Below are 72,089 nucleotides of genomic sequence, written 5' to 3'. Positions count from 1 at the left end.
CAATTTCATCATATACAGGCACCCCAAGAACCTGCCTTTGTTTCAGGGGGAGCAAGAAGAAACCAGGGCGAATGACACCCAGGACACAAGAGCCACACCAGTTCAGAGGCAGTTGGGCATAAGCATATTTTCCACAAATCCAGTACATGCCATCTGGAGCAAGCCAAAGCAATTTGGTGTTTTGGGGGTCCAAAATATAAGGCTTCAGGAGGCTAACGTTTTGCAATGCCCGGGCCATGGGGGTTGGCTGCAGACCCTTGCCAGACCACCAGGCTGCATGGTTCCACGTGGACAGGCAACGCAGGTTTCCAACGTGGGCACAGCCAGCAGTGTGGTTACGGGTATAACAGACATTGCCCACCAAGTTAGAAGACAGAGCCCAGTTCCCCTCCTTCCTTGCAGTGGCTGTCAGATTTACCGGCCAGCTCCATGTCATGGACAACGGTGTAATTCAACTCAAGTGCTTCCCAAGGCCATTTCTCACCCATGGTAGTTCCCCCACAGACAAAACAGTTCTTAACCTGAAGGGTGCGCGCTACATCTTGTGCAAGTTGTACAAAAGTATTGGTAACAGCAGAAGGGACTGCCCATGTATTCAGTTTATCCATTTCCTGATAGTAGGACCAAAAGAGGCTCTTTTTCCGTACTACTGTCCAGATCTGGCCCGTGATTTCCAAGGACAGAATCAGAGAGGGGTCATATCCCTGGCCATCTATTTGCATTCCAAAAAGTATAGGAGCTTGTGGGACCACAACCGGAGTGAAAGAGAGAGTGACAGGGTTACACTGGCCACTTTTGTAGTTTGGGAAAACCTCCCCACGAGTTAGGGAGAACTTCATCCCACCCGTAGTGCCAGGGGTCCATGTAGCAAATGTAACGCAAGACCAATAGGGGCAGTAGTTGTGGTTAATGACACGGCGGTCACCCCATTGGGAACCATGGCAAACATATCCATGCTGGAAGGAATAAGAGCCTTCCCAACTCAGGCTGCCACACCCGCCTTGGGGGTGGGCATTACGGTTAATATAATAGCAGGCATCAAAGGTAAAATTTACAGGGAGATTGAGTGAGATGACATCTAATAGTACTCCCGGTCTTACACTGATAGAATTTGCGACCATCATGCCAACAAGGGGGTAGTCCAACCTCAGAACAGTCAGGGGGTCTGAGGGTAGTCCGGGCAAATTGCTGGAGGAGGGTGTGATAACGGGCAAACCTGTCAGCGGTGGCTTCATTAGGGTCTATTTGGAGAACAGGGGATCCTAGTCCCCCACCCAAAGCTGCGGGTAGGGGAGCGGTGGTTCCCTCAAGCGGAGGTGGGTTTCAAGAAGGGCCATCCCCCCAGTCCCTGCGGTGGAGGAGTCCTGTAGGGATGATTGTGTCTGGCCATAGGGCAAAAGGACATATGGCGGGGGCTGGGACACCTCCTCCGGGCAACTGGACAATACAGGGGGTTGGCTGGGTCCTCTGACCCTTTTGGCGTGGGAGATGGAACAATGTGTACTTCTCTGGGCCGCCAGGGAGGGGATGAGTTACCTCCCCCTCTCCTAGGGGTCCTTCTCCTGAGCGTGGCCCCTGAAGGAATGGGGACCACGGCCAGGACTTTACATTGTTTGGTCCTACATTTGGTGACCCACGGGGGTGGATTTCGAGCTAGTTTCAACCAAACATCAATGTATGGCTCTTGGTCAGGATGACCCAAGGCAGGATCAAATACAAGTCTATGAACAATATAGTGGGAGTATTGAAGGTTCCTATATCGGGCCATCCTAAGTTAAAAGAGGGCCATTCTGATGTACAAAGGTCATTTTATACCATACTCTTGTGTTTGATTATTATAAACCTGGTTGAAATGTTTCATTACACACTCAAGGGGGGTCTTGGGCACACTTGGTTTACCTCCCATCTTCCACCTGGGGCACCAGACAGAAAAGGGGAGGGAGTATACAAGGGAGGTAAGGGGTCCTTCCCTTGAGACACAAAATGATTTTTATTCACTGCACACAATCTCTACCGGCACAAGGTCCTGGAGCTCACAGCCGCCTGTGGGAACCGCGGTAGGCAATCACACACACAGCTTTTTCTCTCAAAAGCACGGGCCTCCCACCTTATGAGCCACTTAATGAAGAACGAGCCAAAACGAGGGTGATCAGTCCTCGCCTCTGTCCCTCTACATAGGGAGAGATAGACTCCTACCAGTCTCTAAAAAGTGCCTATAACTGAGGACTTGCCTGAGGACTTGCCTTTTATCTTGGCGACTCGGTTACTCTTCCAGGCCGGCGAACAGATGTCCTGGTCTCTCGTTTCCTCTCAGGAGTGGTTCTTGGATCGCAAACTGTCAGCGCGGCTGCCCCGGTGTCAACAGGAAGGTCCTCGGAGAAAGATTTCCGATGGCGCCTGGACTGTTCCTCTTTCACACCTGGGGCAGACGCCACTGAGGTGGGCGTCCAGAGGGCTCCAAAGTCCCGTCTGGTCCCTTCGTGGTCGCCAGAAAATGTAGCAGAACAAGAACGACTTGTTGCCGATAAGGGAGCAGAGACCACGAGAAGATTGAGATTGCCAGGTTTATTTGGTGCATGCGTCAGGTTCAGAAGATATAAAAGCAATGTCTGAACAACGTGGATTGCTTTTCAGGGCTCTTTATACATTTCCAAAGGAGTACAAAAAACACACAGTATCAGCCAATCAGATACTAGTTGTCAACGTTTCCTTATACAGAAAGTAAAGAAAGAGTTTTACTATGTAGAAGGTGCAGAATGTACAACAAGAAGGAACCTGCGGTTAGTATGTGGGTTCCTGCAGAAGCTATGTGCCTTGAGAGCAGGTGTCAGATCTATCTCTGCCCTATCAAAGCCATGTTCCCTTCCTGAGTACATTTCGTGGTTATCATAGAGGAAACACAAGTGTGAAGGCAAAAAGTTTTGCCCTGTTGTCGGCACTTAGAAAATGTCAAGTTTATAGCAGATATATGTAGGACAAAGGTCATATATCAAAAAGAGCATAATCCTGGCAAGAATTGCAGTATAAAATGAAAATACAGATATCAAAGCATAGCCCACCTTCCACATTCTCACAGTCAGGTCTTTCTTAGGGTTTCCCTCCTATGTGACACCACTAGAGTCTCAACAGGCTGGAATTATGACTAAAACCTTTCCCACAATAGAGGATATTTAAGGGTTTCTGTCTTGTGTGAGTCCTTTGATATTTCAAATGGCTGGAACTATCACTAAAACCTTTCCCACGCGACATGCAAAGAGTTTCTCTCCTGTGTGAGTCCTCTTGTGTTGTCCCAGGTTGGAACTATTACTAAAACCTTTCTCACACTCAAGACATTTAAAGGGTTTCTCTCCTGTGTGAGTCCTCTGGTGTTGCACCAGGCTGGAATTCTGACTAAAACTTTTCTCATAGTCAGGACATTCAAAGTGTTTCTCTCCTGTGTGAGTCCTCTTGTGTTTCACCAGGCTGGAATTCTCACTAAAACCTTTCCCACAGTCAGGACATTCAAAGGGTTTCTCTCCTGTGTGAGTCCTCTTGTGTTTCACCAGGCTGGAATTCTCACCAAAACTTTTCCCACAGTCAGAACATTCAAAGGGTTTCTCTCCTGTGTGAGTCCTCTTGTGTTTCACCAGGCTGGAATTCTCACTAAAACTTTTCCCACAGTCAGGACATTCAAAGGGTTTCTCTCCTGTGTGAGTCCTCTTGTGTTTCACCAGGCTGGAATTATCACTAAAACCTTTCCCACAGTCAGGACATTCAAAGGGTTTCTCTCCTGTGTGTCCTCTTGTGTTTCACCAGGCTGGAATTATCACTAAAACCTTTCCCACAGTCAGGACATTCAAAGGGTTTCTCTCCTGTGTGAGTCCTCTTGTGTTTCACCAGGCTGGAATTCTCACCAAAACTTTTCCCACAGTCAGGACATTCAAAGGGTTTCTCTCCTGTGTGAGTCCTCTTGTGTTTCACCAGGCTGGAATTCTCACTAAAACTTTTCCCACAGTCAGGACATTCAAAGGGTTTCTCTCCTGTGTGAGTCCTCTTGTGTTTCACCAGGCTGGAATTATCACTAAAACCTTTCCCACAGTCAGGACATTCAAAGGGTTTCTCTCCTGTGTGTCCTCTTGTGTTTCACCAGGCTGGAATTATCACTAAAACCTTTCCCACAGTCAGGACATTCAAAGGATTTCTCTAGTGTGTGTCCTCTTGTGTTTCACCAGGCTGGAATTATCACTAAAACCTTTCCCACAGTCAGGACATTCAAAGGGTTTCTCTCCTGTGTGTCCTCTTGTGTTTCACCAGGCTGGAATTATCACTAAAACCTTTCCCACACTCAGGACATTCAAAGGGTTTCTCTCCTGTGTGAGTCCTCTTGTGTTTCACCAGGCTGGAATTCTCACTAAAACTTTTCCCACAGTCAGGACATTCAAAGAGTTTCTCTCCTGTGTGAGTCCTCTTGTGTTTCACCAGGCTGGAATTATCAGTAAAACCTTTCCCACAGTCAGGACATTCAAAGGGTTTCTCTCCTGTGTGTCCTCTTGTGTTTCACCAGGCTGGAATTATCACTAAAACCTTTCCCACAGTCAGGACATTCAAAGGGTTTCTCTCCTGTGTGAGTCCTCTTGTGTTTCACCAGGCTGGAATTCTCACTAAAACTTTTCCCACAGTCAGGACATTCAAAGAGTTTCTCTCCTGTGTGAGTCCTCTTGTGTTTCACCAGGCTGGAATTATCACTAAAACCTTTCCCACAGTCAGGACATTCAAAGGGTTTTTCTCCTGTGTGAGTCCTCTGGTGTATCACCAGGCTGGAATTGTGACTAAAACATTTCCCACAGTCAGGACATTCGAAGGGTTTCTCTCCTGTGTGAGTCCTCTGGTGTATCACCAGGCTGGAATTATGACTAAAACTTTTCCCACAGTCAGGACATTCAAAGGGTTTTTCTCCTGTGTGAGTCTTCTGGTGTTTTACCAGGTTGGCACCCTGACTAAAGCTTTTCCCACATTCAAGACATTCAAAGGGTTTCTCTCCTGTGTGAGTCCTCTTGTGATTGACCAGGCTGGAACGTTCACTAAAACCTTTCTCACAGTAAGGACATTCAAAGGGTTTCTCTCCTGTGTGAGTCCTCTTGTGTTTCACCAGGCTCCAATTGTCACTAAAACATTTCCCACAGTCAGGACATTCGAAGGGTTTCTCTCCTGTGTGAGTCCTCTGGTGTATCACCAGGCTGGAATTGTGACTAAAACATTTCCCACAGTCAGGACATTCGAAGGGTTTCTCTCCTGTGTGAGTCCTCTTGTGTTGCACCAGGATGGAATTATGACTAAAACTTTTCCCACAGTCAGGACATTCAAAGGGTTTTTCTCCTGTGTGAGACCTTTTGTGTTGCACCAGGTTGGAATTATGACTAAAACATTTCCCACAGTCAGGACATTCAAACGGTTTCTCTCCTGTGTGAGTCCTCTGGTGTCTCACCAGGTCGGAATTCTGACCATAACAATTCCCACAATCAGGACATTCAAAGGGTTTCTCTCCTGTGTGAGTCCTCTGGTGTACAACCAGGCTGGAACTACGACTAAAACCTTTCCCACAGACAGGACATTCAAAGGGTTTCTCTCCTGTGTGAGTCCTCTGGTGTTCAAGCAAGTATGAATTATGACTAAAACATTTCCCACAGTCAGGACATTCAAAGGGTTTCTCTCCTGTGTGAGTCCTCTTGTGTTTCAGCAGGCTGGAACTATCACTAAAACTTTTCCCACAGTCAGGACATTCAAAGGGTTTCTCTCCTGTGTGAATCCTCTTGTGTTTCAGCAGGCTGGAACTATCACTAAAACTTTTCCCACAGTCAGGACATTCAAAGGGTTTCTCTCCTGTGTGAGTCCTCTGGTGTGTCACCAGCCTGGAATTATAACTAAAACGTTTCCCACATTTAGGACATTCAAAGGGTTTCTCTCCTCTGTGAGTCCTCTGGTGTCTCACCAGTTTGAAACTCTGACTAAAATCTTTCCCGCAGTCAGAACATTGAAAGAATTTCTCTCCTTTTTGAATACTCTGATGTTTCATGACTGAAATTGTGGCAGAATATTTTACAGTCAGCACATTCAAATGTTTTCTCTTCTTTGCGACTCTTGCTTGCTTCACCAGACTGGAATTCTCTCTTTGAAACCTTTCTCACAGACCTGACCTAAGAATTTCTAATGAAACATTTACACAATTTGCACTGTCATATGTTTTCTCCCTCATGTGCGTCTTCTGGTGTACCAACATGTTCTCACGCTCACTAAAGGACTTAGCACATTGGGAGCACTTTTGTGGCTTCCCTCTTGCGTGATTGCTTCCATGAATCACAAGGCAGTTTTTGCTACATTGAGATAGTGTGTATGGCTTTTCTCCTGTCTAGCTCCTCGTTTCATAAACAGCTCTGATTTGAAATCTCTTCTTTTTGGACAATAGGCAAATTTAAGTCACTTTTCCACAGCTGAGGCCACCAGAAATATGGACAATGCCTTGTTTAGTGGTGCTTTCATTCAAGCCGTTTTACTCCTCACAGGGAGAGGGCTGCATTCCTGTCTGCTCTATGTGACTTTACTATTGGCCTTTTCCTCCCCACTGACTTCCAGATATTTCCCTTTTTTGCTGATTGAAAAATAATCTCCTTTGGCTTTTCATGTAACCTTCAGTTCTTCATAATGCTTATTTGAGCTTGAAATCTTTCTTGATTTTCTCTCTTGTCTAACAGCTGCTGGAGGAGCAGGAGGAGAATTGCATGGTTTTCTGAAAGAAATGGAAATATTTTGACTTTTCGCTTGATCTTCTTCCCTTTTCAATGTTGGTTCTTATTTACAATTGTCCCGAGTGCTCTTATTGCCATCCTCTTTGTCTGTAAGATACAAAGAAAAGTAGAACTTTGTTTATAAAGTTGTTAGAGATGATGTGAAAAATAATAATAATAATTAATAATAATAATTTATTAGACTTTATGCTGCCCCTCTCCGAAGACTCGGAGCGACTCACAACAAATAATACAGAATTACAAATCTAATATGAAAAACAATAATAAAAAGCCCATTATGAAACAGTGATACAATCCAAACAAACCAAACATGAAATGGAATAGCTAGGGGTATGTCAATTTCCCCAAGCCTGGCGACATAGGTGGGTTTTTAGAGGTTTGCAAAGGGCAAGGATGGTGGGGGCAGAGCTAATCTCTGGGGGGAGTTGATCACAGAGAAGGCTCTTTCCCTGGGTCCCGCCAGACGGCATTGTTTGGTCGATGGAACCCGGAGAAGGCCAACTCTGTGGGATCTAATTGGTCAATGGGATTTGTGCGGCAGAAGGCGGTCCCGAAGGTATTCTGGTCTGATGCAATGTAGGGCTTTATAGGTCATAACCAACACCCAACTCCATTACAGTCCCAGACTTCAGAAAAGCGGACTTTAAAAAGCTCAGAGCGAACCTGAAAAATAAACCCTGGAAGGAACCTCAAAAGAGTAAATCCACACAGGAAGCCTGGGAAGCCCTAAAAAACACTATCATTGAGGCCCAAAACAATTCAATCCCCATGAAAAACAAAAATGAAACCAGCATGGCTAAACAAGGACCTCATAGACAACGTAAAAGAAAAAAAAGCCAAATACAATAAATGGAAAGAAGGACTCATAGCCAAGGTGGATAATCAACTAAACATGAGCCAACAATGTGCAGCAGCAGCCAAAAAAGCCAATACAATCCCAAGCTGCATCAACAGGGGAATACACTCCAAGACCAGGAAAGTCTTAATACCACTCTATTACGCCCTGGTCAGACCACACCTGGAGTACTGTGTTCAGTTCTGGTCACCACACTTCAAAAAAGACATTGAAACTCTGGAGAAGGTGCAGAAAAGAGCAACCAAAATGATCAGGGGTCTAGAAACCAAGACTTACGAAGAGAGACTGCGGGAACTGGGCATGGATAGCCTAGAGAAAAGGAGGGCCAGAGCAGACATGATAGCAGTCTACAGGTATACGAGGGGATGTCACAGAGAGGAGGGGTTCACTTTATTCTCCAGGGCACCGGAGACCCGGACAAGGAACAACGGCTGGAAGCTGACCAAGGAGAGATTCAACCTGGAAATAAGGAAGAACTTCCTGACGGTCAGAACGATCAATCAGTGGAACAACCTACCAGTGGACGTTGTGAACTCCAATACTCTGGACATTTTAAAGAGGAAAGTGGACTGCCATTTGGCTAGGATGCTATAGGGTTTCACATAAAGAGCTGATTAGTGAAGATTGGACTTAATCCCAGGATAGTTCAGTAGATTTGCAGCTGGCTGAAGCGTAGACATCAGAGAGTTGGTGTCAATGGCGAGTATTCTGAGCAGAGACAGGTTACAAGCGGTGTGCCACAAGGGTCTGTTCTGGGTCCTATTCTTTTTAATATGTTTGTGAGTGACATAGGGGAAGGTTTGGTAGGGAAGGTTTGCCTATTTGCCGATGACTCTAAAGTGTGCAATAGGGTTGATATTCCTAGAGGCGTCTATAATATGGCATATGATTTAGCTTTACTAGATAAATGGTCAAACCAATGGAAACTGCAGTTTAATGTTTCCAAATGTAAAATAATGCACTTGGGGAAAAGGAATCCTCAATCTGAGTATTGTATTGGCAGTTCTGTGTTAGCAAAAACTTCAGAAGAGAAGGATTTAGGGGTAGTGATTTCTGACAGTCTCAAAATGGGTGAAGAGTGCGGTAAAGCAGTAGGAAAAGCAAGTAGAATGCTTGGCTGCATAGCTAGAGGTATAACAAGAAGGAAGGGGGAGATTGTGATTCCACTATATAGAGCGCTGGTGAGACCACATTTGGAATACTGTGTTCAGTTCTGGAGAACTCATCTACAAAAAGACATTGACAAAATTGAACGGGTCCAAAGACGAGCTACAAGAATGGTGGAAGGTCTTTAGCATAAAACTTATCAGGAAAGACTTAATGAACTCAATCTGTATAGTCTGGAATACAGAAGGAAAAGGGGGGACATGATAGAAACATTTAAATATGTTAACAGGTTAAATAAGGTCCAGGAGGGAAGTGTTTTTAATACGAAAGTGAACACAATAACAAGGGGACACAATCTGAGGTTAGTTGGGGGAAAGATCAAAAGCAACATGAGAAAATATTATTTTACTGAAAGCGTAGTAGATCCTTGGAACAAACTTCCAGCAGACGTGGTTGGTAAATCCACAGTAACTGAATTTAAACATGCCTGGGATAAACATATATCCATCCTAAAATAAAATACAGGAAATATTTATTTATTTATTTATTAGATTTGTATGCCGCCCCTCTCCGTAGATAAATAGTATAAGGGCAGACTAGATGGACCATGAGGTCTTTTTCTGCTGTCAATCTTCTATGTTTCTATGACACCAAACTGGCAGGAATAGCCAACACTGCAGAAGATGGGTGCAAAATGGGGCTACCTTTGAAGAGTGTTTGCAAACTTCAACTTGCCCAAAATGCAGCCGTGCGAGCAGTCTGGGCTTTCCAAGAAAGGCCCACATCTCACTATCACTCCACGGACTGCACTGGCTACCAATCTGTTTCCGGACACAATTCAAAGTGTTAGTTATGACCTATAGAACCCTGCATGGCATAGGACCAGACTATCTCCGAGACCGCCTTCTGCCGCACAAATCCCAGCCACCGTTGAGGTCCCATAGAGTTGATCTCCTTAGGGTCCCGTCGACAAAACAATGTCGGCTGGCGGGACCTAGGGGAAGAGCCTTCTCTGTGGGGGCCCTGGCACTCTGGAATCAGCTCCCTCCAGAGATCCGCACTGCCCCCATCCTCCTCACCTTCCAGAAGAACTCATCTCTGCCGCCAGGCCTGGGGTTCCTTAGATCTTCCCCCCTGACTAATGAATGCCTTAGTTTGATTGTCGAATGAATGATATTGATGGTTCTTGTTTTTTAATTAGAATTTTAAAGACTGTTTTATAATGTATTAATTGGATTGCTATTATTGATTCTTGTTTTCTGTACATGTTGTGACCCGCCCCGAGTCCTCAGAGATGTGCGCTATCTAATAAAATGAAATTCAATGTTGAAAAATGTAAGGTTCTACATTTAGGCAAGAATTTTTTTTTTGCACAGGTACAGTATACGTGGTATATTGCTCAACAGTAGTAACTCTGAGAGGGATCCTGGAGTCCTAGAAGACAACCAATTAAATATGAGCCAGCAGTGTACAGCAGCTGTCAAAAAAGCCAACACAGTTCTAGGCTGCATAAACAGAAAGATACAATCAAGATCACGTGAAGTGTTAATATCATTTTATAAGGCCTTAATAAGGTCACACTGCAACCAATCCTGAATACTGCATTCAGGTTTGGTCACCAAGATGCAAAAGGATATTGAGACTCTAGAAAAAGTACACAGAAGAGCAACAACGATGGTTAGGGGACTGGAGTCTAAAACATATGAAGAACAGTTGCAGGGATAAGGGACGGCTATTTAAATGAAAGGAAGGACCAGGGGAGACATGATAACGGTGTTCCAGTATCTCAAGAGTTGCCACAAAGAAGAAGGAGTCAACCTATTCTCCAAAGCACCTGAAGGTAGAACAAAAAGCAATGGGAGGAAAATAAACAAAAAGAGAAGTAACTTAGAACTAAGGAGAAATTTCCTGACAGTCAGAATGGTTGAACAGTGGAACAGCTTGCCTCCAGAAGTTGTGAATGCCCCAACATTGGAAGTTTTTAAGCAGATGTTGGATAATCATCTGTCTGAAGTAGTGTAGGGTTCCCTGCTTAAGCAGGGGGGTTGGACTAGAAGACCTCCAAGGTCCCTTCCAACTCTGTGTTATTATTAAGATCCTGAATAAGATAACCAAGCAACAGATCTGCAAACATCTAGAACCAAGCAAACGTAGAAGCAGAAGCCAATATGGGTTTGTTGAAAAAAGATCATGTCAAACAAAACTTATTTCCTTCTTAGAAAGTGTCTAAATTAGTAGACTAGCAAAATGCTATGGACATAGTATACTGGCATTTCAAAAAGGCATTTGATAAATACGACTTGGTAAATGAAGAAAATGTGGTATGGATATGATCACCATCCAATGGATTTGTAACTGGCTGACAAACCATATTCAACCATTAGTCAATGGAACTACATCTATATGGAGACTGTATGTTATTCTCAGTATTCTTCAATATTTTCATAACCAATTTCAGTAAATGACTAGAATGGGAACTCAGCTCATTTGGAATTATATTCCACCCAACTCCCAGAGGACAATTTGGAGACAACACTAAACTGGCAGGAATAACCAACACCCCAAAAGTCAACCTCAAGATACAGAAGAATCTTGATAGATTTGAACGCCTGGCCGTATCCAACAAAATGAAATTCAGTAGAGAAAAGAAAAGAGGTTGTACACTTAGTCACAAAAAAGCAAATGGCAATGTACAGAATAGGTACATCCTGACTCAATAGCAGTAACTGTGACATGGATCTTGAAGTCCTACCATAGTGAACAATCAACTTTTAAAAAGCCAACAGTGTGATGCAGTGGCCACAAAAGCTAATGCAATCCTAAGCTGCCTTAACACAGGGCTAGAATGAAGATCATGTGAAGTGTTAGTATCAATTTATAATGCTTTGGTAAGATCACACTTGGATTATTGCAACTAGTTTTGATTGCCACATTTTTTAAAAAGGTGTTGAGACTCTATAAAGAGTGCAGAGAAGAGCAGTAGGGGGCTTGAGGCTAAAACATATAAAGAAATGTTGCAGGAATTGAGTATGACTAGTCTAGTCTAGTAAAAGGAAGGATTAAGGGTGACATGATAGCAGTATTCCAATAGTTGAAGGGTCAAGAAAGGGGTCAACTTATTTTGCAATGCACCAGAAGGCAAGACAAGAAGCAATGGGTGGAAACTAATCCGGGGGAGAAGTAGCCCAGAACTAAGGAGAATTTTTCTTGATGCTAAGAACAATTAATCGATTGTCTGAAATGGTATTGGGTCTCCTGCAGGCCGTCGGAATAGAAGACCCGCAAGGCTTAAATTTGAGCAGGAGGGGAACCTGCAGCAGCAGCAGCTGACATGCTTCATCCCAGTTGCTTCTCTGCTTCCAGGCCGCGGAGGAAAAACAAACAGCCTGACTTGCTCCCGGACTTTCCTCCCACCTGCCCTCAACTCACCTTCCAGCTGCTGCTTCGATCCTCGGGAGAGCACAAAAGCCGCTCTACAGGCCCTCTTTCTCCCATGAGTCTTCCGGAAGAGGAAGCTCTGCGTTTTTTCTCTCCTCGGATCTTTTCTAGCAATTCAGTACTCGATGCTTTTAACTCCTCACCTTTTTGGCCCAGATGTTGCCTTTCTGACTGCCATCTCCTGACAGCAGGAAGAACACTCTTGCCCCGTCTCTATCTAAGGCGTTTGCAAGATGTTCTCACTGTATAAATTCTATCAAATCGTTTTGCAATTCTAGCAACTGACCTTTGCAAGTGACCAGAAAATTTCCTTTCTTTTATTCTCTCTCTCTTCCTCCCTCCCTTTCTCTCTCCCTCCCTCCTTCTCTCTCTTCCTTCATCTCTCTTTCACTCTCTCCCTCCTACCTCTCTTTCCCCATTCCTTTCTATTTATCTTTCTCTCTCTCTCTCTCTTCCTTCCTCCATTTCTCTATTTCCATCCCCTCGCTCTTTTTTTCTCTCTCCCTCCTTCCCTCCTTTTCACTCTTTCTTCCTCACTCTTCTCCCCTCCCTCGTCATTCTCCATAAGGGCCTTCCCCCCACCATGAACCCAGCCCCCTCCGGCTCTTGGAAGAGACGCAATGGAAGCCTGGTCCGGCCTCCCCCTCACACACACACTTTTCCCCCTTCGGACCAGGCCCTAAGCGGAAGGCTCCTTCCTCCCAGACGCTCCCGGCTCCCCCCCACCTGCTCCTTCAGTAAAACGGGGGCTCCTAGGGCAGGGGGCAAACGGGGGGGGGAGGACCCCGCCTCAGGATGCCCCCAAGCGCACTCTGGGAGGCTCCGCCAGCTCCGAGGTGAGGGAAAGCAACACTGTGCTTCCCCTTCGGCGGATCCTGAGGTGCCCGGACAGACTGCGTCCTTGGGCTGGCCGCTGCCTCCAGAAGCACCGAGGCAACAGAAGCTTTGCCAACGACACCGTCTCCCCTCAGCAAGTGCGCGCCTCACCGTCCCCGCCGCGGCGCCCCTTTACCTCAGTGGGCCCTCTCGCTCTTTCTTCCTCCCCGCAGAGACCTCCTGCCAAGCTGGGTTAGGGACGAGGAGGGCGAGGCATCAGCGGAAAGCCCAGAATCCCCTCCCGCAAGCCTCTTCTCAAGAGGGCTGGTTGGGAGGAAAAACAGCAGGACATTTTTCAAAGGGACAAATTATCATAAAGTGTGTGATTGTCCCGCTCGTCTGGTCACTTTAGCCTAGTGAAATGTGATGCTTCTTAGCTTACCAAATTTAGTATGTTCTGAGCCCTGAATTTATCTTACTTTTTAAAAAAATGATTTTTATTTATTGTTTATTTAAAACAAACCAACATACAAAATGCAAAATATACATGTCTACAAGACCAACATACAAAAAAAAGTGAAGGGGGGATGGAAAAACATTTTCCCCTAAATTTATTTTTTAAAGGAAGTATTTTTATTTTATTTATTTGTCAAAACATGTACGTGGTAACAGTTACAAACATTTGGACAGTAGGACAGGGAGGGTAGGCACGATGGTTCGCTTATGCACCCCCTTACACACCTCTAAGAAAAGGGGTGAGGTTGACTATATACAGACTAAGGTTTCAGTTTTTGGCGTTGGGGAAGAAACCACAGTCAAGTAGTGCATTCCAGGCACTGATTTAGTGTTTGAGCCGTTTACATTGAGTTTGAATATATTGTGTGTTTGTGTGTTGTTGTGGTTGAAACTGAAGCATTCATTGACTGGTAGAACATTGTGGCAGACGATTTTATGAACTACATTTAGAAGTCAATCTTGAGATTTTAAGAAAGACTATTGAACTTAAACCGGAAATATACCTCTGGGTAATTTACCAGATACTTTTGATAAGGATGAAACATCGCAGAGGGACGGCATACAAATCTAATAAATTACTACTACTACTACAACTATTATTATTATTATAATTACTACTATTATTACTATTATATTATTATTATTATTATTATTATTATTAATATATATAGTTACGGCAGCTAGGATTGTATATGCTCACAACTGGAAATTGAATAAATACCAACTGAAAGGGAAGTTTTGAGTAAAACCATGGACTGTGCAGAGATGAATAGACTGACTTGAAATTTAAAGATAAACGATTCTGATTATTATAAGATTTGGGGGAAGTTTTATGATAGAATAGAAAATTAAGAGATATGTATTTTAATTAGCTAATATTGTAAAAACTAAAAAAAGAGAATTGAATTTAAAATATTGGAAACCAGATGGCGAGGATAAGAAATGGCGGGAGCACTAGCGATTCAACACAAATTGTAGTTATTGTTTTTTGGTTTAAATATATAGAACTTTATTCTATAGATTATATAATGTATTAGGAAAGGTTTTTTATGTGTGTGTGTGTATATATCAAGAATCATGAGGTACAACACAATGATTATAGGGATCAAATAAGCAATGAGGAAACAATCAATATTAATAAAAACCTTAAGGATAGAAGCAACAAGTTAGTCATACAATCATTGGTGGGAGGAAACGGGTGATAGGAATGATGAGAAAAAACTAGTAGTAATAGTAGTGCAGAGTTAGTAATTACTTTGACAGTGTTGAGGGAATTATTTGTTTTACATTTTGAGGGTAGGAGTTGAAACCGTTTATGTCCAGGATACAAGGGATGCGACAATCCAACAATCAGGACATTCAAAGAGTTTATCTCCTGTATTAGACTTCTGATGTCTCACCAGGTTGGAATTATCCCTAAAACATTTCCCACAGTCAGGACATTCAAAGGGTTTCTCTCCCGTGTGAGCCCTCTGCTTTTGCACCAGGTTAGAATTACCACTAAAACTCTTCTTGTAGCAGAACAAGAACGACTTGTTGCCAATAAGAGAGCAGAGACCACGAGAAGATTGAGATTGCCAGGTTTATTTGGTGCATGCATCAGGTTCAGAAGATATAAAAGCAATGTCTGAACAACGTGGATTGCTTTTCAGGGCTCTTTATACTGGTTTTGCCCTGTTGTCGGCCATAGGACCCAGGGGAAGAGCCTTCTCTGTGGCGGCCCCGACCCTTTGGAACCAACTCCTCCCAGATATCAGAGTTGCCCCCACCCTCCTAGCCTTTCGTAAGCTCCTTAAAACCCACCTCTGTCGTCAGGCATGGGAGAATTGACATGTTCCTTCCCCCTAGGCTTTAAAATTTATGCATGGTACGCTAGTGTGTATGATTGGTTTTTAACTTGTGGTGTTTTTTAAATTAATTTAAATATTGGATTTGTCTTACATTGTACAGTGATCCCCCGATTATTGCGAGGGTTCCGTTCCAGGACCCCTCACAATGATCGGTTTTTCGCGAAGTAGCGCTGCGGAAGTAAAAACACCATCTGCGCATGCGCAGATGGTGTTTTTACTTCCGCCGCAGCAGCGAGGAGCCGAAGATTGGGGTTTCCCCACCGCCCACGCAAACTCCTCGCTGCCGCTCGCCCGCCCTTCGCCCGCCCACGCCGTTCGCTCGCGCCGCTTCCCAGCTGAGTCCTGAAGCCAATTCGCTTCAGGACTCAGCTGGGAAGCGGCGCGGGCGAACGGCGTGGGCGGGCGAAGGGCGGGCGCGCGGCAGGCGCGCGGGCAGGCAGGCGGCGGACAAGCCGCTCACTCGCGCCGCTCGCTCGTGCCGCTCACTCGCGCCGCTTCCCAGCTGAGTCCTGAAGCCAATTCGCTTCAGGACTCAGCTGGGAAGCGGCGCGGGCGAACGGCGTGGGCGGGCGAAGGGCGGGCGAGCGGCGGGCGCGCGGGCAGGCAGGCGGCGGACAAGCCATTCGCTCGCGCCGCTCGCTCGCGCCGCTTCCCAGCTGAGTCCTGAAGCCAATTCGCTTCAGGACTCAGCTGGGAAGCGGCGCGAGCGAACGGCATGGGCGAGCGAAGGGCGGGCGGGCGGCGGGCACGTGGGCAGGCAGGCGGCGGACAAGCCGCTCACTCGCGCCGCTCGCTCGTGCCGCTCACTCGCGCCGCTTCCCAGCTGAGTCCTGAAGCCAATTCGCTTCAGGACTCAGCTGGGAAGCGGCGCGGGCGAACGGCGTGGGCGGGCGAAGGGCGGGCGAGCGGCAGGCGCGCGGGCAGGCAGGCGGCGGACAAGCCGTTCGCTTGCGCCGCTCGCTCGCGCCGCTTCCCAGCTGAGTCCTGAAGCCAATTCGCTTCAGGACTCAGCTGGGAAGCGGCGCGAGCGAACGGCGTGGGCGGGCAAAGGGCGGGCGAGCGGCAGCGAGGAATTTGCGTGGGCGGTGGGGAAACTCCTCGCTGATGCCCGCCGCTCGCCCTCCCGCCAGCAAGAGGGGGAAGACCCAGGGAAGCCGCCCAGCAGCTGATCTGCCCGGCGCCATCTACACATGCGTGCCCATAGAAAAAAAGGGCGCGCATGCGCAGATGGTGTTTTCACTTCCGGGTTGAAAAATCGCGATTTAGCCCGTTCGCAATGATCGGGATCGTGATACCCGGGGGATCACTGTATTGCTATTGCTGTGAGCCGCCCCGAGTCCGCGGAGAGGGACGGCATACAAATCTGATCAAACTTAAACTTAAACTAAGCTGAGCAGTGAGCAATTGCTCACTTAAAAATCATCATCAACTCAGAGTTTTTCAAACCTGCCCAGAAGCCGAGAGGGAGTGAGAAGGAAGGAGAGAGGAAGAGAGGAAGAGAGAGAAACAGATAGAAAAAAGAGAGGAAGGAAAAGAGAAAGAAAAAGAATGGGAATAAGGAAGAGAGAAAGAAAATCAAAATCCAGTTTGAAACTAGCTCAACTATTTAAGTGGCATTTTGATATTGATAGAGTTGCCCTATTATGAGCTCACTGTTATAGACACACAGTACAGTATTTTATTTTGAAATTCTCTGAGGCAAAACAGGGTGGGTTATTTATTTGTTTGTTTGTTTGTTTATTCATTTATTATTTCTGTGCTGCCCAGTCCCGAAGGGACTGCTGCTCAGACACTATACTTTTCGCCCCCCCCCCCCCAAAAAAAAAAATTAGAGGGAACACTGTTGTTGGCACTTAGAAAATGTCAAGTTTATAGCAGATATATGTAGGACAAAGGTCATATATCAAAAAGAGCATAATCCTGGCAAGAATTGCAGTATGAAATGAAAATACAGATATCAAAGCATAGCCCAGCTTCCACATTTCCCCCCTCTTGGAACTCCAACCGAAATAAAGTTTATTCGGATGGGGTTTCAACCATGTTACTGGAAGGGGGTTGAAGGTGTTGGAGGGTCTGGGGCTGGAGCGGCAGGAGAACTTCATATATTGGGTCCTCATTATCGGGGTCCTGAGTTCCCCTTCCACATTTCCGCCCCTGCGGTTGTTAAGCAATTGCAGGTGCCACAGAGTCAAAATCTTCTCGGAGGACTTTTTGTCCACCACCAGTGAAACAGTGCTATGAAAAAGTTTCATAAAAAGAGGAAGCACACAGGGGACAATAACACAGCCAGCCACCAGAAAAACAACACAAGCCACAATATATTCGATACCGGGAAAAGAAGGAAGACGGCAAGGGCATGGGAGAGGTCCAAACCTTTCCAAGTCTGCACTGGAACATGTGCAATCTTGACCATGCGATCGGCGATTTCCTTAATGACCTCCCCACTATTATCAATCTTGATGCAGCAATTAGACAAATTAAACTTGACACACACACACCCTTCCTTGGCCAAAAGATAGTCCAAAGCCAGCCTGTTTTGCATGATATACGTGCATGACCTAACACTCTCCGAGGCCAAGTGGGCAAGACCACAGACCATCTCGTTGGTGACAATTTCCACCACTGCCTGAAGGCGGATGAGATAGTTAAGCATATAAATGGGGGTGTGGTAAACAAAGGTACCATCCTCGGCCCAGGTGGCCGGACCATAAACCTTTATGATACGCTCGGGGGGCCATTCATCATCCTTCCAGTTCCCGATTTTAAGGTCGCTAATGAGGGATCTTTTAAAGCGGACATTGCCAATTTCATCATATACAGGCACCCCAAGAACCTGCCTTTGTTTCATGGGGAGCAAGAATAAACCAGGGCGAATGACACCCAGGACACAAGAGCCACACCAATTGAGAGGCAGTTGGGCATAAGCATATTTTCCACAAATCCAGTACATGCCATCTGGAGCAAGCCAAAGCAATTTGGTGTTTTGGGGGTCCAAAATATAAGGCTTCAGGAGGCTAACGTTTTGCAATGCCCGGGCCATGGTGGTTGGCTGCAGACCCTTGCCAGACCACCAGGCTGCATGGTTCCACGTGGACAGGCAACGCAGGTTTCCAACGTGGGCACAGCCAGCAGTGTGGTTACGGGTATAACAGACATTGCCCACCAAGTTAGAAGACAGAGCCCAGTTCCCCTCCTTCCTTGCAGTGGCTGTCAGATTTACCGGCCAGCTCCATGTCATGGACAACGGTGTAATTCAACTCAAGTGCTTCCCAAGGCCATTTCTCACCCATGGTAGTTCCCCCACAGACAAAACAGTTCTTAACCTGAAGGGTGCGCGCTACATCTTGTGCAAGTTGTACAAAAGTATTGGTAACAGCAGAAGGGACTGCCCATGTATTCAGTTTATCCATTTCCTGATAGTAGGACCAAAAGAGGCTCTTTTTCCGTACTACTGTCCAGATCTGGCCCGTGATTTCCAAGGACAGAATCAGAGAGGGGTCATATCCCTGGCCATCTATTTGCATTCCAAAAAGTATAGGAGCTTGTGGGACCACAACCGGAGTGAAAGAGAGAGTGACAGGGTTACACTGGCCACTTTTGTAGTTTGGGAAAACCTCCCCACGAGTTAGGGAGAACTTCATCCCACCCGTAGTGCCAGGGGTCCATGTAGCAAATGTAACGCAAGACCAATAGGGGCAGTAGTTGTGGTTAATGACACGGCGGTCGCCCCATTGGGAACCATGGCAAACATATCCATGCTGGAAGGAATAAGAGCCTTCCCAACTCAGGCTGCCACACCCGCCTTGGGGGTGGGCATTACGGTTCATATAATAGCAGGCATCAAAGGTAAAATTTACAGGGAGATTGAGTGAGATGACATCTAATAGTACTCCCGGTCTTACACTGATAGAATTTGCGACCATCATGCCAACAAGGGGGTAGTCCAACCTCAGAACAGTCAGCGGGTCTGAGGGTAGTCCGGGCAAATTGCTGGAGGAGGGTGTGATAACGGGCAAACCTGTCAGCGGTGGCTTCATTAGGGTCTATTTGGAGAACAGGGGATCCTAGTCCCCCACCCAAAGCTGCGGGTAGGGGAGTGGTGGTTCCCTCAAGCGGAGGCGGGTTTCAAGAAGGGCCACCCCCCCAGTCCCTGCGGTGGAGGAGTCCTGTAGGGATGATTGTGTCTGGCCATAGGGCAAAAGGACATATGGCGGGGGCTGGGACACCTCCTTTGGGCAACTGGACAATACAGGGGGTTGGCTGGGTCCTCTGACCCTTTTGGTGTGGGAGATGGAACAATGTGCACTTCTCTGGGCTGCCAGGGAGGGCATGAGTTATCTCCCCCTCTCCTAGGGGTCCTTCTCCTGAGCGTGGCCCCTGAAGGAATGGGGACCATGGCCAGGACTTTACATTGTTTGGTCCTACATTTGGTGACCCATGGGGGTGGATTTCGAGCTAGTTTCAACCAAACATCAATGTATGGCTCTTGGTCAGGATGACCCAAGGCAGGATCAAATACAAGTCTATGAACAATATAGTGGGAATACAGTGATCCCCCTTTTATTGCGTCCCCAACCATTGCGAACAGGGTACTTCGCGATTTTTCAACCCGGAAGTCAAAATACCATCTACGCATGCGTGCGTTTTTTCTATGGGCACGCATGCGTAGATGGCAACCGGGAGATCAGCTGCTGGCTGGCTTTCCTGGGTCTTCCCCCTCTTGCTGGCGTCAGCGAGGAGTTTCCCCACCGCCCACGCAAACTCCTCGCTGCCGCCCGCCCTTCGCCCGCCCACGCCGTTCATTCTCGCCGCTTTCGAGCTGAGTCCTGAAGCGAATTCGCTCCCGGACTCAGCTCGAAAGCGCCGAGAGACAGCGCCAAGGAACGGCCTGTCCACGCTGTCTCTCGGCGCTTTCGAGCTGAGTCCGGGAGCGAATTCGCTCCCGGACTCAGCTCGAAAGCGCCGAGAGACAGCGCCAAGGAACGGCCTGTCCACGCTGTCTCTCGGCGCTTTCGAGCTGAGAGACAGCGCCAAGGAACGGCCTGTCCACGCTGTCTCTCGGCGCTTTCGAGCTGAGTCCGGGAGCGAACTCGCTCCCGGACTCAGCTCGAAAGCGCCGAGACAGCGCCAAGGAACGGCCTGTCCACGCTGTCTCTCGGCGCTTTCGAGCTGAGTCCGGGAGCGAACTCGCTCCCGGACTCAGCTCGAAAGCGCCGAGAGACAGCGCCAAGGAACGGCCTGTCCACACTGTCTCTCGGCGCTTTCGAGCTGAGTCCGGGAGCGAATTCGCTCCCGGACTCAGCTCGAAAGCGCCGAGAGCCAGCGCCCCCCGGACCCCCAACCCGGGTTTGGGGGGCTGCTAGGAAGCCCCCCATGCCGGCGGCAAACAGCCGCGCCGCCCCCAATCTTCGGCTCCTCACTAGCGCTGTGGGAGTAAAAACACCATCTGCACATGCGCAGATGGTGTTTTTACTTCCGCAGCGCTACTTCGCGAAAACCCGCTCGTTGCGGGGGCTCCTGGAACGGAACCCTCGCAACAAGCGGGGGATCACTGTATTGAAGGTTCCTATATCGGGCCATCCTAAGTTAAAAGAGGGCCATTCTGATGTACAAAGGTCATTTTATACCATACTCTTGTGTTTGATTATTATAAACCTGGTTGAAATGTTTCATTACACTCAAGGGGGGTCTTGGGCACACTTGGTTTACCTCCCATCTTCCACCTGGGGCACCAGACAGAAAAGGGGAGGGAGTATACAAGGGAGGTAAGGGGTCCTTCCCTTGAGACACAAAATGATTTTTATTCACTGCACACAATCTCTACCGGCACAAGGTCCTGGAGCTCACAGCCGCCTGTGGGAACCGCGGTAGGCAATCACACACACAGCTTTTTCTCTCAAAAGCACGGGCCTCCCACCTTATGAGCCACTTAATGAAGAACGAGCCAAAACGAGGGTGATCAGTCCTTGCCTCTGTCCCTCTACATAGGGAGAGATAGACTCCTACCGGTATCTAAAAAGTGCCTAAAACTGAGGACTTGCCTGAGGACTTGCCTTTAATCTTGGCGACTCGGTTACTCTTCCAGGACGGCGAACAGATGTCCTGGTCTCTTGTTTCCTCTCAGGAGTGGTTCTTGGATCGCAAACCGTCAGCGTGGCTGCCCCGGTGTCAACAGGAAGGTCCTCGGAGAAAGATTTCCGATGGCGCCTGGACTGTTCCTCTTTCACACCTGGGGCAGACGCCACTGAGGTGGGCATCCAGAGGGATCCAAAGTCCCGTCTGGTCCCTTCGTGGTCGCCAGAAAATGTAGCAGAACAAGAACGACTTGTTGCCAATAAGGGAGCAGAGACCACGAGAAGATTGAGATTGCCAGGTTTATTTGGTGCATGCGTCAGGTTCAGAAGATACAAAAGCAATGTCTGAACAACGTGGATTGCTTTTCAGGGCTCTTTATACATTTCCAAAGGAGTACAAAAAACACACAGTATCAGCCAATCAGATACTAGTTGTCAACGTTTCCTTATACAGAAAGTAAAGAAAGAGTTTTACTATGTAGAAGGTGCAGAATGTACAACAAGAAGGAACTTGCGGTTAGTATGTGGGTTCCTGCAGAAGCTATGTGCCTTGAGAGCAGGTGTCAGATCTATCTCTGCCCTATCAAAGCCATGTTCCCTTCCTGAGTACATTTCGTGGTTAGCATAGAGGAAACACAAGTGTGAAGGCAAAAAGTTTTGCCCTGTTGTCGGCACTTAGAAAATGTCAAGTTTATAGCAGATATATGTAGGACAAAGGTCATATATCAAAAAGAGCATAATCCTGGCAAGAATTGCAGTATAAAATGAAAGCACATATATCAAAGCATAGCCCAGCTTCCACATTCTCACAGTCAGGTCTTTCTAAGGGTTTCCCTCCTATGTGACACCACTAGAGTCTCAACACGCTGCAATTATGACTAAAACCTTTCCCACAATAGAGGATATTTAAGGGTTTCTGTCTTGTGTGAGTCCTTTGATATTTCAAATGGCTGGAACTATCACTAAAACCTTTCCCACACGACATTCAAAGAGTTTCTCTCCTGTATGAGTCCTCTTGTGTTTCACCAGGCTGGAATTATCACTAAAACATTTCCCACAATCAGGATATTCAAACGGTTTCTCTCCTGTGTGAGTCATCTGATGTCACACCAGGTTAGAACTCCAACTAAAACTTTTCCCACAGACAGGACATTCAAAGGGTTTCTCTCCTGTGTGAGTCCTCTTGTGTTTCACCAGGCTGGAATTCTCACTAAAATGTTTCCCACAATCAGGACATTCAAAGGGTTTCTCTCCTGTGTGAGTCCGCATGTGTTGTCCCAGGTTGGAACTATTACTAAAACCTTTCTCACACTCAAGACATTTAAAGGGTTTCTCTCCTGTGTGAGTCCTCTGGTGTTGCACCAGGCTGGAATTCTCACTAAAACTTTTCCCACAGTCAGGACATTCAAAGGGTTTCTCTCCCATGTGAGTCCGCTTGTGTTGTCCCAGGCTGGAACTATTACTAAAACCTTTCCCACAGTCAAGACATTTAAAGGGTTTCTCTCCTGTGTGAGTCCTCTGGTGTTGCACCAGGCTGGAATTCTGACTAAAACTTTTCCCACAGTCAGGACATTCAAAGAGTTTCTCTCCTGTGTGAGTCCTCTTGTGTTTCACCAGGCTGGAATTATCACTAAAATGTTTCCCACAGTCAGGACATTCAAAGGGTTTCTCTCCTGTGTGTCCTCTTGTGTTTCACCAGGGTGGAATTAAGACTAAAACTTTCTCCACAGTCAGGACATTCAAAGGGTTTTTCTCCTGTGTGAGTCCTCTTGTGTTTCACCAGGCTGGAATTCTCACTAAAATGTTTCCCACAATCAGGACATTCAAAGGGTTTCTCTCCTGTGTGAGTCCGCTTGTGTTGTGCCAGGTTGGAACTATTACTAAAACCTTTCTCACACTCAAGACATTTAAAGGGTTTCTCTCCTGTGTGAGTCCTCTGGTGTTGCACCAGGCTGGAATTCTGACTAAAACTTTTCCCACAGTCAGGACATTCAAAGGGTTTCTCTCCTGTGTGAGTCCTCTTGTGTTTCACCAGGCTGGAATTCTCACTAAAACTTTTCCCACAGTCAGGACATTCAAAGGGTTTCTCTCCTGTGTGAGTCCTCTTGTGTTTCACCAGGCTGGAATTCTCACTAAAAATTTTCCCACAGTCAGGACATTCAAAGGGTTTCTCTCCCGTGTGAGTCCGCTTGTGTTGTCCCAGTCTGGAACTATTACTAAAACCTTTCCCACAGTCAAGACATTTAAAGGGTTTCTCTCCTGTGTGAGTCCTCTGGTGTTGCACTAGGCTGGAATTCTGACTAAAACTTTTCCCACAGTCAGGACATTCAAAGGGTTTCTCTCCTGTGTGAGTCCTCTTGTGTTTCACCAGGCTGGAATTATCACTAAAACCTTTCCCACAGTCAGGACATTCAAAGGGTTTCTCTCCTGTGTGAGTCCTCTTGTGTTTCACCAGGGTGGAATTAAGACTAAAACTTTCTCCACAGTCAGGACATTCAAAGGGTTTCTCTCCCGTGTGAGTCCGCTTGTGTTGTCCCAGGCTGGAACTATTACTAAAACCTTTCCCACAGTCAAGACATTCAAAGGGTTTCTCTCCTGTGTGAGTCCTCTGGTGTATCACCAGGCTGGAATTGTGACTAAAACATTTCCCACAGTCAGGACATTCGAAGGGTTTCTCTCCTGTGTGAGTCCTCTTGTGTTTCACCAGGATGGAATTATGACTAAAACTTTTCCCACAGTCAGGACATCCAAAGGGTTTTTCTCCTGTGTGAGTCTTCTGGTGTTTTACCAGGTTGGCACTCTGACTAAAGCTTTTCCCACAGTCAAGACATTCAAAGGGTTTCTCTCCTGTGTGAGTCCTCTTGTGATTGACCAGGCTGGAACGATCACTAAAACCTTTCTCACAGTAAGGACATTCAAAGGGTTTCTCTCCTGTGTGAGTCCTCTTGTGTTTCACCAGGCTGGAATTGTGACTAAAACATTTCCCACAGTCAGGACATTCGAAGGGTTTCTCTCCAGTGTGAGTCCTCTGGTGTATCACCAGGCTGGAATTGTGACTAAAACATTTCCCACAGTCAGGACATTCGAAGGGTTTCTCTCCTGTGTGAGTCCTCTTGTGTTGCACCAGGATGGAATTATGACTAAAACTTTTCCCACAGTCAGGACATTCAAAGGGTTTTTCTCCTGTGTGAGACCTTTTGTGTTGCACCAGGTTGGAATTATGACTAAAACATTTCCCACAGTCAGGACATTCAAACGGTTTCTCTCCTGTGTGAGTCCTCTGGTGTATCAGCAGGTCGGAATTCTGACCATAACAATTCCCACAATCAGGACATTCAAAGGGTTTCTCTCCTGTGTGAGTCCTCTGGTGTACAACCAGGCTGGAACTCTGACTAAAACCTTTCCCACAGACAGGACATTCAAAGGGTTTCTCTCCTGTGTGAGTCCTCCGGTGTTCAAGCAAGTATGAATTATGACTAAAACTTTTCCCACAGTCAGGACATTCAAAGGGTTTCTCTCCTGTGTGAGTCCTCTTGTGTTTCAGCAGGCTGGAACTCTGACTAAAACTTTTCCCACAGACAGGACATTCAAAGGGTTTCTCTCCTGTGTGAGTCCTCTTGTGTTTCAGCAGGCTGGAACTATCACTAAAACTTTTCCCACAGTCAGGACATTCAAAGGGTTTCTCTCCTGTGTGAGTCCTCTGGTGCGTCACCAGCCTGGAATTATAACTAAAACGTTTCCCACATTTAGGACATTCAAAGGGTTTCTCTCCTCTGTGAGTCCTCTGGTGTCTCACCAGTTTGAAACTCTGACTAAAATCTTTCCCGCAGTCAGAACATTGAAAGAATTTCTCTCCTTTGTGAATACTCTGATGTTTCATGACTGAAATTGTGGCAGAATATTTTACAGCACATTCAAATGTTTTCTCTTCTTTGCGAGTATTGCTTGCTTCACCAGACTGGAATTCTCTCTTTGAAACTTTTCTCACAGACCTGACCTAAAAATTTCTAATGAAACATTTACACAATTTACCCTGTCATATGTTTTCTCCCTCATGTGCGTCTTCTGGTGTACCAACATGTTCCCATGCTCACTAAAGGACTTAGCACATTGGGAGCACTTTTGTGGCTTCCCTCTTGTGTGGTTGCTTCCATGAATCACAAGGCAGTTTTTGCTACATTGAGATAGTGTGTATGGCTTTTCTCCTTGTCTAGCTCCTCGTTTCATAAACAGCTCTGATTTGAAATCTCTTCTTTTTGGACAATAGGCAAATTTAAGTCACTTTTCCACAGCTGAGGCCACCAGAAATATGGACAATGCCTTGTTTAGTGGTGCTTTCATTCAAGCCGTTTTATTCCTCACAGGGAGAGGGCTGCATTCCTGTCTGCTCTAAGTGACTTTACTATTGGCCTTTTCCTCCCCACTGACTTCCAGATATTTCCCTTTTTTGCTGATTGAAAAACAATCTCCTTTGGCTTTTCATGTAACCTTCAGTTCTTCATAATGCTTATTTGAGCTTGAAATCTTTCTTGATTTTCTCTCTTGTCTAACAGCTGCTGGAGGAGCAGGAGGAGAATTGTATGGTTTTCTGAAAGAAATGGAAATATTTTGACTTTTCGCTTGATCTTCTTCCCTTTTCAATGTTGGTTCTTATTTACAATTGTCCAGAGTGCTCTTATTGCCATCCTCTTTGTCTGCAAGATACAAAGAAAAGTAGAACTTTGTTTATAAAGTTGTTAGAGATGATGTGAAAAGTAATAATAATTAATAATAACAATAATTTATTAGACTTGTATGCCACCCCTCTCCAAAGACTCGGAGCGACTCACAACAAATAATACAGAATTACAAATCTAATATGAAAAACAATAATAAAAAGCCCATTATAAAACAGTGATACAATCCAAACAAACCAAAAATGAAATGGAACAGCTAGGGGTATGTCAATTTCCCCAAGCCTGGCAACATAGGTGGGTTTTTAGAGGTTTGCAAAGGGCAAGGATGGTGGGGGCAGACCTAATCTCTGCGGGGAGTTGATCAGAGAGAAGGCTCTTCCCCTGGGTCCCGCCAGATGGCACTGTTTGGTCGACGGAACCCGGAGGAGGCCAACTCTGTGGGACCTAATTGGTCGCTGGGATTTGTGCGGCAGAAGGCGGTCCCGAAGGTATTCTGGTCTGATGCAATGTAGGGCTTTATAGGTCATAACCAAAACCCAACTCCATTACAGTCCCAGACTTCAGAAAAGCGGACTTTAAAAAGCTCAGAGCGAACCTGAAAAATAAACCCTGGAAGGAACTTCAAAAGAGTAAATCCACACAGGAAGCCTGGGAAGCCCTAAAAAACACTATCATTGAGGCCCAAAACAATTCTATCCCCATGAAAAACAAAAGCAGAAAAACGAAAATGAAACCAGCATGGCTAAACAAGGACCTCATAGACAACGTAAAAGAAAAAAAAGCCAAATACAATAAATGGAAAGAAGGACTCATAACCGAGGTGGATAATCAACTAAACATGAGCCAACAATGTGCAGCAGCAGCCAAAAAAGCCAATACAATCCCAAGCTGCATCAACAGGGGAATACACTCCAAGACCAGGAAAGACTTAATACCACTCTATTACGCCCTGGCCAGACCACACCTGGAGTACTGTGTTCAGTTCTGGTCACCACACTTCAAAAAAGACATTGAAACTCTGGAGAAGGTGCAGAAAAGAGCAACCAAAATGATCAGGGGTCTAGAAACCAAGACTTACGAAGAGAGACTGCAGGAACTGGGCATGGATAGCCTAGAGAAAAGGAGGGCCAGAGCAGACATGATAGCAGTCTACAGGTATACGAGGGGTTGCCACAGAGAGGAGGGTTTCACTTTATTCTCCAGGGCACCGGAGGGCCGGACGAGGAACAACGGCTGGAAGTTGACCAAGGAGAGATTCAACCTGGAAATAAGGAAGAACTTCCTGACGGTCAGAACGATCAATCAGTGGAACAACCTACCAGTGGACGTTGTGAACTCCAATACTCTGGACATTTTAAAGAGGAAAGTGGACTGCCATTTGGCTAGGATGCTATAGGATTTCACATAAAGAGCTGATTAGTGAAGATTGGACTTAATCCCAGGATAGTTCCTTCTTTATTGCAAACTATTGAACAATACGGAAAGGTAGCAGGTTTAAAGATAAATAAAAGCAAAACTTCTTTCTTAACTAAAAATATGAATAAAATACAAGAAACTAAATTAGAAAATATTTCTGGAATAAAAACCGTAAAGAAAGTAAAATATTTAGGAATAAATTTAACAGCGAAAACAATAACATTAAAAAATGATAACTACATAAAATTATTATCAGAAATTAAAAAAGATTTAGAAACGTGGAATAACCTGAAAATATCATTTTTAGGAAGAATTGCTACAATTAAGATGAATATTTTGCCTAAGGTTTTATTTCTTTTTCAGGTAATTCCAATAAATCCAGGGGGAACTTTTTTTAGAACTTTGACAAATTTAGTTAAAAAATTTATATGGCAAGGGAAAAAAGCAAGGATAAAAATAAACTGTTTAGAAGACACTAAAGAAAGAGGAGGATTTGGTCTTCCAAACTGGAAATTATATTACCAGGCCGCCGCCTTAACATGGATTAAAGATTGGATAACTTTAGAGAATAAAAGAATATTGAATTTAGAAGGACATGATCTCATGTTGGGTTGGCATGCATTTATATGGTATGGCAGCGAAAAAAATCACTCATATTTTAAAAGACACACATTAAGGAAGTATTTATTAGAAGTTTGGAAAGACATAAAGAAAAATCACTTCTTAAATGTTCCAGAATGGATAGCCCCCCTAGAAGCAATAACACATCCAAAGTCTATAAAAGACACGAAAATATTTTATAGATATAAAGAACTTTTAAATGACCAGATGAAGTTAAAACCTAGGAATAAATTACAAGAAGAAGGAATAATAATAGACTGGTGGCAATATGCCCAGATCCGATCCAGATACCAGAAGGATATAACTCTTTACATTTTTAATAAAAGTAAGAATCTGCTAAGTAATTTAATTATTACCAATTCAGTAAAAATGATAGGGAAAATATATAAATTTCTTATCGCTCACAAAAATATAGAGCTGACTTTAAAAGATACTATGATAAGATGGTGCAGAAATATAGGTAAGGAAATAGATATAGATACTTGGGAAAAAGTTTGGATTAATAATTGGAAAATGACCAAGTCAGTTTCATTAAAAGAAAACCAAATTAAAATGTTTTATAGATGGCACCTCCCACCAAACAGGATAGCAAAAATGTTTCCTAAAACATCCCCACTATGTTGGAAATGCAAGAAAGATATAGGAACTTATTACCATCAATGGTGGACATGTGGTAAAGCTAAAATTTATTGGAAGATGATTGAGAAGATATTAAAAGAAATATTAAAGCATGATATAGATAATACCCCGGAATTTTACTTATTAGGAATTACCAATCAGACTTATAAGAAAGAAACTCTTTATTTAATCATACACATATTAACTGCGGCTAGAATAATATATGCGCAAAACTGGAAGGGGGAGGAAATCCCCAAGAAAGAAGAAGTTATAGCTAAAATATTAGACTGCGCCGAAATGGATATGATGACAAGACGATTAAACGATCAAGAAGATACCAAATTTTATGAAACATGGAATAATGTATATAGATGGTTAGATAAGAAAAAATAAGAGATAGATCTGTTTTTATTTAGGTAATAACAATATCAATATTAGTTCAAATGTATTTGTAGATGATTTTGATATAACAGTTTACTTATATGCAACATATTAAGAATTTTGTTTTATGCATGTTTAGTAACTGAGATTTGTTTAAATGTTTGATTAGATGAATATATTACACATAAACAACATATTAAGAATTTTTACCTATACCGTACTAACATTGCATTTAAGATTTGAAAATTTTTTACTAGATTTTTTAACATTTAACAAATGTTTGATTATGTATTCTTTTTTCTATTTGAATGTATACTTTCAAAAGAAGCGGGGAAATACATCCCCATTCTATGTTTAATGTTTGTATGTCTGTATGTCTATTTTATGAAAAATAATAAAAAAAAATTAAAAAAAAAAAAGAAACTCTGGAGAAGGTGCAGAAAAGAGCAACCAAAATGATCAGGGGTCTAGAAACCAAGACTTACGAAGAGAGACTGCAGGAACTGGGCATGGATAGCCTAGAGAAAAGGAGGGCCAGAGCAGACATGATAGCAGTCTACAGGTATACGAGGGGTTGCCACAGAGAGGAGGGTTTCACTTTATTCTCCAGGGCACCGGAGGGCCGGACGAGGAACAACGGCTGGAAGTTGACCAAGGAGAGATTCAACCTGGAAATAAGGAAGAACTTCCTGACGGTCAGAACGATCAACCAGTGGAACAAGCTACCAGTGGATGTTGTGAACTCCAATACTCTGGACATTTTAAAGAGGAAAGTGGACTGCCATTTGGCTAGGATGCTATAGGGTTTCACATAAAGAGCTGATTAGTGAAGATTGGACTTAATCCCAGGATAGTTCAGTAGATTTGCAGCTGGCTGAAGCGTAGACATCAGAGAGTTGTTGTCAATGGCGAGTATTCTGAGCAGAGACAGGTTACAAGCGGTGTGCCACAAGGGTCTGTTCTGGGTCCTATTCTTTTTAATATGTTTGTGAGCGACATAGGGGAAGGTTTGGTAGGGAAGGTTTGCCTATTTGCCGATGACTCTAAAGTGTGCAATAGGGTTGATATTCCTGGAGGCGTATGTAATATGGCAAATGATTTAGCTTTACTAGATAAATGGTCAAACCAATGGAAACTGCAGTTTAATGTTTCCAAATCTAAAATAATGCACTGGGGGAAAAGGAATCCTCAATCTGAGTATTGTATTGGCAGTTCTGTGTTAGCAAAAACTTCAGAAGAGAAGGATTTAGGGGTAGTGATTTCTGACAGTCTCAAAATGGGTGAACAGTGCGGTCAGGCAGTAGGAAAAGCAAGTAGAATGCTTGGCTGCATAACTAGAGGTATAACAAGCAGGAAGGGGGAGATTGTGATTCCACTATATACAGCGCTGGTGAGACCACATTTGGAATACTGTGTTCAGTTCTGGAGAACTCATCTACAAAAAGACATTGACAAAATTGAACGGGTCCAAAGATGAGCTACAAGAATGGTGGAAGGTCTTTAGCATAAAACTTATCAGGAAAGACTTAATGAACTCAATCTGTATAGTCTGGAAGACAGAAAGAAAAGGGGGGACATGATAGAAACATTTAAATATGTTAACAGGTTAAATAAGGTCCAGGAGGGAAGTGTTTTTAATACGAAAGTATTAAAATGAGAAAATATTATTTTACTGAAAGAGTAGTAGATCCTTGGAACAAACTTCCAGCAGACGTGGTTGGTAAATCCACAGTAACTGAATTTAAACATGCCTGGGATAAACATATATTCATCCTAAAATAAAATACAGGAAATATTTATTTATTTATTTATTTATTAGATTTGTATGCCGCCCCTCTCCGTAGATAAATAGTATAAGGGCAGACTAGATGGACCATGAGGTCTTTTCTGCTGTCAATCTTCTATGTTTCTATGACACCAAACTGGCAGGAATAGCCAACACTGCAGAAGATGGGTGCAAAATGGGACTACCTTTGAAGAGTGTTTGCAAACTTCAACTTGCCCAAAATGCAGCCGTGCGAGCAGTCTGGGCTTTCCAAGAAAGGCCCACATCTCACTATCACTCCGCGGACTGCACTGGCTACCAATCTGTTTCCGGACACAATTCAAAGTGTTAGTTATGACCTATAAAACCCTGCATGCATAGGACTAGACTATCTCCGAGACCGCCTTCTGCCGCACAAATCCCAGCAACCGTTGAGGTCCCATAGAGTTGATCTCCTTAGGGTCCCGTCGACAAAACAATGTCAGCTGGCGGGACCTAGGAGAAGAGCCTTCTCTGTGGGGGCCCTGGCGCTTTGGAATCAGCTCCCTCCAGAGATTCGCACTGCCCCCATCCTCCTCACCTTCCAGAAGAACTCATCTCTGCCGCCAGGCCTGGGGTTCCTTAGATCTTCCCCCCAGACCAATAAATGCCTTAGTCTGATTGTCGAATGAATGATATTGATGGTTCTTCTTTTTTAATCAGAATTTTAAAGACTGTTTTATAATGTATTAATTGGATTGCTATTATTGATTCTTGTTTTCTGTACATGTTGTGAGCCGCCCCGAGTCCTCGGAGATGTGCGCTATCTAATAAAATGAAATTCAATGTTGAAAAATGTAAGGTTCTACATTGAGGCAAGAAATAAAAATTGCACAGGTACAGTATACATGGTACATTGCTCAACAGTAGTAACTCTGAGAGGGATCCTGGAGTCCTAGAGGACAACCAATTAAATATGAGCCAGCCATGTACAGCAGCTGTCAAAAAAGCCAACACAGTTCTAGGCTGCATAAACAGAAAGATACAATCAAGATCACGTGAAGTGTTAATATCATTTTATAAGGCCTTAATAAGGCCACACTGCAACGAATCCTGAATACTGCATTCAGGTTTGGTCACCAAGATGCAAAAAGGATTCTGAGACTCTAGAAAAAGTACACAGAAGAGCAACAAAGATGATTAGGGGACTGGAGTCTAAAACATATGAAGAACAGTTGCAGGGACTGGGCATGGCTAGTTAAATGAAAACAAGGACCAGGGGAGACATGATAACAGTGTTCCAGTATCTCAGGAGTTGCCACAAAGAAGGAGTCAACCTATTCTCCAAAGCACCTGAGGGTAGAACAAGAAGCAATGGGAGGAAAATAAACAAAGAGAGAAGTAACTTAGAACTAAGGAGAAATTTCCTGACAGTCAGAATGGTTGAACAGTGGAACAGCTTGCCTCCAGAAGTTGTGAATGCCCCAACATTGGAAGTTTTTAAGCAGATGTTGGATAATCATCTGTCTGAAGTAGTGTAGGGTTCCCTGCTTAAGCAGGGGGGTTGGACTAGAAGACCTCCAAGGTCCCTTCCAACTCTGTGTTATTATTAAGATCCTGAATAAGATAACCAAGCAACAGATCTGCAAACATCTAGAACCAAGCAAACTTAGAACCAGAAGCCAACATGGATTTGTTGAAAAAAGATCATGTCAAACAAAACTTATTTCCTTCTTAGAAAGTGTCTAAATTAAGTAGACTAGCAAAATGCTATGGACAAAGTATACTGGCATTTCAGAAAGGCATTTGATAAATACGACTTGGTAAATGAAGAAAATGTGGTATGGATATGATCACCATCCAATGGATTTGTAACTGGCTGACAAACCATATTCAACCACTAGTCAATGGAACTACATCTATGGAGACTCTATGTTATTCTCAGTATTCTTCAATATTTTCATAAAGAATCTCAGTAAATGACTAGAATGGGAACTCAGCTCATTTGGAATTATATTCCACCCAACTCCCAGACGACAATTTGGAGACAACACTAAACTGGCAGGAATAACCAACACCCCAAAAGACAAACTCAAGATACAGAAGAATCTTGATAGATTTGAACACTGGGCCGTTTCCAACAAAATGAAATTCAGTAGAGAAAAGAAAAGAGGTTGTACACTTAGTCACAAAAAAGCAAATGGCAATGTACAGAATAGGTAGAACCTGACTCAATAGCAGTAACTGTGACATGGATCTTGAAGTCCTACCATTGTGAACAATCAACAGTAGCCCAGAACTAAGGAGAATTTTTTTTGATGCTGAGAACAATTAATCAATTGTCTGAAATGGTATTGGGTCTCCTGCAGGGCGTCGGAATAGAAAACCCGCAAGGTCCCTTCCATCTCTCTCACAAAGCCCCAGTGATGGAGCACCTACAACCTCTGGAGGGAAGCCATTCCCAAAGAATCAACCTTAACTTGAAAGAGGCATTTTCATTCTTCCCACCTGCAGAAAATTGCAGCCCCCAGTTTCACAGCGTGCAGTACCAGCGGGCTTAAATTTCAGCAGGAGGGAACCTGCAGCAGCAGAAGCTGACATGCTTCATCCCAGTTGCTTCTCTGCTTCCAGGCCGTGGAGGAAAAACAAACAGCCTGACTTGCTCTCGGACTTTCCTCCCACCTGCCCTCAACTCACCTTCCAGCTGCTGCTTCGATCCTCGGGAGAGCACAAAAGCCGCTCTACAGGCCCTCTTTCTCCCATGAGTCTTCCGGAAGAGGAAGCTCTGCGTTTTTTCTCTCCTCGGGTCTTTTCTAGCAATTCAGTACTCGATGGTTTTAACTCCTCACCTTTTTGGCACTGATGCTGCCTTTCTGACTGCCATCTCCTGACAGCAGGAAGAACACTCTTGCCCCGTCTCTATCTAAGGCGTTTGCAAGATGTTCTCACTGTATAAATTCTATCAAATCGTTTTCCACTTCTAGCAACTGACCTTTGCAAGTGACCAGAAAATTTTCTCTTTCTTTTATTCTCTCACTCTCTTCCTCCCTCCCTTTGTCTCTCCCTCCCTCCTCTCTCTTCCTTCATCTTTCTTTCTCTCTTTCACTCTCTCTCCCTCCTACCTCCCCCCTCTCTCTTTCTCCCTTTCTATTTATCTTTGTCTCTCTCTTTCTTTTTCTTTCTTCCTTAATCTTTTTCCTCTCTTCCTCCCTCCTTTCCTCTCTATTTCCATCCCCTCGCTCTTTCTTTCTCTTCCTCTTTTTCTCTCTCTCCCTATTTCTTTCTCTCCCTCCCTCCCTCCTTCCCTCCTTCTCACTCTTTCTTCCTCACTCTTCTCCCCTCCCTCGTCATTCTCCATAAGGGCCTTCCCCCCACCATGAACCCAGCCTCCTCCGGCTCTTGGAAGAGACGCAAAGGAAGCCTGGTCGGGCCTCCCTCCACACACACACTTTTCCCCCTTCGGACCAGGCCCTAAGCGGGAGGCTCCTTCCTCCCAGACGCTCCCGGCTCCCCCCCACCTGCTCCTTCAGCAAAACGAGGGCTCCTAGGGCAGGGAGCAAACGGGGGGGGGGCGAGGGGAAGACCCCGCCTCAGGATGCTCCCAACCGCATTCAGGGAGGCTCCGCCAGCTCCGAGGTGAGGGAAAGCAACACTGTGCTTCCCACTCGGCGGATCCTGAGGTGCCCGGACAGACTGCGTCCTTGGGCTGGCCGCTGCCTCCAGAAGCACCGAGGCAACAGAAGCTTTGCCAATGACACCGTCTCCCCTCAGCAAGTGCGCGCCTCACCGTCCCCGCCGCGGCGCCCCTTTACCTCAGTGGGCCCTCTCGCTCTTTCTTCCTCCCCGCAGAGACCTCCTGCCAAGCTGGGTTAGGGGCGGAGAGGGCGAGGCATCAGCGGAAAGCCCAGAATCCCCTCCCGCAAGCCTCTTCTCAAGAGGGCTGGTTGGGAGGAAAAACAGCAGGACATTTTCAAAGGGACAAATTATCATAAAGTGTGTGACTGTCCCGCTCCTCTGGTCACTTTAGCCTAGTGAAATGTGATGCTTCTTAGCTTACCAAATTTAGTATGTTCTGAGCCCTGAATTTATCTTATTTTTGATTTTTATTTATTGTTTATTTAAAACAAACCAACATACAAAATATAAAATATACATTTATTTATTTATTGGATTTGTATGCCGCCCCTCTCCGCAGACTCGGGACGCCTAACAACAGCAATAAAACAGTATATAACAAAATCCAATACTAAAAACAGTTAAAAACCCATTACAGTGATCCCTCGATTAGCACGGTCTCGATTAGCGCGAAACGCTGCAACGCGGTTTTTCAAAAAATATTAATTAAAAAATAAGTTCTCTCTCTCTTTCTCTCCCTGTTGCCGGCGTGGTATATGAGAGAGAAAGAGAGAGGCAGAGAAAGAGAGAGGCAGAGGTCGGGCGCATTACCGGGAGGTGGAGGCGGCGTGGGGACGCTGGGTGCCGGGGACACCGAGGAGGGGGTGGACGTGGCCTCTCAGCTGCAGAGCCGAACAAGGGCGGAGGCAACGGCGAAGTCCGGCGCTGGGGCCATGCGGGGCCACTCATCCAGGGGGGCGTGGACTGGCAAGTCGCCCTCCTTTCTCTTTCTTTCTCTCTCTTATACCACACCGGTAACAGGGAGAGAAAGAGAGAGAGCGGAGGGCACCTTGCCGGTCCACGCCCCCCTAGATGAGCGGCTCCGCATGGCCCCAGCGCCGCCCAGGCAAAGGGGAAACCCCAAGATCGCTTGCCGCTTGCCGTATTGCAGCGAAGGAGGCGAAGCAAGGCTCCAAGCTGCAATACGGCAAGCGGCAAGCGGCAAGCGATCTTGGGGTTTCCCCTTTGCCTGGGCGGCGGGAAGACCAAGGGAAGGTTCCTTCAGCCGCCCAACACCTGATCCGCTCCGCAGCGCGGCAGCAGCGAGGAGCCGAAGATGGGGTTTCCCCTTTGCCTTTACCCCATCTTCGGCTCCTCGCTGCTTCCGCGCTGCAGAGCAGATCAGCTGTTGGGCGGCTGAAGGAACCTTCCCTTGGTCTTCCCCGCCGCCCACACGCAAACTCCACCATCTGCGCATGTGCGGCCATGAAAAAAATGGCGCGCATGCGTAGATGGTGTTTTTTACTTCCGCACCACTATAACGCGGAAATCGATTAGCGCGGGAGGTCTTGGAACGTAACCCCCGCGCTAATCGAGAGATCACTGTATATAAAAACCAATCATACATACAGACATGCCATGCATAAAATAGTAAAGGCCTAGGGGGAAGTGTATCTCAGTTCCCACATGCCTGGCGGCAGAGGTGGGTTTTAAGCAGCTTTCGAAAGGCAAGGAGGGTGGGGGCAATTCTTTTTTTTTCCAAATATTTTTATTAATTTTCATAAAATAGACGAACAGACAGACAGACATTTAACATAAAAGTGGGGTTGTATTTTCCCCGCTTATCTCAAAAGTATAAATTTGAATACAGAAAAAAGAATACATATTTAAGTACAATTCATTATTGTAAATGTTAAGAAATAATTTGTTAAACTTTTCATTATAATTTTTCATATTTAAAACTTTTCATATTTAAAACTAATTCTAATATAAATTCAAAATTCTTCTCATAATAATTCTTCATATATAGACTAATTCTAATATACAGTACTTCTAAAACAAACATATTCTAGGTAATTCTATAATAGCACATAAATCTTATCTTTGCCGAAACAATTTACTCATTTATTTAATTATTTATCTTAATCTTCTACTGTTTCTTCTTATTTATCAATATATAAACTTTGTTCCATGTTTCATAAAATTCCGTATCTTCTTGATCATTTAAGCGTCTTGTCATCATATCCATTTCAGCGCAATCTAATATTTTTGTAATGACTTCTTCTTCTTTGGGGATATCCTCCCCTTTCCAGTTTTGCGCATATATAATCCTAGCCGCAGTTAAAATATGTATAATTAAATATAAAATTTCTTTCTTGTAAGTCTGATTTGTGATTCCTAATAAATAGAATTCCGGGGTTATTTCTATATCCTGCTTCACTATTTCTTTGATCATTTTTTCTATCATTTTCCAATAGAGTCTAGCTGTGCTACACGTCCACCACTGATGGTAGTAGGACCCTATTTCCTTTTTACATTTCCAACACAACGGAGAAGTTTTAGGAAACATTTTTGCTATCCTATTTGGTGGGAGGTGCCATCTATAAAATAGTAGAGAAAAAGACTGATAAAATGGAGAAGAGAATGGATTACTTTGAAAACAGATCTGACATACAATACAGAAGATATGATGAATCAATCACACAGCTTGAAATGCAACGTGCTTCGTATGGGCTACGATTTCAAAATATAATAGAAGAAAAAGATGAAGATTTACAGACAACTATGGCTGAAACCATCGGAGGAATACTCCAGGCAGATCCCATAGAAATAAATAATAATAATAATTTATTAGATTTGTATGCCGCCCCTCTCCGAAGAAATCGATGAAGTTTTCAGAATTTCAAATAGCTACATACATCGTCACAATCTTCCGAGAGAAATTCACATCAAATTTGTAAGAAGAGCTCTGAGAGATGACATACTACATTGGGCAAGAACCGGAAAATTACAACATAAAGGAAAAGAAGTAAAAATACTAAAACAAGTGCCAAGAAGTGTCAGAGAAAGTAGAAGAGATTACCATTTCTTGACTAGAATTTTGATCAAAGAAAATATAACTTTCCGTTGGCTCATTCCACAAAGACTATCATTAACTTGGCAGTCAAAAAGATACAAATTAGAAAACCTGGATCAAGCAAGAGACTTTTTTGAAAACAGTGGAATATGCCAACTGGAACAACCAACAAAGGAATTGACAGAAAAGCAGGAAGAAGTTATGGGGGCAGCTGCTCAAGTAGAAGAGCAGGACCAAGGTGCTCGAAGAAAACAACCTCAGCGCAAAACTAAAGAAACCAAAAAACACTACAAATGACTACTTTGAAAGATTTGAAAATCTTTTCAGTAAATGTAAATGGCTTAAATGAACCGAGAAAAAGAAAACAAATGTTCTCAAAAATTAAAAATCAAAAAGCTCAAATTGTAATATTACAAGAAGTACATATAAAAAAGAATAATCGGAAATTATTATTAAATCCTAAAATTGGAAATATGTATGCTGCATTAGCAGACCAAAAAAAAAAAGGAGTAGTGATGTATGTTGAGAATTCTATAAATTCCAAACAATTATTTGCAGATGATGAAGGTAGAATCTTGATAGTACAAGTTAAAAAATTACATCAAAAAATAATGGAATTAAATATTGAAAATATGTTAATAATTGGAGATTTCAACACCGTTGCAAATAGACAATTAGACCACTCCGGGAAAAGAAAAATAGTAAAAAGAAAAAGAAAAATTTATTACCCACTACCTTTCAAAAAATGAAAACAGAATTATTATTAAATGACGTTTGGAGGGAAAGATATCCTCAAAAGAGACAGTATACCTTTTATTCTAACCCCCATAAAATCTAGACAAGAATAGATATGGTATGGGCTCCAAAAATAACTGCAGAACAAATAAAAGAGGTGGAAATAGATGTAAACACATGGGCAGACCATAACCCCGTAGTAGTCTATATGAGAAATAATAAAAAATATTTAAATTGGCAGATGAATAGAAATGTTTTAAAAGAAAAAAAATACAAGGATTGCATCGAGAAAGAATTAAAGATATTTTTTGAAATTAATAAAAATTCAGACACTACTCCACAAAATTTGTGGGACACAACCAAAGCATACATAAGAGGACTAACGATTTCCTACACTGCAAAACAAAATAAAGAAAAAAAAATTAAATATGAACAATTAATAAATGAACTAAAACAATTAGAAATCTTATCACAACAAAATACAAAGAATAGAGAATTAAAAAGGAAAATTGACGTAATCAAACATAAAATCAGATTAATAGAGCAAAACCAAATAGTGGAAAAAATAAAAAGAGCTAAACAATATTATTTTGAACATGCTAATAAACCAGGAAGATGGCTCGCATATAAACTTAGGAAACAGCGACAATCAAAAATAATTAAAAAACTAGAAGATAAAGATGGAACAATAAAACATGATACAGAAGGAAAAGCAAATATAGTACAATTTTTTTTTAAAGAACTATATAAAAAAGAAAATATTAGTGAGGACGAAGTTTTTAAATACTTAGAACATACTTAACTACCACAACTAACGGAAGAGCAACAGGCAAACATGGAAGAACCAATAACAATAGAGGAACTCCTTGCAATTATCAAAAAGCAAAAAAATAATAAAGCAACCGGACCAGATGCCATACCGGAGGAATGGTATAAAATAGAAAGTGAAACAATAATAAATAACATGTTAGAAATTTTTAATGAATGTAGGCTAGATGGTAGAATTCCTAAATCATCGTCAGAATCTTTAATAACTCTAATTCATAAATCAGGAACACCGAAAGAAAAAATTAAAAATTATAGACCTATATCATTATTGAATGTTGATTATAAAATATTTACTGCAATATATGCAGATAGATTAAAAAGAATTTTAAATGGGATAATACATCAAGATCAGAATGGCTTTCTACCAGGCAGACAGATTAAAAATAACCTTAGAATGATGATTAACACATTAGAATATTATGAAAAAACATTATCATTGATGTTCTTAGATGCCCAAAAGCTTTCGACAACGTTAATTGGACATTTATAAAAATACAACTGAATAAAATGAGATTTGGTCCTAAATTTGTAAATTTAATAGATGCTATACAGTGGTCCCCCGAGTTTCGCGATCTCGATCATTGCGAAACGCTATATCGCGATTTTTCAATCCGGAAGTAAAAAACACCATCTGCGCATGCGTGCCCTTTTTTCTATGGCCACGCATGCGTAGATGGAGTTTGCGTTCCCTGCCGGGCAGATCAGCTGCTGGGCGGCTTCCCTGGGTCTTCCCCCTCTTGCTGGCGGGAGGGCGAGCGGCGGGCATCAGCGAGGAGCCGGGGTTTCCCCTTTGCGTGGGCGGCCGGTAAGACCCCAGCGCCGCTTCCCAGCTGGGAAGCGGCGCGAGCGAACGGCGTGGGCGGGCGAAGGGCGGGCGAGCTGGGGGCGCGTGGGCAGGCAGGCGGCAGACAAGCGGCGGGCGCGGCAGTAGCGAGGAGTTTGCGTGGGCGGCGGGGAAACCCCAATCTTCGGCTCCTCGCTGCTGCGGCGATAGTAAAAACACCATCTGCGCATGCGCAGATGGTGTTTTTACTTCCGCACCGCTACTTCGCGAAAACCCGATCATCGCGAGGGGTCCTGGAACGGAACCCTCGCGATAATCGGGGGACCACTGTATATACAAAACAAAATAACCAAAATTATATTAAATAATGAAAAATTGGAACCAATTGAAATAAATAAAGGAGTTCGACAAGGCTGTCCTATCTCACCTTTACTGTTTATTTTGTCCTTAGAAACCCTATTGATAAAAATAAGAGCAGATCCAAAAATAAAAGGTTTGACTGTTGGAAAGGAGGTATATAAAGTCCAAGCTTTTGCAGATGACTTGACGTTTATAATTGAGGATCCGATAACAACAGTTCCAGTATTAATTCAGACAATAGAACAATATGGAAAAGTAGCAGGCTTAAAAATAAATAAGAGTAAAACACAATTCATAACAAAAAATATGAGTAAAATACAAGAAAGAAAATTGGAATACATTTCCAGAATACAAATAGTTAAAAAGGTTAATTACTTAGGAATATGGATAACATCCAAAACAATAACACTAAAAAATGATAATTACATAAAATTAATGATGGAAATTAAAAAGATTTAGAAATTTGGAATAACTTAAAAATATCCTTTTTGGGGAGAGTTGCCACAATTAAGATGAACATTTTACCTAAAATTTTATTTTTGTTTCAGGTGATTCCAATAAATCCAGGCGGAAATTTTTTCAAAAACTTAACTACGATAGTCAAAAAATTCTTATGGCAAGGAAAAAAGGCAAGAATAAAGATAAATATTTTGGAAGATATTAAAGAAAGGGGAGGGTTTCCACTCCCTAATTGGAAATTATACTATCAGGCAGCCGCCCTAACGTGGATTAGGGACTGGTTAACATTAGAGAATAAAAGAATATTGAAATTAGAAGGACACGATCTTATGCTTGGTTGGCATGCCTTTATATGGTATGACAAGGATAAAAATCATTCATATTTCAAAAGACACACATTAAGAAAATCTTTATTAGAAGTTTGGAAAGACATAAGGAAAAATCATTTTTTGACTGTTCCAGAATGGCTTGCCCCTCTAGAAGCAATAATACACCCAAATTCTATACAGGAAAAGAGAATAATAAGATATAAGGACCTATTAAATGATCAAATGAAACTAAAATCTAGGACTAAATTACAAGAAGAAGGGATAATAATCGATTGGTGGCATTACGCACAGATTCGATCTAGATACCAGAAAGATAGTATGCTCTATATTTTTAATAAGAATAAAAACCTATTAAGTAATTTAATAACCATCAATCAAACTAAAACAATAGGGAAAATTTATAAATACTTGATTGCCCATAAACATATAGATTTAACATTAAAGGATAACATGATAAGTTGGTGTAAAAATATTGGAAAAGAAATAGATATAGATACATGGGAGAAAGTCTGGATTGGGAATTGGAAAATGACAAAATCAGTGTCCTTAAAAGAAAACCAAATTAAAATGTTTTATAGATGGGTGGGGGCAATTCTAATCTCTGGGGGGGAGTGGGTTCCAGAGGGCCGGGGCTGCCACAGAAAAGGCTCTTCCTCTGGGTCCCGCCAAGCGACATTGTTTGGTTGACGGGACCCGGAGAAGATCCGCTATGTACATGTCTACAAAACCAACATCCAAAAAAAGGTGAGGGGGGGAATGGGAAAACATTTTTCGCTAAATTTATTTTTTAAAGGAAGTATTTTTATTTTATTTATTTGTCAAAACATGTACGTGATAACAGTTATAAGCATAAACAAAAGCAAAATAGTTATAGGTAAATTTGGACAGTAGGACGGAGGGTATGCACGATGGTACGCGTATGCATGCCCCTTACACACCTCTAAGAAAAGGGGTGAGGTTGACTATATACAGACTAAGGTTAAAGTTTTTGGCGTTGGGGAAGAAACCACACAGTCAAGTAGTGCATTCTAGGCACTGATTTATTGTTTGAGCCGTTTACATTGAGTTTGAATATATTGTGTGTTTGTTGTTGTGGTTGAAACTGAAGTATACATTGACAGGTAGAACATTGTGGCAGACAATTTTATGAACTACATTTAAAAGTCAATCTTGACAAGATTTTAAGAAAGACTATTGAACTTAAAGCGGAAATATACCTTTGGGTAATTTACCAGATACTTTTGATAAGGATGAAACATCGGAGATGGGCAGCATACAAATCTAATAAATTACTACTACTACTACTACTACTACTACTACTACTACTACTACTACTACTATTATTACTACTATTATATTATTATTATTATAATTATTATTATAATTATTATTATTATTATTATTATTATTATTGATATATATGTTACGGCAGCTAGGATTGTATATGCTCAGAACTGGAAATTGAATAAATACCAACTGAAAGGGAAGTTTTGAGAAAAACCATGGACTGTGCAGAGATGAATAGACTGACTTGAAATTTAAAGATAAACAAGATTCTGATTATTATAAGATTTGGGGGAAGTTTTATGATTGAATAGAAAATTAAGAGATATGTATATTTTAATTAGCTAATATTGTAAAAACTGAAAAAAGAGAATTGAATTTAAAATATTGGAAACCAGATGGCGAGGATAAGAAATGGCGGGAGCACTAACGATTCAACACAAATTGTAGTTATTGTTTTTTGGTTTAAATATTAAATGTTTAAATATTAAATATTTCACCAGGCTAGAATTCTGACTAAAACTTTTCCCACAATCAAGACATTCAAAGGGTTTCTCTCCTGTGTGAGTCCTCTTGTGTTTCACCAGGGTTGAATTAAGACTAAAACTTTCTCCACAGTCAGGACATTCAAAGGGTTTCTCTCCTGTGTGAGTCCTCTGGTGTTGCACCAGGTCGGAATTCTGACTAAAACATTTCCCAGTCAGGACATTCAAAGGGTTTCTCTCCTGTGTGAGTCCTCTTGTGTTTCACCAGGTTGGAACTCTGACTAAAACCTTTCCCACAGACAGGACATTCGAAGGGTTTCTCTCCTGTGTGAGTCCTCTGGTGTACAACCAGGTAGGAATTAAGACTAAAACGTTTCCCACAGTCAGGACATTCAAAGGGTTTCTCTCCTGTGTGAGTCCTCTGGTGTTTCAACAGGCTGGAATTACGACTAAAGCTTTTCCCACAGTCAGGACATTCAAAGGGTTTCTCTCCTGTGTGAGTCCTCTTGTGTTTCACCAGGTTGGAACTCTGACTAAAACCTTTCCCACAGACAGGACATTCGAAGGGTTTCTCTCCTGTGTGAGTCCTCTGGTGTACAACCAGGTAGGAATTAAGACTAAAACGTTTCCCACAGTCAGGACATTCAAAGGGTTTCTCTCCTGTGTGAGTCCTCTTGTGTTTCAGCCGGCTAGAACTCAGACTAAAACCTTTCCCACAGACAGGACATTCAAAGGGTTTCTCTCCTGTGTGAGTCCTCTGGTGTTGCACCAGGCTGGAATTACGACTAAAACTTTTCCCACAGTCAGGACATTCAAAGGGTTTTTCTCCTGTGTGAGTCCTCTTGTGTATCAGCAGGTCGGAATTCTGACCGTAACAATTCCCACAATCAGGACATTCAAAGGGTTTCTCTCCTGTGTGAGTCCTCTTGTGTTTCAGCAGGCTGGAACTATTACTAAAACATTTCCCACAGACAGGACATTCAAAGGGTTTCTCTCCTGTGTGACTCCTCTGGTGTTCCACCACGTGGGAACTCTGACTAAAACTTGCTCCACAGTCAGGACATTCAAAGGGTTTCTCTCCTGTGTGAGTCTTCTGGTGTTTTACCAGGTTGGCACTCTGACTAAAGCTTTTCCCACAGTCAAGACATTCAAAGGGTTTCTCTCCTGTGTGAATCCTCTTGTGATTTACCAGGTTGGAACGGTCACTAAAACCTTTCCCACAGTCAGGACATTCAAAGGGTTTCTCTCCTGTGTGAGTCCTCTGGTGTTTCAACAGGCTGGAATTACGACTAAAGCTTTTCCCACAGTCAGGACATTCAAAGGGTTTTTCTCCTGTGTGAGACCTTTTGTGTTGTACCAAGCTGGAATGATCACTAAAATTTTTCCCACAGTCAGGACATTCAAACGGTTTCTCTCCTGTGTGAGTCCTCTTGTGTATCAGCAGGTGGGAATTCTGACCGTAACAATTCCCACAATCAGAACATTCAAAGGGTTTCTCTCCTGTGTGAGTCCTCTGGTGTTTCACCAGGCTGCAACTACGACTAAAACTTTTCCCACAGACAAGACATTCAAAGGGTTTCTCTCCTGTGTGAGTCCTCTGGTGTTCAAGCAAGTATGAATTATGACTAAAACTTTTCCCACAGTCAGGACATTCAAAGGGTTTCTCTCCTGTGTGAGTCCTCTGGTGTACAACCAGGTAGGAATTAAGACTAAAACTTTTCCCACAGTCAGGACATTCAAAGGGTTTCTCTCCTGTGTGAGTCCTCCTGTGTTTCAGCAGGCTGGAACTCAGACTAAAACTTTTCCCACAGACAGGACATTCAAAGGGTTTCTCTCCTGTGTGAGTCCTCTGGTGTTGCACCAGGCTGGAATTACGACTAAAACCTTTCCCACAGTCAGGACATTCAAAGGGTTTTTCTCCTGTGTGAGTCCTCTTGTGTATCAGCAGGTCAGAATTCTGACCATAACAATTCCCACAATCAGGACATTCAAAGGGTTTCTCTCCTGTGTGAGTCCTCTTGTGTTTCAGCAGGCTGGAACTATGACTAAAAGTTTTCCCACAGACAGGACATTCAAAGGGTTTCTCCCCTGTGTGAGTCCTCTGGTGTGTCACCAGCCTGGAATTATGACTAAAACGTTTCCCACAGTTAGGACATTCAAAGGGTTTCTCTCCTCTGTGAGTCCTCTGGTGTCTCACCAGTTTGTAACTCTGACTAAAATCTTTCCCGCAGTCAGAACATTGAAAGAATTTCTCTCCTTTGTGAATACTCTGATGTTTCATGACTGAAATTGTGGCAGAATATTTTACAGCACATTCAAATGTTTTCTCTTCTTTGCGAGCATTGCTTGCTTCACCAGACAGGAATTTTCTCTTTGAAACTTTTCTCACAGACCTGACCTAAAAATTTCTAATGAAACATTTACACAATTTGCACTGTCATATGTTTTCTCCCTCATGTGTGTCTTCTGGTGTACCAACATGTTCCCATGCTCACTAAAGGACTTAGCACATTGGGAGCACTTTTGTGGCTTCCCTCTTGTGTGGTTGCTTCCATGAATCACAAGGCAGTTTTTGCTACATTGAGATAGTGTGTATGGCTTTTCTCCTGTCTAGCTCCTCGTTTCATAAACAGCTCTGATTTGAAATCTCTTCTTTTTGGACAATAGGCAAATTTATGTCACTTTTCCACAGCTGAGGCCACCAGAAATATGGACAATGCCTTGTTTAGTGGTGCTTTCATTCAAGCCGTTTTATTCCTCACAGGGAGAGGGCTGCATTCCTGTCTACTCTATGTGACTTTACTATTGGCCTTTTCCTCCCCACTGACTTCCAGATATTTCCCTTTTTTGATGATTGAAAAATAATCTCCTTTGGCTTTTCATGTAACCTTCAGTTCTTCATAATGCTTATTTGAGCTTGAAATCTTTCTTGATTTTCTCTCTTGTCTAACAGCTGCTGGAGGAGCAGGAGGAGAATTGTATGGTTTTCTGAAAGAAATGGAAATATTTTGACTTTTCCCTTGATCTTCTTCCCTTTTCAATGTTGGTTCTTATTTACAATTGTCCAGAGTGCTCTTATTGCCATCCTCTTTGTCTGCAAGATACAAAGAAAAGTAGGACTTTGTTTATAAAGTTGTTAGAGATGATGTGAAAAATAATAATAATTAATAATAACAATTTATTAGACTTGTATGCCACCCCTCTCCGAAGACTCGGAGCGACTCACAACAAATAAAACAGAATTACAAATCTAATATGAAAAACAATAATAAAAAGCCCATTATAAAACAGTGATACAATCCAAACAAACCAAACATGAAATGGAACAGCTAGGAAACCAAGACTTACGAAGAGAGACTGCAGGAACTGGGCATGGATAGCCTAGAGAAAAGGAGGACCAGAGCGGACATGATAGCAGTCTACAGGTATAAGAGGGGTTGCCACAGAGAGGAGGGGTTCACTTTATTCTCCAGAGATTCAACCTGGAAATAAGGAAAAACCTCCTGACGGTCAGAACGATCAACCAGTAGAACAACCTACCAGTGGACGTTGTGAACTCCAATACTCTGGACATTTTAAAGAGGAAATTGGACTGCCATTTGGCTAGGATATTATAGGGTTTCACATAAAGAGCTGATTAGTGAAGATTGGACTTAATCCCAGGATAGTTCAGTAGATTTGCAGCTGGCTGAAGCGTAGACATCAGAGAGTTGTTGTCAATGGCGAGTATTCTGAGCAGAGACAGGTTACAAGCGGTGTGCCACAAGGGTCTGTTCTGCGTCCTATTCTTTTTAATATGTTTGTGAGTGACATAGGAGAAGGTTTGGTAGGGAAGGTTTGCCTATTTGCCGATGACTCTAAAGTGTGCAACAGGGTTGATATTCCTAGAGGCGTCTATGATATGGCAAATGATTTAGCTTTACTAGACAAATGGTCAAACCAATGGAAACTGCAGTTTAATGTTTCCAAATGTAAAATAATGCACTTGGGGAAAAGGAATCCTCAATCTGAGTATTGTATTGGCAGTTCTGTGTTAGCAAAAACTTCAGAAGAGAAGGATTTAGGGGTAGTGATTTCTGACAGTCTCAAAATGGGTGAACAGTGCGGTCAGGCAGTAGGAAAAGCAAGTAGAATGCTTGGCTGCATAGCTAGAGGTATAACAAGCAGGAAGGGGGAGATTGTGATTCCACTATATAGAGCACTAGTGAGACCACATTTGGAATACTGTGTTCAGTTCTGGAGAACTCATCTACAAAAAGACATTGACAAAATTGAACGGGTCCAAAGATGAGCTACAAGAATGGTGGAAGGTCTTAAGCATAAAACTTATCAGGAAAGACTTAATGAACTCAATCTGTATAGTCTGGAAGACAGAAGGAAAAGGGGGGACATGATAGAAACATTTAAATATGTTAACAGGTTAAATAAGGTCCAGGAGGGAAGTGTTTTTAATACGAAAGTGAACACAATAACAAGGGGACACAATCTGAGGTTAGTTGGGGGAAAGATCAAAAACAACATGAGAAAATATTATTTTACTGAAAGAGTAGTAGATCCTTGGAACAAACTTCCAGCAGACGTGGTTGGTAAATCCACAGTAACTGAATTTAAACATTCCTGGGATAAACATATATCCATCCTAAAATAAAATACAGGAAATATTTATTTATTTATTTATTTATTTATTTATTAGATTTGTATGCCGCCCCTCTCCGTAGATAAATAGTATAAGGGCAGACTAGATGGACCATGAGGTCTTTTTCTGCTGTCAATCTTCTATGTTTCTATGACACCAAACTGGCAGGAATAGCCAACACTGCAGAAGATGGGTGCAAAATGGGGCTACCTTTGAAGAGTGTTTGCAAACTTCAACTTGCCCAAAATGCAGCCGTGCGAGCAGTCTGGGCTTTCCAAGAAAGGCCCACATCTCACTATCACTCCGCGGACTGCACTGGCTACCAATCTGTTTCCGGACACAATTCAAAGTGTTAGTTATGACCTATAAAACCCTGCATGGCATAGGACTAGACTATCTCCGAGACCGCCTTTTGCTGCACGAATCCCATCCACCGTTGAGGTTCCATAGAGTTGATCTCCTTAGGGTCCTGTCGACAAAACAATGTTGGCTGGCGGGACCTAGGGGAAGAGCCTTCTCTGTGGGGGCCCTGGCACTCTGGAATCAGCTCCCTCCAGAGATTCGCACTGCCCCCATCCTCCTCACCTTCCAGAAGAACTCATCTCTGCCGCCAGGCCTGGGGTTCCTTAGATCTTCCCCCCTGACCAATGAATACCTTAGTTTGATTGTCGAATGAATGATATTGATGATTCTTCTTTTTTAATTAGAATTTTAAAGACTGTTTTATAATGTATTAATTGGATTGCTATTATTGATTCTTGTTTTCTGTACATGTTGTGACCCGTCCCGAGTCCTCAGAGATGTGCGCTATCTAATAAAATGAAATTCAATGTTGAAAAATGTAAGGTTCTACATTTAGGCAAGAAATTTTTTTTTGCACAGGTACAGTATACGTGGTACATTGCTCAACAGTAGTAACTCTGAGAGGGATCCTGGAGTCCTAGAGGACAACCAATTAAATATGTGCCAGCAATGTACAGCAGCTGTCAAAAAAGCCAACACAGTTCTAGGCTGCATAAACAGAAAGATACAATCAAGATCACGTGAAGTGTTAATATCATTTTATAAGGCCTTAATAAGGTCACACTGCAACCAATCCTGAATACTGCATTAAGTTTGGTCACCAAGATGCAAAAAGGATTCTGAGACTCTAGAAAAAGTACACAGAAGAGCAACAACGATGATTAGGAGGGCGTTTGCCCAGGTTCGCCTGGTGCACCAGTTGCGGCCCTATTTGGACAGGGAGTCATTGCTCACAGTCACTCATGCCCTCATCACCTCGAGGTTCGATTACTGCAACGCTCTCTACATGGGGCTACCTTTGAAAAGTGTTCGGAAACTTCAGATCGTGCAGAACGCAGCCGCGAGAGCCATCGTGGGGCTTCCCAGATTCGCCCACGTTTCTACAACACTCCGTGGCCTGCATTGGCTGCCGATCAGTTTCCGGTCACAATTCAAAGTGTTGGTCATGACCTTTAAAGCCCTACATGGCATTGGACCAGAATACCTCCGGAACCGCCTACTACCGCACGAATCCCAGCGGCCAATAAGGACCCACAGAGTCGGCCTTCTCCGGGTCCCGTCGACTAAACAATGTCGTCTGGCGGGCCCCAGGGGAAGAGCCTTCTCTGTGGCGGCCCCGGCCCTCTGGAATCAACTCCCCCCCGGAGATTAGAACTGCTCCCACCCTCCTTGTCTTCCGTAAACTACTTAAGACCCATCTATACCGCCAGGCATGGGGGATTTGAGACACCTTTCCCCCAGGCTTATTATAATTTATGTTTGGTATGTATGTGTTGTTTGGTTTTTTAAATTGATAGGGTTTTTAGTTTTTTCTTAATATTAGATTTGTGCCTGTATAATATTGTTTTATCGCTTGTTGTGAGCCGCCCCGAGTCTTCGGAGAGGGGCGGCATACAAATCTAATAAATTATTATTATTATATTATTATTATTATTATTATTATTATTATTATTATTATTATTATTATTATTATTATTATTATTATTATGGGACTGGAGTCTAAAACATATGAAGAACAGTTGCAGGGACTGGGCATGGCTAGCTAAATGAAAAGAAGGACCAGGGGAGACATGATAACAGTGTTCCAGTATCTCAGGAGTTGCCACAAAGAAGGAGTCAACCTATTCTCCAAAGCACCTGAGGGAAGAACAAGAAGCAATGGGAGGAAAATAAACAAGGAGAGAAGTAACTTAGAACTAAGGAGAAATTTCCTGACAGTCAGAATGGTTGAATAGTGGAACAGCTTGCCTCCAGAAGTTGTGAATACCCCAACATTGGAAGTTTTTAAGCAGATGTTGGATAATCATCTGTCTGAAGTAGTGTAGGGTTCCCTGCTTAAGCAGGGGGGTTGGACTAAAAGACCTCCAAGGTCTCTTCCAACTCTGTGTTATTATTAAGATCCTGAATAAGATAACAAAGCAACAGATCTGCAAACATGTAGAACCAAGCAAACTTAGAACCAGAAGCCAACATGGGTTTGTTGAAAAAAGATCATGTCAAACAAAACTTATTTCCTTCTTAGAAAGTGTCTAAATTAGTAGACTAGCAAAATGCTATGGACACAGTATACTGGCATTTCAGAAAGGCATTTGATAAATACGACTTGGTAAATGAAGAAAATGTGGTATGGATATGATCACCATCCAATGGATTTGTAACTGGCTGACAAACCATATTCAACCATTAGTCAATGGAACTATAATTATATGGAGCCTCTATGTTATTCTCAGTATTCTTCAATATTTTCATAAACAATTTCAGTAAATGACTAGAATGGGAACTCAGCTCATTTGGAATTATATTCCACCCAACTCCCAGAGGACAATTTGGAGACAACACTAAACTGGCAGGAATAACCAACACCCCAAAAGACAAACTCAAGATACAGAAGAATCTTGATAGATTTGAACACTGGGCTGTTTCCAACAAAATGAAATTCAGTAGAGAAAAGAAAAGAGGTTGTACACTTAGTCACAAAAAAGCAAATGGCAATGTACAGAATAGGTAGAACCTGACTCAATAGCAGTAACTGTGACATGGATCTTGAAGTCCTACCATAGTGAGCAATCAACTTTTAAAAAGCCAACAGTGTGATGCAGTGGCCACAAAAGCTAATGCAATCCTAGGCTGCCTTAACACAGGGCTAGAATGAAAATCATGTGAAGTGTTAGTATCAATTTATAATGCTTTGGTAAGATCACACTTGGATTATTGCAACTAGTTTTGATTGCCACATTTTTTTAAAAGGTGTTGAGACTCTATAAAGAGTGCAGAGAAGAGCAGTAGGGGGCTTGAGGCTAAAACATATAAAGAAATGTTGCAGGAATTGAGTATGTCTAGTCTAGTCTAGTAAAAGGAAAGATTAAGGGTGACATGATAGCAGTATTCCAATAGTTGAAGGGTCAAGAAAGGGGTCAACTTATTTTGCAATGCACCAGAAGGCAAGACAAGAAGCAATGGGTGGAAACTAATCCGGGAGAGAAGTAGCCCAGAACTAAGGAGAATTTTTCTTGATGCTGAGAACAATTAATCGATTGTCTGAAATGGTATTGTGTCTCCTGCAGGGCGTCGGAATAGAAAACCCGCAAGGTCCCTTCCATCTGTCTCACAAAGCCCCAGTGATGGAGCAGCTACAACCTCTGGAGGGAAGCCATTCCCAAAGAATCAACCTTAACTTGAAAGAGGCATTTTCATTCTTCCCACCAGAAGAAAATTGCAGCCCACAGTTTCACAGCGTGCAGCACCAGCGGGCTTAAATTTCAGCAGGAGGGAACCTGCAGCAGCAGAAGCTGACATGCTTCATCCGAGTTGCTTCTCTGCTTCCAGGCCGTGGAGGAAAAACAAACAGCCTGACTTGCTCCCGGACTTTCCTCCCACCTGCCCTCAACTCACCTTCCAGCTGCTGCTTCGATCCTCGGGAGAGCACAAAAGCCGCTCTACAGGTCCTCTTTCTCCCATGAGTCTTCCGGAAGAGGAAGCTCTGCGTTTTTTCTCTCCTCGGATCTTTTCTAGCAATTCAGTACTCGATGGTTTTAACTCCTCACCTTTTTGGCACTGATGCTGCCTTTCTGACTGCCATCTCCTGACAGCAGGAAGAACACTCTTGCCCCGTCTCTATCTAAGGCGTTTGCAAGATGTTCTCACTGTATAAATTCTATCAAATCGTTTTGCACTTCTAGCAACTGACCTTTCCAAGTGACCAGAAAATTTCCTTTCTTTTATTCTCTCTCTCTTCCCCCCTCCCTTTCTCTCTCCCTCCCTCCTCTCTCTTCCTTCATCTCTCTTTCACTCTCTCCCTCCTACCTTCCCCCCTCTCTTTCTCCATTCCTTTCTATTTATCTTTCTCTCTCTCTCTCTCTCTTCCTTCCTCCATTTCTCTATTTCCATCCCCTCGCTCTTTTTTTCTCTCTCCCTCTCTATTTCTTTCTCTCCTTCCCTCCTTCTCACTCTTTCTTCCTCACTCTTCTCCCCTCCCTCGTCATTCTCCATAAGGGCCTTCCCCCCATCATGAACCCAGCCCCCTCCGGCTCTTGGAAGAGACGCAAAGGAAGCCTGGTCCGGCCTCCCCCTCACACACACACTTTTCCCCCTTCGGACCAGGCCCTTCAGCGGGAGGCTCCTTCCTCCCAGACGCTCCCGGCTCCCCCCCACCTGCTCCTTCAGCAAAACGGGGGCTCCTAGGGCAGGGGGCAAACGGGGGGGGGCGAGGGGAGGACCCCGCCTCAGGATGCTCCCAAGCGCACTCAGGGAGGCTCCGCCAGCTCCGAGGTGAGGGAAAGCAACACTGTGCTTCCCCCTCGGCGGATCCTGAGGTGCCCGGACAGACTGCGTCCTTGGGCTGGCCGCTGCCTCCAGAAGCACCGAGGCAACAGAAGCTTTGCCAATGACACCGTCTTCCCTCGGCAAGTGCGCGCCTCACCGTCCCCGCCGCGGCGCCCCTTTACCTCAGTGGGCCCTCTCGCTCTTTCTTCCTCCCCGCAGAGACCTCCTGCCAAGCTGGGTTAGGGACGAGGAGGGCGAGGCATCAGCGGAAAGCCCAGAATCCCCTCCCGCAAGCCTCTTCTCAACAGGGCTGGTTGGGAGGAAAAACAGCAGGACATTTTTCAAAGGGACAAATTATCATAAAGTGTGTGATTGTCCCGCTCGTCTGGTCACTTTAGCCTAGTGAAATGTGATGCTTCTTAGCTTACCAAATTTAGTATGTTCTGAGCCCTGAATTTATCTTACTTTTTTAAAAAATGATTTTTATTTATTGTTTATTTAAAACAAACCAACATACAAAATGCAAAATATACATGTCTACAAGACCAACATACAAAAAAAAGTGAAGGGGGGATGGAAAAACATTTTTCCCTAAATTTATTTTTTAAAGGAAGTATTTTTATTTTATTTATTTGTCAAAACATGTACGTGGTAACAGTTACAAACATTTGGACAGTAGGACAGGGAGGGTAGGCACGATGGTTCGCTTATGCACCCCCTTAAACACCTCTAAGAAAAGGGGTGAGGTTGACTATATACAGACTAAGGTTTCAGTTTTTGGCGTTGGGGAAGAAACCACACAGTCAAGTAGTGCATTCTAGGCACTGATTTAGTGTTTGAGCCGTTTACATTGAGTTTGTATATTGTGTGTTTGTGTGTTGTTGTGGTTGAAACTGAAGTATTCATTGACAGGTAGAACATTGTGGCAGACGATTTTATGAACTACATTTAGAAGTCAATCTTGAGAAGATTTTAAGAAAGGCTATTGAACTTAAACCGGAAATACAGTATACCTCTGGGTAATTTACCAGATACTTTTGATAAGGATGAAACATCGGAGAGGGACGGCATACAAATCTAATAAATTACTACTACTACTACAACTATTATTATTATTATTATAATTACTACTATTATTACTATATTATTATTATTATTATTATTATTATTAATATATATAGTTACGGCAGCTAGGATTGTATATGCTCACAACTGGAAATTGAATAAATACCAACTGAAAGGGAAGTTTTGAGTAAAACCATGGACTGTGCAGAGATGAATAGACTGACTTGAAATTTAAAGATAAACAAGATTCTGATTATTATAAGATTTGGGGGAAGTTTTATGATAGAATAGAAAATTAAGAGATATGTATTTTAATTAGCTAATATTGTAAAAACTAAAAAAAGAGAATTGAATTTAAAATATTGGAAACCAGATGGCGAGGATAAGAAATGGCGGGAGCACTAGCGATTCAACACAAATTGTAGTTATTGTTTTTTTGGTTTAAATATATAGAACTTTATTCTATAGATTATATAATGTATTAGGAAAGGTTTTTCTATCCAGGACAAACACAAACCCCCCAAATATATCCTAGACCTTACCAACCACTGCCTGACCAATACATACTTCATCTATAACGAACAAAGATATAAACAGATAGAGGGAGCCCCCATGGGATCACCTCTCTCACCGGTCATCGCCAACCTCTATATGGAATATTTCGAAAATAATGCATTAGAGCAATCCAAATACAAACCTAAACTCTGGCTGAGATATGTTGATGATACCTTTGTAATTTGGCCACATGGTAAGGAAAAACTAGACAATTTCCTCACACATCTTAACAGCCTACACCCCAAAATACAGTTTACTATGGAAACAGAAATCAATGATCAACTTCCCTTTCTAGATGTACTGGTCTATAAAAAAAACCAACGGCAGCCTAGGACACACTATCTACCAAAAGAAAACCCATACCAACCGTTATCTAAATGCACACTCACACCACCACCCCGCACAAATCACCTCAGTGGCCAAAACTCTCATCACCAGAACCAAACGCTTAGCTGACCATGAGCACTTAAAAACTGAATTGAACAAACTCAAAGATGTATTAATTTCTAATGGATTCGAAGGGAAAACAATCACAAACTTAATCAAAAAAGAGACACCCCCCAAAAAAACAAGATCAAGAACAGGACAATGGTACCACCATCCTCCCTTACATCAAGGGCACCACAGACAAAATTAGTAAAATTCTGCACAAACATAACATCAAAACTTCATTTTGCACTAACCAAAAAATATCTAATATCCTAAGGAGCCCCAAAGATAAAATCCAATTGGAATACCAAGGAATCTATGAAATCCCTTGCAAAACATGTGCAGCCACATACATTGGACAAACCAACCGAAGAGTGAGCCAACGCATTGCAGAACATGTGAATGCAGTTAAAAAAGAAGAAAAGACTTCCTCCCTTGTCCAGCACATTAAAAAAACAGGGCACGAAATTGACTTTGAAAAAACTAAATTACTTCACAAAACAGAGAATTTATATAGAAGAATTGCTCTGGAAGCCATAGAAATTGAGAGGAGCCCCCTTTGCATAAATAAAAGAGATGACACATCCCGCCTACCAGAAATTTGGAAACCAGCCTTAAACAAAAAAAACAATTCATAAAAATCACCATGTCAATCCTTCTAATAATTATGATTTTGGAATTTTGAAATTTGAAAACCAGCCTTAAACAAAAAACACTTCATAAAAATCACCATGTCAATCCTTCTAATAATTATGATTACACCAACCAATCAGATCACTAAAACATAATCACCCAATCTATTTGCTACATTCAAACCCAATCTCCACCCCCACACTATATACTAGGAAGAAATGACAGTTGCAAACATTCCATTTTACAACAACACGAAGCTTGTGAAGTTTCCAAGCTTCGTGCTGTTGTAAAATTTTACATTTCCATTTTACAACAGCACGAAGCTTGGAAACTTCAGCCTGATGATGGTGGATGTGATTTCACCGAAACGTCGCATAAACATGCAAAACATTACACAGGGCAAAACCCGAACTCAGAACAATCTACACACACACACACATATATATATATATATATATATATATATATATATATATATATATATATGTCAAGAATCATGAGGTACAACACAATGATTATAGGGATCAAATAAGCAATGAGGAAACAATCAATATTAATAAAAACCTTAAGGATAGAAGCAACAAGTTAGTCATACAATCACTGGTGGGAGGAAACGGGTGATAGGAATGATGAGAAAAAACTAGTAGTAATAGTAGTGCAGAGTTAGTAAATACTTTGATAGTGTTGAGGGAATTATTTGTTTTACATTTTGAGGGTAGGAGTTGAAACCGTTTATGTCCAGGATACAAGGGATGCGACAATCCAACAATCAGGACATTCAAAGAGTTTATCTCCTGTATTAGACTTCTGGTGTCTCACCAGGTTGGAATTATCCCTAAAACATTTCCCACAGTCAGGACATTCAAAGGGTTTCTCTCCCGTGTGAGCCCTCTGCTTTTGCACCAGGTTAGAATTACCACTAAAACTCTTCTTGTAGCAGAACAAGAACGACTTGTTGCCAATAAGAGAGCAGAGACCACGAGAAGATTGAGATTGCCAGGTTTATTTGGTGCATGCATCAGGTTCAGAAGATATAAAAGCAATGTCTGAACAACGTGGATTGCTTTTCAGGGCTCTTTATACATTTCCAAAGGAGTACAAAAAACACACAGTATCAGCCAATCAGATACTAGTTGTCAAAGTTTCCTTATACAGAAAGTAAAGAAAGAGTTTTACTATGTAGATGGTGCAGAATGTACAACAAGAAGGAACTTGCAGTTAGTATGTGGGTTCCTGCAGAAGCTATGTGCCTTGAGAGGAGGTGTCAGATCTATCTCTGCCTTATCAAAGCCATGTTCCCTTCCTGAGTACATTTCGTGGTTAGCATAGAGGAAACACAAGTGTGAAGGCAAAAAGTTTTGCCCTGTTGTCGGCCATAGGACCCAGGGGAAGAGCCTTCTCTGTGGCGGCCCCGACCCTTTGGAACCAACTCCCCCCAGATATCAGAGTTGCCCCCACCCTCCTAGCCTTTCGTAAGCTCCTTAAAACCCACCTCTGTCGTCAGGCATGGGGGAATTGACATGTTCCTTCCCCCTAGGCTTTAAAATTTATGCATGGTACGCTAGTGTGTATGATTGGTTTTTAACTTGTGGTGTTTTTTAAATTAATTTAAATATTGGATTTGTCTTACATTGTATTGCTATTGCTGTGAGCCGCCCCGAGTCCGCGGAGAGGGGCGGCATACAAATCTGATTAAACTTAAACTTAAACTAAGCTGAGCAGTGAGCAATTGCTCACTTAAAAATCATCATCAACTCAGAGTTTTTCAAACCTGCCCAGAAGCCGAGAGGGAAAGAGTGAGAAGGAAGGAGAGAGGAAGAGAGGAAGAGAGAGAAACAGATAGAAAAAAGAGAGGAAGGAAAAGAGAAAGAAAAAGAATGGGAGTAAGGAAGAGCGAAAGAAAATCAAAATCTAGTTTGAAACTAGCTCAACTATTTAAGTGGCATTTTGATATTGACAGAGTTGCCCTATTATGAGCTCACTGTTATAGACACACAGTACAGTATTTTATTTTGAAATTCTCTGAGGCAAAACAGGGTGGGTTTTTTATTTGTTTGTTTCTTTGTTCGTTTATTTATTATTTCTGTGCCGCCCAGTCCCAAAGGGACTGCCGCTCAGACACTATACCTTTCGCCCCCCCCCAAAAAAAATTAGAGGGAACACTGTTGTCGGCACTTAGAAAATGTCAAGTTTATAGCAGATATATATAGGACAAAGGTCATATATCAAAAAGAGCATAATCCTGGCAAGAATTGCAGTATAAAATGAAAATACAGATATCAAGGCATAGCCCAGCTTCCACATTTCCCCCCTCTTGGAACTCCAACCGAAATAAAGTTTATTCGGATGGGGTTTCAACCATGTTACTGGAAGGGGGTTGAAGGTGTTGGAGGGTCTGGGGCTGGAGCGGCAGGAGAACTTCATATATTGGGTCCTCATTATCGGGGTCCTGAGTTCCCCTTCCACATTTCCGCCCCTGCGGTTGTTAAGCAGTTGCAGGTGCCACAGAGTCAAAATCTTCTCGGAGGACTTTTTGTCCACCACCAGCGAAACAGTGCTATAAAAAAGTTTCATAAAAAGAGGAAGCACACAGGGGACAATAACACAGCCAGCCACCAGAAAAACAACACAAGCCACAATATATTCGATACCGGGAAAAGAAGGAAGGCGGCAAGGGCATGGGAGAGGTCAAAACCTTTCCAAGTCTGCACTGGAACATGTGCAATCTTGACCATGCGATCGGTGATTTCCTTAATGACCTCCCCACTATTATCAATCTTGATGCAGCAATTAGACAAATTAAACTTTACACACACACACCCTTCCTTGGCCAAAAGATAGTCCAAAGCCAGCCTGTTTTGCATGATATAAGTGCATGACCTAACACTCTCCGAGGCCAAGTGGGCAAGACCACAGACCATCTCGTTAGTGACAATTTCCACCACTGCCTGAAGGCGGATGAGATAGTTAAGCATATAAATGGGGGTGCGGTAACCAAAGGTACCATCCTCGGCCCAGGTGGCCGGACCATAAACCTGTATGATACGCTCGGGGGGCCATTCATCATCCTTCCAGTTCCCAATCTTAAGGTCGCTAATGAGGGATCTTTTAAAGTGGACATTGCCAATTTCATCATATACAGGCACCCCAAGAACCTGCCTTTGTTTCATGGGGAGCAAGAATAAACCAGGGCGAATGACACCCAGGACACAAGAGCCACACCAATTGAGAGGCAGTTGGGCATAAGCATATTTTCGGGCAAACCTGTCAGCGGTGGCTTCATTAGGGTCTATTTGGAGAACAGGGGATCCTAGTCCCACACCCAAAGCTGCGGGTGGGGGAGCGGTGGTTCCCTCAAGCGGAGGCGGGTTTCAAGAAGGACCCCCCCCCCAGTCCCTGCGGTGGAGGAGTCCTGTAGGGATGATTGTGTCTGGCCATAGGGCAAAAGGACATATGGCGGGGGCTGGGACACCTCCTCCGGGCAACTGGACAATACAGGGGGTTGGTTGGGTCCTCTGACCCTTTTGGCATGGGAGATGGAACAATGTGCACTTCTCTGGGCTGCCAGGGAGGGGATGAGTTACCTCCCCCTCTCCTAGGGGTCCTTCTCCTGAGCGTGGCCCCTGAAGGAATGGGGACCACGGCCAGGACTTTACATTGTTTGGTCCTACATTTGGTGACCCATGGGGGTGGATTTCGAGCTAGTTTCAACCAAACATCAATGTATGGCTCTTGGTCAGGATGACCCAAGGCAGGATCAAATACAAGTCTATGAACAATATAGTGGGAATATTGAAGGTTCCTATATCGGGCCATCCTAAGTTAAAAGAGGGCCATTCTGATGTACAAAGGTCATTTTATACCATACTCTTGTGTTTGATTATTATAAACCTGGTTGAAATGTTTCATTACACACTCAAGGGGGGTCTTGGGCACACTTGGTTTACCTCCCATCTTCCACCTGGGGCACCAGACAGAAAAGGGGAGGGAGTATACAAGGGAGGTAAGGGGTCCTTCCCTTGAGACACAAAATGATTTTTATTCACTGCACACAATCTCTACCGGCCCAAGGTCCTGGAGCTCACAGCCGCCTGTGGGAACCGCGGTAGGCAATCACACACACAGCTTTTTCTCTCAAAAGCACGGGCCTCCCACCTTATGAGCCACTTAATGAAGAACGAGCCAAAACGAGGGTGATCAGTCCTCGCCTCTGTCCCTCTACATAGGGAGAGATAGACTCCTACCAGTCTCTAAAAAGTGCCTATAACTGAGGACTTGCCTGAGGACTTGCCTTTTATCTTGGCGACTCGGTTACTCTTCCAGGCTGGCGAACAGATGTCCTGGTCTCTCGTTTCCTCTCAGGAATGGTTCTTGGATCGCAAACCGTCAGCGCGGCTGCCCCGGTGTCAACAGGAAGGTCCTCGGAGAAAGATTTCCGATGGCGCCTGGACTGTTCCTCTTTCACACCTGGGGCAGACGCCACTGAGGTGGGCGTCCAGAGGGATCCAAAGTCCCGTCTGGTCCCTTCGTGGTCGCCAGAAAATGTAGCAGAACAAGAACGACTTGTTGCCAATAAGGGAGCAGAGACCACGAGAAGATTGAGATTGCCAGGTTTATTTGGTGCATGCGTCAGGTTCAGAAGATATAAAAGCAATGTCTGAACAACGTGGATTGCTTTTCAGGGCTCTTTATACATTTCCAAAGGAGTACAAAAAACACACAGTATCAGCCAATCAGATACTAGTTGTCAACGTTTCCTTATACAGAAAGTAAAGAAAGAGTTTTACTATGTAGAAGGTGCAGAATGTACAACAAGAAGGAACTTGCGGTTAGTATGTGGGTTCCTGCAGAAGCTATGTGCCTTGAGAGCAGGTGTCAGATCTATCTCTGCCCTATCAAAGCCATGTTCCCTTCCTGAGTACATTTCGTGGTTAGCATAGAAGAAACACAAGTGTGAAGGCAAAAAGTTTTGCCCTGTTGTCGGCAGTTAGAAAATGTCAAGTTTATAGCAGATATATGTAGGACAAAGGTCATATATCAAAAAGAGCATAATCCTGGCAAGAATTGCAGTATAAAATGAAAATACAGATATCAAAGCATAGCCCAGCTTCCACATTCTCACAGTCAGGTCTTTCTAAGGGTTTCCCTCCTATGTGACACCACTAGAGTCTCAACAGGCTGGAATTATGACTAAAACCTTTCCCACAATAGAGGATATTTAAGGGTTTCTGTCTTGTGTGAGTCCTTTGATATTTCAAATGGCTGGAACTATCACTAAAACCTTTCCCACACGACATTCAAATGGTTTCTCTCCTGTATGAGTCCTCTTGTGTTTCACCAGGCTGGAATTATCACTAAAACGTTTCCCACAATCAGGATATTCAAACGGTTTCTCTCCTGTGTGAGTCATCTGATGTCTCACCAGGTTAGAACTCCAACTAAAACTTTTCCCACAGACAGGACATTCAAAGGGTTTCTCTCCTGTGTGAGTCCTCTTGTGTTTCACCAGGCTGGAATTCTCACTAAAATGTTTCCCACAATCAGGACATTCAAAGGGTTTCTCTCCTGTGTGAGTCCGCATGTGTTGTCCCAGGTTGGAACTATTACTAAAACCTTTCTCACACTCAAGACATTTAAAGGGTTTCTCTCCTGTGTGAGTCCTCTGGTGTTGCACCAGGCTGGAATTCTCACTAAAACTTTTCCCACAGTCAGGACATTCAAAGGGTTTCTCTCCCGTGTGAGTCCTCTTGTGTTTCACCAGGCTGGAATTCTCACTAAAACTTTTCCCACAGTCAGGACATTCAAAGGGTTTCTCTCCTGTGTGAGTCCTCTTGTGTTTCACCAGGCTGGAATTCTCACTAAAACTTTTCCCACAGTCAGGACATTCAAAGGGTTTCTCTCCTGTGTGAGTCCTCTTGTGTTTCACCAGGCTGGAATTCTCACTAAAAATTTTCCCACAGTCAGGACATTCAAAGGGTTTCTCTCCCGTGTGAGTCCGCTTGTGTTGTCCCAGTCTGGAACTATTACTAAAACCTTTCCCACAGTCAAGACATTTAAAGGGTTTCTCTCCTGTGTGAGTCCTCTGGTGTTGCACTAGGCTGGAATTCTGACTAAAACTTTTCCCACAGTCAGGACATTCAAAGGGTTTCTCTCCTGTGTGAGTCCTCTTGTGTTTCACCAGGCTGGAATTATCACTAAAACCTTTCCCACAGTCAGGACATTCAAAGGGTTTCTCTCCTGTGTGAGTCCTCTTGTGTTTCACCAGGCTGGAATTGTGACTAAAACATTTCCCACAGTCAGGACATTCGAAGGGTTTCTCTCCTGTGTGAGTCCTCTTGTGTTTCACCAGGATGGAATTATGACTAAAACTTTTCCCACAGTCAGGACATTCAAAGGGTTTTTCTCCTGTGTGAGTCTTCTGGTGTTTTACCAGGTTGGCACTCTGACTAAAGCTTTTCCCACAGTCAAGACATTCAAAGGGTTTCTCTCCTGTGTGAGTCCTCTTGTGATTGACCAGGCTGGAACGATCACTAAAACCTTTCTCACAGTAAGGACATTCAAAGGGTTTCTCTCCTGTGTGAGTCCTCTTGTGTTTCACCAGGCTGGAATTGTGACTAAAACATTTCCCACAGTCAGGACATTCGAAGGATTTCTCTCCAGTGTGAGTCCTCTGGTGTATCACCAGGCTGGAATTGTGACTAAAACATTTCCCACAGTCAGGACATTCAAAGGGTTTCTCTCCTGTGTGAGTCCTCTTGTGTTGCACCAGGCTGGAATTATGACTAAAACTTTTCCCACAGTCAGGACATTCAAAGGGTTTTTCTCCTGTGTGAGACCTTTTGTGTTGCACCAGGTTGGAATTATGACTAAAACATTTCCCACAGTCAGGACATTCAAACGGTTTCTCTCCTGTGTGAGTCCTCTGGTGTATCAGCAGGTCGGAATTCTGACCATAACAATTCCCACAATCAGGACATTCAAAGGGTTTCTCTCCTGTGTGAGTCCTCTGGTGTACAACCAGGCTGGAACTGTGACTAAAACCTTTCCCACAGACAGGACATTCAAAGGGTTTCTCTCCTGTGTGAGTCCTCTGGTGTTCAAGCAAGTATGAATTATGACTAAAACTTTTCCCACAGTCAGGACATTCAAAGGGTTTCTCTCCTGTGTGAGTCCTCTTGTGTTTCAGCAGGTGGGAACTCTGACTAAAACTTTTCCCACAGACAGGACATTCAAAGGGTTTCTCTCCTGTGTGAGTCCTCTTGTGTTTCAGCAGGCTGGAACTATGACTAAAAGTTTTCCCACAGACAGGACATTCAAAGGGTTTCTCTCCTGTGTGAGTCCTCTGGTGTGTCACCAGCCTGGAATTATAACTAAAACGTTTCCCACATTTAGGACATTCAAAGGGTTTCTCTCCTCTGTGAGTCCTCTGGTGTCTCACCAGTTTGAAACTCTGACTAAAATCTTTCCCGCAGTCAGAACATTGAAAGAATTTCTCTCCTTTGTGAATACTCTGATGTTTCATGACTGAAATTGTGGCAGAATATTTTACAGTCAGCACATTCAAATGTTTTCTCTTCTTTGCGACTCTTCCTTGCTTCACCAGACAGGAATTCTCTCTTTGAAACCTTTCTCACAGACCTGACCTAAGAATTTCTAATGAAACATTTACACAATTTGCACTGTCATATGTTTTCTCCCTCATGTGTGTCTTCTGGTGTACCAACATGTTCCCACGCTCACTAAAGGACTTAGCACATTGGGAGCACTTTTGTGGCTTCCCTCTTGTGTGGTTGCTTCCATGAATCACAAGGCAGTTTTTGCTACATTGAGATAGTGTGTATGGCTTTTCTCCTGTCTAGCTCCTCGTTTCATAAACAGCTCTGATTTGAAATCTCTTCTTTTTGGACAATAGGCAAATTTAAGTCACTTTTCCACAGCTGAGGCCACCAGAAATATGGACAATGCCTTGTTTAGTGGTGCTTTCATTCAAGCCGTTTTATTCCTCACAGGGAGAGGGCTGCATTCCTGTCTGCTCTAAGTGACTTTACTATTGGCCTTTTCCTCCCCACTGACTTCCAGATATTTCCCTTTTTTGCTGATTGAAAAACAATCTCCTTTGGCTTTTCATGTAACCTTCAGTTCTTCATAATGCTTATTTGAGCTTGAAATCTTTCTTGATTTTCTCTCTTGTCTAACAGCTGCTGGAGGAGCAGGAGGAGAATTGTATGGTTTTCTGAAAGAAATGGAAATATTTTGACTTTTCGCTTGATCTTCTTCCCTTTTCAATGTTGGTTCTTATTTACAATTGTCCAGAGTGCTCTTATTGCCATCCTCTTTGTCTGCAAGATACAAAGAAAAGTAGAACTTTGTTTATAAAGTTGTTAGAGATGATGTGAAAAGTAATAATAATTAATAATAACAATAATTTATTAGACTTGTATGCCACCCCTCTCCAAAGACTCGGAGCGACTCACAACAAATAATACAGAATTACAAATCTAATATGAAAAACAATAATAAAAAGCCCATTATAAAACAGTGATACAATCCAAACAAACCAAAAATGAAATGGAACAGCTAGGGGTATGTCAATTTCCCCAAGCCTGGCAACATAGGTGGGTTTTTAGAGGTTTGCAAAGGGCAAGGATGGTGGGGGCAGACCTAATCTCTGCGGGGAGTTGATCAGAGAGAAGGCTCTTCCCCTGGGTCCCGCCAGATGGCACTGTTTGGTCGACGGAACCCGGAGGAGGCCAACTCTGTGGGACCTAATTGGTCGCTGGGATTTGTGCGGCAGAAGGCGGTCCCGAAGGTATTCTGGTCTGATGCAATGTAGGGCTTTATAGGTCATAACCAAAACCCAACTCCATTACAGTCCCAGACTTCAGAAAAGCGGACTTTAAAAAGCTCAGAGCGAACCTGAAAAATAAACCCTGGAAGGAACTTCAAAAGAGTAAATCCACACAGGAAGCCTGGGAAGCCCTAAAAAACACTATCATTGAGGCCCAAAACAATTCTATCCCCATGAAAAACAAAAGCAGAAAAACGAAAATGAAACCAGCATGGCTAAACAAGGACCTCATAGACAACGTAAAAGAAAAAAAAGCCAAATACAATAAATGGAAAGAAGGACTCATAACCGAGGTGGATAATCAACTAAACATGAGCCAACAATGTGCAGCAGCAGCCAAAAAAGCCAATACAATCCCAAGCTGCATCAACAGGGGAATACACTCCAAGACCAGGAAAGACTTAATACCACTCTATTACGCCCTGGCCAGACCACACCTGGAGTACTGTGTTCAGTTCTGGTCACCACACTTCAAAAAAGACATTGAAACTCTGGAGAAGGTGCAGAAAAGAGCAACCAAAATGATCAGGGGTCTAGAAACCAAGACTTACGAAGAGAGACTGCAGGAACTGGGCATGGATAGCCTAGAGAAAAGGAGGGCCAGAGCAGACATGATAGCAGTCTACAGGTATACGAGGGGTTGCCACAGAGAGGAGGGTTTCACTTTATTCTCCAGGGCACCGGAGGGCCGGACGAGGAACAACGGCTGGAAGTTGACCAAGGAGAGATTCAACCTGGAAATAAGGAAGAACTTCCTGACGGTCAGAACGATCAATCAGTGGAACAACCTACCAGTGGACGTTGTGAACTCCAATACTCTGGACATTTTAAAGAGGAAAGTGGACTGCCATTTGGCTAGGATGCTATAGGATTTCACATAAAGAGCTGATTAGTGAAGATTGGACTTAATCCCAGGATAGTTCCTTCTTTATTGCAAACTATTGAACAATACGGAAAGGTAGCAGGTTTAAAGATAAATAAAAGCAAAACTTCTTTCTTAACTAAAAATATGAATAAAATACAAGAAACTAAATTAGAAAATATTTCTGGAATAAAAACCGTAAAGAAAGTAAAATATTTAGGAATAAATTTAACAGCGAAAACAATAACATTAAAAAATGATAACTACATAAAATTATTATCAGAAATTAAAAAAGATTTAGAAACGTGGAATAACCTGAAAATATCATTTTTAGGAAGAATTGCTACAATTAAGATGAATATTTTGCCTAAGGTTTTATTTCTTTTTCAGGTAATTCCAATAAATCCAGGGGGAACTTTTTTTAGAACTTTGACAAATTTAGTTAAAAAATTTATATGGCAAGGGAAAAAAGCAAGGATAAAAATAAACTGTTTAGAAGACACTAAAGAAAGAGGAGGATTTGGTCTTCCAAACTGGAAATTATATTACCAGGCCGCCGCCTTAACATGGATTAAAGATTGGATAACTTTAGAGAATAAAAGAATATTGAATTTAGAAGGACATGATCTCATGTTGGGTTGGCATGCATTTATATGGTATGGCAGCGAAAAAAATCACTCATATTTTAAAAGACACACATTAAGGAAGTATTTATTAGAAGTTTGGAAAGACATAAAGAAAAATCACTTCTTAAATGTTCCAGAATGGATAGCCCCCCTAGAAGCAATAACACATCCAAAGTCTATAAAAGACACGAAAATATTTTATAGATATAAAGAACTTTTAAATGACCAGATGAAGTTAAAACCTAGGAATAAATTACAAGAAGAAGGAATAATAATAGACTGGTGGCAATATGCCCAGATCCGATCCAGATACCAGAAGGATATAACTCTTTACATTTTTAATAAAAGTAAGAATCTGCTAAGTAATTTAATTATTACCAATTCAGTAAAAATGATAGGGAAAATATATAAATTTCTTATCGCTCACAAAAATATAGAGCTGACTTTAAAAGATACTATGATAAGATGGTGCAGAAATATAGGTAAGGAAATAGATATAGATACTTGGGAAAAAGTTTGGATTAATAATTGGAAAATGACCAAGTCAGTTTCATTAAAAGAAAACCAAATTAAAATGTTTTATAGATGGCACCTCCCACCAAACAGGATAGCAAAAATGTTTCCTAAAACATCCCCACTATGTTGGAAATGCAAGAAAGATATAGGAACTTATTACCATCAATGGTGGACATGTGGTAAAGCTAAAATTTATTGGAAGATGATTGAGAAGATATTAAAAGAAATATTAAAGCATGATATAGATAATACCCCGGAATTTTACTTATTAGGAATTACCAATCAGACTTATAAGAAAGAAACTCTTTATTTAATCATACACATATTAACTGCGGCTAGAATAATATATGCGCAAAACTGGAAGGGGGAGGAAATCCCCAAGAAAGAAGAAGTTATAGCTAAAATATTAGACTGCGCCGAAATGGATATGATGACAAGACGATTAAACGATCAAGAAGATACCAAATTTTATGAAACATGGAATAATGTATATAGATGGTTAGATAAGAAAAAATAAGAGATAGATCTGTTTTTATTTAGGTAATAACAATATCAATATTAGTTCAAATGTATTTGTAGATGATTTTGATATAACAGTTTACTTATATGCAACATATTAAGAATTTTGTTTTATGCATGTTTAGTAACTGAGATTTGTTTAAATGTTTGATTAGATGAATATATTACACATAAACAACATATTAAGAATTTTTACCTATACCGTACTAACATTGCATTTAAGATTTGAAAATTTTTTACTAGATTTTTTAACATTTAACAAATGTTTGATTATGTATTCTTTTTTCTATTTGAATGTATACTTTCAAAAGAAGCGGGGAAATACATCCCCATTCTATGTTTAATGTTTGTATGTCTGTATGTCTATTTTATGAAAAATAATAAAAAAAAATTAAAAAAAAAAAAGAAACTCTGGAGAAGGTGCAGAAAAGAGCAACCAAAATGATCAGGGGTCTAGAAACCAAGACTTACGAAGAGAGACTGCAGGAACTGGGCATGGATAGCCTAGAGAAAAGGAGGGCCAGAGCAGACATGATAGCAGTCTACAGGTATACGAGGGGTTGCCACAGAGAGGAGGGTTTCACTTTATTCTCCAGGGCACCGGAGGGCCGGACGAGGAACAACGGCTGGAAGTTGACCAAGGAGAGATTCAACCTGGAAATAAGGAAGAACTTCCTGACGGTCAGAACGATCAACCAGTGGAACAAGCTACCAGTGGATGTTGTGAACTCCAATACTCTGGACATTTTAAAGAGGAAAGTGGACTGCCATTTGGCTAGGATGCTATAGGGTTTCACATAAAGAGCTGATTAGTGAAGATTGGACTTAATCCCAGGATAGTTCAGTAGATTTGCAGCTGGCTGAAGCGTAGACATCAGAGAGTTGTTGTCAATGGCGAGTATTCTGAGCAGAGACAGGTTACAAGCGGTGTGCCACAAGGGTCTGTTCTGGGTCCTATTCTTTTTAATATGTTTGTGAGCGACATAGGGGAAGGTTTGGTAGGGAAGGTTTGCCTATTTGCCGATGACTCTAAAGTGTGCAATAGGGTTGATATTCCTGGAGGCGTATGTAATATGGCAAATGATTTAGCTTTACTAGATAAATGGTCAAACCAATGGAAACTGCAGTTTAATGTTTCCAAATCTAAAATAATGCACTGGGGGAAAAGGAATCCTCAATCTGAGTATTGTATTGGCAGTTCTGTGTTAGCAAAAACTTCAGAAGAGAAGGATTTAGGGGTAGTGATTTCTGACAGTCTCAAAATGGGTGAACAGTGCGGTCAGGCAGTAGGAAAAGCAAGTAGAATGCTTGGCTGCATAACTAGAGGTATAACAAGCAGGAAGGGGGAGATTGTGATTCCACTATATACAGCGCTGGTGAGACCACATTTGGAATACTGTGTTCAGTTCTGGAGAACTCATCTACAAAAAGACATTGACAAAATTGAACGGGTCCAAAGATGAGCTACAAGAATGGTGGAAGGTCTTTAGCATAAAACTTATCAGGAAAGACTTAATGAACTCAATCTGTATAGTCTGGAAGACAGAAAGAAAAGGGGGGACATGATAGAAACATTTAAATATGTTAACAGGTTAAATAAGGTCCAGGAGGGAAGTGTTTTTAATACGAAAGTATTAAAATGAGAAAATATTATTTTACTGAAAGAGTAGTAGATCCTTGGAACAAACTTCCAGCAGACGTGGTTGGTAAATCCACAGTAACTGAATTTAAACATGCCTGGGATAAACATATATTCATCCTAAAATAAAATACAGGAAATATTTATTTATTTATTTATTTATTAGATTTGTATGCCGCCCCTCTCCGTAGATAAATAGTATAAGGGCAGACTAGATGGACCATGAGGTCTTTTCTGCTGTCAATCTTCTATGTTTCTATGACACCAAACTGGCAGGAATAGCCAACACTGCAGAAGATGGGTGCAAAATGGGACTACCTTTGAAGAGTGTTTGCAAACTTCAACTTGCCCAAAATGCAGCCGTGCGAGCAGTCTGGGCTTTCCAAGAAAGGCCCACATCTCACTATCACTCCGCGGACTGCACTGGCTACCAATCTGTTTCCGGACACAATTCAAAGTGTTAGTTATGACCTATAAAACCCTGCATGCATAGGACTAGACTATCTCCGAGACCGCCTTCTGCCGCACAAATCCCAGCAACCGTTGAGGTCCCATAGAGTTGATCTCCTTAGGGTCCCGTCGACAAAACAATGTCAGCTGGCGGGACCTAGGAGAAGAGCCTTCTCTGTGGGGGCCCTGGCGCTTTGGAATCAGCTCCCTCCAGAGATTCGCACTGCCCCCATCCTCCTCACCTTCCAGAAGAACTCATCTCTGCCGCCAGGCCTGGGGTTCCTTAGATCTTCCCCCCAGACCAATAAATGCCTTAGTCTGATTGTCGAATGAATGATATTGATGGTTCTTCTTTTTTAATCAGAATTTTAAAGACTGTTTTATAATGTATTAATTGGATTGCTATTATTGATTCTTGTTTTCTGTACATGTTGTGAGCCGCCCCGAGTCCTCGGAGATGTGCGCTATCTAATAAAATGAAATTCAATGTTGAAAAATGTAAGGTTCTACATTGAGGCAAGAAATAAAAATTGCACAGCTACAGTATACATGGTACATTGCTCAACAGTAGTAACTCTGAGAGGGATCCTGGAGTCCTAGAGGACAACCAATTAAATATGAGCCAGCAATGTACAGCAGCTGTCAAAAAAGCCAACACAGTTCTAGGCTGCATAAACAGAAAGATACAATCAAGATCACGTGAAGTGTTAATATCATTTTATAAGGCCTTAATAAGGCCACACTGCAACGAATCCTGAATACTGCATTAAGTTTGGTCACCAAGATGCAAAAAGGATTCTGAGACTCTAGAAAAAGTACACAGAAGAGCAACAAAGATGATTAGGGGACTGGAGTCTAAAACATATGAAGAACAGTTGCAGGGACTGGGCATGGCTAGTTAAATGAAAACAAGGACCAGGGGAGACATGATAACAGTGTTCCAGTATCTCAGGAGTTGCCACAAAGAAGGAGTCAACCTATTCTCCAAAGCACCTGAGGGTAGAACAAGAAGCAATGGGAGGAAAATAAACAAAGAGAGAAGTAACTTAGAACTAAGGAGAAATTTCCTGACAGTCAGAATGGTTGAACAGTGGAACAGCTTGCCTCCAGAAGTTGTGAATGCCCCAACATTGGAAGTTTTTAAGCAGATGTTGGATAATCATCTGTCTGAAGTAGTGTAGGGTTCCCTGCTTAAGCAGGGGGGTTGGACTAGAAGACCTCCAAGGTCCCTTCCAACTCTGTGTTATTATTAAGATCCTGAATAAGATAACCAAGCAACAGATCTGCAAACATCTAGAACCAAGCAAACTTAGAACCAGAAGCCAACATGGATTTGTTGAAAAAAGATCATGTCAAACAAAACTTATTTCCTTCTTAGAAAGTGTCTAAATTAAGTAGACTAGCAAAATGCTATGGACAAAGTATACTGGCATTTCAGAAAGGCATTTGATAAATACGACTTGGTAAATGAAGAAAATGTGGTATGGATATGATCACCATCCAATGGATTTGTAACTGGCTGACAAACCATATTCAACCACTAGTCAATGGAACTACATCTATGGAGACTCTATGTTATTCTCAGTATTCTTCAATATTTTCATAAAGAATCTCAGTAAATGACTAGAATGGGAACTCAGCTCATTTGGAATTATATTCCACCCAACTCCCAGACGACAATTTGGAGACAACACTAAACTGGCAGGAATAACCAACACCCCAAAAGACAAACTCAAGATACAGAAGAATCTTGATAGATTTGAACACTGGGCCGTTTCCAACAAAATGAAATTCAGTAGAGAAAAGAAAAGAGGTTGTACACTTAGTCACAAAAAAGCAAATGGCAATGTACAGAATAGGTAGAACCTGACTCAATAGCAGTAACTGTGACATGGATCTTGAAGTCCTACCATTGTGAACAATCAACAGTAGCCCAGAACTAAGGAGAATTTTTCTTGATGCTGAGAACAATTAATCAATTGTCTGAAATGGTATTGGGTCTCCTGCAGGGCGTCGGAATAGAAAACCCGCAAGGTCCCTTCCATCTGTCTCACAAAGCCCCAGTGATGGAGCACCTAGAACCTCTGGAGGGAAGCCATTCCCAAAGAATCAACCTTAACTTGAAAGAGGCATTTTCATTCTTCCCACCAGAAGAAAATTGCAGCCCCCAGTTTCACAGCGTGCAGTACCAGCGGGCTTAAATTTCAGCAGGAGGGAACCTGCAGCAGCAGAAGCTGACATGCTTCATCCCAGTTGCTTCTCTGCTTCCAGGCCGTGGAGGAAAAACAAACAGCCTGACTTGCTCTCGGACTTTCCTCCCACCTGCCCTCAACTCACCTTCCAGCTGCTGCTTCGATCCTCGGGAGAGCACAAAAGCCGCTCTACAGGCCCTCTTTCTCCCATGAGTCTTCCGGAAGAGGAAGCTCTGCGTTTTTTCTCTCCTCGGGTCTTTTCTAGCAATTCAGTACTCGATGGTTTTAACTCCTCACCTTTTTGGCACTGATGCTGCCTTTCTGACTGCCATCTCCTGACAGCAGGAAGAACACTCTTGCCCCGTCTCTATCTAAGGCGTTTGCAAGATGTTCTCACTGTATAAATTCTATCAAATCGTTTTCCACTTCTAGCAACTGACCTTTGCAAGTGACCAGAAAATTTTCTCTTTCTTTTATTCTCTCACTCTCTTCCTCCCTCCCTTTGTCTCTCCCTCCCTCCTCTCTCTTCCTTCATCTTTCTTTCTCTCTTTCACTCTCTCTCCCTCCTACCTCCCCCCTCTCTCTTTCTCCCTTTCTATTTATCTTTGTCTCTCTCTTTCTTTTTCTTTCTTCCTTAATCTTTTTCCTCTCTTCCTCCCTCCTTTCCTCTCTATTTCCATCCCCTCGCTCTTTCTTTCTCTTCCTCTTTTTCTCTCTCTCCCTATTTCTTTCTCTCCCTCCCTCCCTCCTTCTCACTCTTTCTTCCTCACTCTTCTCCCCTCCCTCGTCATTCTCCATAAGGGCCTTCCCCCCACCATGAACCCAGCCTCCTCCGGCTCTTGGAAGAGACGCAAAGGAAGCCTGGTCGGGCCTCCCTCCACACACACACTTTTCCCCCTTCGGACCAGGCCCTAAGCGGGAGGCTCCTTCCTCCCAGACGCTCCCGGCTCCCCCCCACCTGCTCCTTCAGCAAAACGAGGGCTCCTAGGGCAGGGGGCAAACGGGGGGGGGGCGAGGGGAAGACCCCGCCTCAGGATGCCCCCAACCGCATTCAGGGAGGCTCCGCCAGCTCCGAGGTGAGGGAAAGCAACACTGTGCTTCCCACTCGGCGGATCCTGAGGTGCCCGGACAGACTGCGTCCTTGGGCTGGCCGCTGCCTCCAGAAGCACCGAGGCAACAGAAGCTTTGCCAATGACACCGTCTCCCCTCAGCAAGTGCGCGCCTCACCGTCCCCGCCGCGGCGCCCCTTTACCTCAGTGGGCCCTCTCGCTCTTTCTTCCTCCCCGCAGAGACCTCCTGCCAAGCTGGGTTAGGGGCGGAGAGGGCGAGGCATCAGCGGAAAGCCCAGAATCCCCTCCCGCAAGCCTCTTCTCAAGAGGGCTGGTTGGGAGGAAAAACAGCAGGACATTTTCAAAGGGACAAATTATCATAAAGTGTGTGACTGTCCCGCTCCTCTGGTCACTTTAGCCTAGTGAAATGTGATG

The 72,089-nt window shown here is 43.0% G+C and overlaps 3 pseudogenes; all 3 read right to left on the bottom strand.

Moving 5' to 3' along the window:
* Positions 1 to 2,550: 2,550 nt before the first annotated feature.
* Positions 2,551 to 34,878, bottom strand: LOC139155753 (zinc finger protein 208-like; annotated as a pseudogene).
* Positions 34,879 to 42,522: 7,644 nt separating this feature from the next.
* LOC139155750 (zinc finger protein 850-like) lies at positions 42,523 to 51,670 on the bottom strand (annotated as a pseudogene).
* A 4,270-nt stretch (positions 51,671 to 55,940) lies between these two features.
* LOC139155749 (zinc finger protein 850-like) lies at positions 55,941 to 71,620 on the bottom strand (annotated as a pseudogene).
* Positions 71,621 to 72,089: the final 469 nt, after the last annotated feature.

Source organism: Erythrolamprus reginae, unplaced genomic scaffold (assembly GCF_031021105.1).
Source record: "Erythrolamprus reginae isolate rEryReg1 unplaced genomic scaffold, rEryReg1.hap1 H_51, whole genome shotgun sequence".
Taxonomy (NCBI): domain Eukaryota; kingdom Metazoa; phylum Chordata; class Lepidosauria; order Squamata; family Dipsadidae; genus Erythrolamprus; species Erythrolamprus reginae.
This window is presented reverse-complemented; position numbering and strand designations above follow the sequence as displayed.